Consider the following 72,089-nt stretch of genomic DNA (forward strand, 5'->3'; position numbering starts at 1 on the left):
AATTGAGTTTAATCAATGTTTTAATCAATATTCAAACATTTCTTTTGTTTTTGTAAGTAAGTAGTAAAGTACCCTGTCGGCGGTTCATGGTGCAAGTGAAGTAGTGTTCCCCTATTTCAGTGACCTCGACATATAAAAGGATAGTGTGTTGAGCACTAAGCCCAGTCCCCTTTTTGTTTTTGAGTGTTACCAAATATGAGTGTGTGAGATTGAATGTTTGTACAGCAATCACACACAATACGTGTGTGATTACGTGTTAAGACAGTGCTGTTGTCATTTTTTACGACACACATGTGAACTTTGTTTCTTTTTTTTCAGCCTAAGTTCAACGATCAAACGTTTTACTCTGTTGGTCTGTTGTGAGGTGCTGACGTTAGCCTTAACGTATCGACCAGGATATGTTTTTTAATTTGATTTTTTTCCATTATCTGATGATTAATAAAGTTTGATAAACCTAATGTGTTCTGCTTTTGCGTGTTAATATGTTCTGCTTTTGCTTGTATGTGAGTTTGAGTGTAATCTTTTTGTATAAGGTTCAATGCCATATATTACGATTGAATATTTAATGATACTACAAGTAGTGTGGCACTGGATGACACCAAAATGACTTGTTGCACTGGATGACATCAACATGTAGTGTAGCATTTGATGTCCTTCAAAAATAGCTGGGAAATGCGAATTCCAAAAATTGATGTAACACGATTAATTTAATTTTAAGGGTAAAAAAATAGAACACCTTTTATTTACCTCTTGAGATATTTTTTTTATATTGCAACAGAAGAGATTAGTATCCATCAGAGTAATGTAAATGTAAACATCTCAAATGAGTTTAAATTAGCGCTGTAGTTAAAGTATTAGAGGCTTTAATTGAACTGGATTTAGTTGTAACAGTAGGTGGTAGCCCTCTTTCAAATCCTTGCTTGTACGTTATCTTTTCATGGCTTCCCAGTAATCCAATAGCCGTAACGCGAGGTGAAAATGTTTATTGTATCATACATTGAACTGCGTGATTAGGACAATAAGACCTTCATGTTTCACGTTTAGCACATCTGGAACTTGCAATCTATATGGAATGCATCTAAGCGTTGGATGTTAGAGCTAACGACTGCTAACCCGAAAGTCTTGAGTTCGGATACCGGGCTCGAGTCTGATGAACTTCCCTCAGTCCACCCAACTTTGATGAGTTCCCGAATCACGATAGGGAAACTAAGGTGGCTGGACATCGTGCAGACCACCAGTGTTTCTTCCAGATTTTTTTCTCCGGGGGGGGGGGGGGGGGCACTTGAAATTTGGGGGGGGGGGGGCGGTAGACTTTCTTCGGGGGGGGGGGGTACACTGTTAAAAGTATATATTTTCTATTTAAATTATATAAATTTCATTTCGTTTGGGGGGGGGGGGGCGGTAAAAATGTTTCGGGGGGGGGGGGGGGGGGGGGGAAGAGATACTTGGAAGATACTCTGCAGACCACAGTATCAATGACGAGGTTACTGCATCAGATGAACTCTACTTCATCCGTCCATGTTTCTTCAACACGAACAGGAAAAGATCATTTCAAATTTGTAAAAAAAAAAAATCATTTTAATAATGTAATGAGAATTTTATTTTTATTTTACGTCATGAGAAGTAATATTAATTAATTAGTAAATATATTTAGGTTTATAAAATAACAAACCCCAGATACAAAAGTGTGGTGTTTAGTTAAAATATGTAAAAGTAAGTAAATTTCCCCTTTCAAACCTGATGGTCTATAGCAGTGGCGGAACTAGAAAAAAAGGGCCACCCCGCAAAAAAAAATGTTGGGCCCCATAAATACATACACACACACACACACACACACACACATATATATATATATATATATATATATATATATATATATATATATATATATATATATATATATATATATATATATATATATATATATAAATTAAATAAGAAAATATGAACTTATATTATTCAATATAGGCTTGTTCGAAATTTGAATACATTAAAATTCTTAGTTTTTATTTTTAATTAATATATGTTACAACAACACAACATTTGTGCGAGTGCTATTAGTCTGTTTTGAAATTCTGTGTTTCAATGTCTGACATAGTGCTTCATCATTTACATGTCGGTCAAAAGAATATGAAGCATGAATGCTTTGTATGTGTAATGGTTTATCGCCTTATGTTTATTTTTATGGTTTTTTTTTTGTATTTGCATTATTAGTTTTTAATACATTTCCTTCTTATACTATGTCATTCTTTATTATGTATTTTTTTTTTAAATTGAGAGAAGTAATTGCTTTTTAATTTGTTAAGTGCAAATCTATTAAAAGTTTCTTAAGAGCACACATATTTGACTATTTAAAAAGGGAAATAAGTGATGTGAGTGGTTTGAACATTTGCCTATCTTTCACACTACAACTCATGAAGCCTATATTTTTTTTTCTTTACGAAACAGCGTGTGTTAGCTACTGTAGAATATCACTACTGTAGTAGATCTGTTTGTTTTTTTTACAAGAAAATTATTTTTTTAACTATTACAAAATTGATTATGGCCGGCCGTGGGCCCCTAAACGGCCTGGGCCACCCCGCATTGTGGGGTCTGGCGGCACTGTAGTTCCGCCCCTGGTCTATAGAGCAAGTGAAGTAGAGTTCACTTGTTTCTGTGACCTCGGCATATGAAGAGATAGTGTGGTCAGCACTATGCCCAGCCGCCTTTACTTTCCCTAACTTGAGTTAGGTACCCTTGGTGGACTCAGTGACGTTCTACTGAATTGAACACGGATTCTAACTCGAGACTTACGGGTTAGAAGTCCAGCTCTCTACCGCTAGACCACTCCGTCCCATAGTTAAAATATGTAGCAGCATAAAATTGTTTAGACAATATATCGACAGATTATATTCATAAAAGTAATACCGTCGCGAAGTAGTGTGATAACTAGGTTAAGTTTCAATACCACTTCAAAACGGCAAGCAGATTGTACAATTATATGTTAAGTAAGCCAACTTTGTTATTAATAAGTAACTAATTTTAACTTTTTAAAATAATTTTAAAGGCCATTATTGTGTTTGCACGCAGTTATCGGACTTGGTTATAAATGTTATTTTCAAAGACCGTTTACTGCGTGCAATGAATTGACACTTAGTCATCGAAACTTCATGATTTATTAAGTTTATTCTCTTGCACTTATTCTGACTGTTACTAAATTATTCGTGTTATTATTTGTGTCCTGTCCGTGGTTTACTTCAAGTGGCAGTCGAGTATTTATTTTACTGAATCTATTTTTTTAATTAATTTTTTTTTTAGTATAGAAGTAGCGTAAGACCCTCCTGTCAGCGGAATATTTTTGTTTTGCTATACATTATTACAAATTCTTATGGTATACGTCGATCTTTACCACAGCTGATAGGTATCACGTGAATAATAAATTGTAACAAAACTACTAAAACATTTTAAATTCCGTCCACGCATTCAAGCTCAAACCACAATTTAAAACCGCATAATTCAAAATAATTGCAGTATTCTTTAAGAACGTCTCCAATGTTTGAGAAACTAATTAAGTTTTAAATTGTATATGCGAGGCTTTTTTTTAGAAGGACAATAACCTACCTTCATTTAAAAATTAACCCGATTGATTTCAACAACATGGTTTAGGCCTAGTTTAATAGTTTAAAACGTATGTCATTAAGTCGATATTTTCAAATTACAAATTTTCAAGAACCTACACAGTTAATACAAGTCATTTTCGTGTAGGTAACATCATTATAAATAACGTCATAATTAAGTTAACACTACATCATTTAACATCGTTATAAATAACATCATAATTAAGTTAACAAGAGACTGTCATTAGTAGCTTCGTAGTTAGCCGTTAGTTATTATTCTAATTAATGTTGACGTGAATCAGTTTACTTCAATGTATGCTATGTTGTGTATAATTTAATAATATATAAGTTCTGGAACGCTAACTATTTAAAATAATAAAACCATCGTGTTTTAGGGAAGAAACGGTAACCCTTAGTTATAAAGCAAAATAACATCATATGGCAGAAATCGAACAAATATCAGTCTATGACTGAAACAAAAAATGTATATAAAGCAATCAAAGAAACATAATTTATATGACTCTTTGGAAGTAGTATAAATATTCTTTATGCTAGACACATAATTAGTCAAGTTGTCGAACAGAATGTATAAATTCTAGTATGATTTTTTAAAGTTTTTAGTTAAGAAACTTAAGCAAAACAAAGTTTCCTGACAGTCCAGTTTCTTTCTGTTACTAAATAAAACAAGGAAAGCGCAATACAATGATGTGTGATAGCCTTTAGTCTATAAAAAAAATGTTTTATTTCTATCAAGAAAAAGCACTCTACAGCAGCTAATTTTTAAAAGATGATCTCTACTAGATTTTCCCCCGAGGTTAATTAGGCAAGCAAGATATCTGAAATTCTTCAGTTGTAACAACTAATAACATTTCTATTTTACACTGCAACTTTTTATGTTAATCGCAATGATTGAGTTAGAAAATGGGTTTTTTTGGGTTAATTTTTAAAGAAAGTAATATTTTTTACGATAATTAGAAATGAGTAATCAATTGCAACATTTCCTCATAAATTAGTTATAACAGTATGTCCATGTAACTTTTAGGGAAGTGGTTAATACACGTAAAAATAATGTTTTAAATGGTGGAGACCAAAGCAAATATTATTAGAAGTGAGATTACTGTATTGTACAAGTTCAGATATAGATTTCAGCGAATGATGGCGAGTCCCGGAACTGAATATCAGGTCAACGCGATGAGCCTGGAATGGAACCTGAACCACACAACAACAACCGTGAAGATCTACAACCAAACCATCATCCTACCGACTCACGTGTACGTGAAGACCTTTCTATTTATAGTCCGGGTCGTGCTGACCCAGGTGGTGTGCGTACTGGGCGTGATCACCAACCTCCTCAGCATTGTCACGTTCGTGACACAGGGGCTCCGTGACACCGTGAACATCTCCCTCCTGGGGCTCGCCGTCTCAGACTTGTTTTCCCTGCTCACTTTACTGTGGCTGAACACGTGCTACGCGCCTTCGTTCCTATCCATGCAGCTTCCCTTTCTGCCGCTAGACGTCGCTTACCTAACCGGAGGCTGGCCGCACGTCTTCTTCACCAGAACCACCACCTGGATCACCGTCTACATCACCATTGAGAGATGCGTCTGTATCGCCGCGCCGATGAAGGTTAAAGACATATTCACCCCCAAACGAACGCAAGTCTACATCCTACTCGTATATCTCGTCATGCTGGGCAGTGTGGCGCCTATCTACTACACGGCGCGCTTTTCAGAAAACTTCAATCCCGCAAGGAACATAACTCTGCTGGGTATTACTTTCATTCAAGACAGAAACAACATAGAGACTGTCTCGTTTCACATAAACAATATCCTGCCTTTAACCGCTTTCATTTTAATTCTCACCGGAACCGCTATTTTAGTAACAGAGCTAAAACGAGTTTCAAAATGGCGGCTGCGTACTTCTGCTAACTTAAAAGCCAACGACTTGGTAGCAAGGGACACAAAAGTGATGAAAATGATCGTGTTTATTTCAACTATTTTCATCTTTTGTTATTTACCTGGAACTGTCGTGTTCATATGGATGATGATTGACTCTGGTCTTAGACTAGACGGGAACAACTCCAGTTCCTTTGAAATGGCGTTCGCGACATTGTTTTTTCTGGAAGCATTGAACTCCTCAGTCAACATTTGCGTCTACTTAAGTATGAGCACTAAATTCAGAGAGACGTTTCTGCGGATCTTTCGATGTACACGGAAATCAAGCAGTACAAAACCAAAGCCAAACAACACATAACTTGCTATGGGATCCCATAAAGTGATATGTCCACTTTAAGTTTCTTGAATAAAACCACTTCAATTTATTACATTTAACTTATCAAGCGAAAATATTGTTTTTTAAAATGCAAGACTAAAGCAAACTAATGAAATATAAAAGGTATATGTCTAAACATAGTTATCTTTAGAAAGACTTAGATTGAATGAAGGTATTGTAAGTTTTGAGATTTCGATTGAAAATACAAAATCTACAATGTAATGTATGGAGCTCCGTTCTTCATTATTTGCGAAAATATCTTTCTAAATGACACTGTTATTTTTTTTTAAATCCAACAAAATAATCAACCCAGGACTAATATAAAATTGCGAAATTGAAAAAAAAATTCTCAATGCTATTTTAAAAAGTCCGTCAAAATAATCAAGACATAACTAATCGAAAAAAACTTTTAAAAGGTACAAGTCTTCACCAAGGACCGGTGGCGTAGCGCCCGGGGTACATTATCAACGTGTGCCTCCCATATGTAAGAAGATACACTTAGAGGGTTGTTTGTAACAGGTGCAAAATTAGCTGGGTCCGTTTTTTCGTCTACCGCCCTCCCCCCCCCCCCCCCGAACGAAACAGAATTTGTAGAGAAAATATGTACTTTTACCACTGTCCACCCACCCCAGCCCCCTGAAAATTTAGTCCACCCCCACTCCCCGGAAAGTTTCGAATTCCCCCTCCCCCCTGAAAAAAAGGCTGAAAGAAACACTGGTAAAAACAATCTCGAATATAGTATAATGTATAGCTGAATTATAGATTAGGCTGAACAAAGTCACACCGCAAAAGTTGTCGTCAAGTTGAACTAAGCTCACAAGTTGTAGATCGTTCGGTGTCCTCAACAATAGACCAGCTGGACAGCTTAGAAAACAAGCCATCAAATGCTCATCCCTTTCTGTGCTGGAACTTTTTGTATCATTTGTTTGGTGTGCTTCTTATTACTTATTCAAATGGTACTGGTCTTCAACAAACGTGCCTAAATCTTTGCCATATGTTACTCATTTTATAAAGACACCTAAACAAACAAGTCCATAATACTCAAAACAAGCAACTAACATTAAAACATGTTTTTTTTAAATCTATAACTATTATAATTTTTTAAATAAAAATCATGGATAATTCCTCTTGGTTCTTAAAATGTTGACAAAAAAGTATTCCCTACCACCCTGGCAAGCTCTGGTCAGATGAACACTGCAGACTCCATTGTATTTTTTTTTCCACGGTGGATTGAGAAGTAAAGTTCCCATTTCGAACCTGACGGTCCATAGGGCAAGTGAAGTAGAGTTCACCTGTTTCTGCCACCTCGGCATATGAAGGAATCGTGTAATCGCCTATACTTTTCCTAACACGAGTTAGGTACCCATTAGAGCTGGGTGGACTCCTGATTTGAGGAGACATCTCCTGACTTCAACACGGATTCAAACTCAAGACTTTCAGGTTAGCTGAAAATATCCATTGCCATGAAGAAAGTATCTCTGATCTAACTTAATCCATTAGCTTTTATAAAATACGTGTGGTTTGATGTAGCCTGAACCAGTGTTTCTTCAGAGGCGTAGCGACCCTTCCCGGCGTCCGGGGACAAACTTTTCGATTTTGCACCCCCCCCCCCTCGAGATTTCGATTTGCACCCCCCCCCTCGAGATTTCGATTTGCACCCCCCCTCGAGATTTTGATTTGCACCCCCCCCCCCCCTCAAACTTTCAATTTGCACCCCCCTCAACCTTTCAATTTATTTTTCCAACCCATTTTGGCGCCCCCTAAGGTCGGCGCCCGGGGACATATGTCTCCCCCCGCCCCCCCTCGCTACGCTACTGTGTTTCTTCCAGACTTTTTTTTCTCGGGGGGGGGGGGGGCGGCACTTGTAATTGTCGGGGGAGGGGGACTAAAATTTCGGGGAGGGGGGGGGCACTGTTTTAAAAAAATGTAAAAACATAAATAAGAAAAGAAACATTTCAAGTGCTCTTTCCCCCCACCCCCCCCCCCCCCCACCCCCAGGAGAAAAAATGTCTGAAAGTAACACCGATTGCTGTTTTAGCTTTCAAGTCCATTCGGCCAAACGCCACGTTCGTGGTGAGCTGACCAATAAAGTGGAACACTGACCAATAAAGTGGAACACAACACAAATACACGTCATACAAATTGGAACATTAAACGAACACAGGTCATGCTAAAAAAAAAAAACTAGAGCACTACACAAGTAAAAGTCTTGCACTGCACGGTGTGTCGTGATAAGATAAGGCTGCCTAGAAGTAGCCCGAGCGATTAAAACCAATGGCAACTTGTCACTTGCGCAACAATTATCCATGAATTTTTAAAAAGATCTTTATGAATTTCTTCGTCATTAATCAGAACAGTAATTTAAATTCACATAAACGTAGCAAAAAAATTATTGGAGGTCTACACGTTTTTTTTTCAGATAAGTTGTAAAATAAAATCATTAACCATTAATGTTTCTTTAAGTTTATAACTTATAGCATACATAGGCTTATGTCCTATATACAACTGAAGCAATTACTTTTTTGTATCCCTATTATTTTTAAGTAAGCGCGAGCATATTTACATATTCACAATTTATTAATGTAAATGAGCAATATTTGAAACGTCAACTAAATTATAAATAACGGTGCTATTGAAAATTTCGAATGAATAAAATGACATGGTCTAATAACATTAAAAACAAGGATTTTGAGGGCGCCGCCCCCTTATTGACACGCGAGTTACCTCCTATTTTTGTTATGGATCTGTTGGCTACATACGGAAGTATTAAAGATCCAACAGAAGAAAATCTTGTTGATAACAAAGAGAGCTACAAAATGGATGAAAGTGTTGAAACGGAGGGCAGAGCAAATCCCCCTTTAAGCTTTGCTGATTTGGGAATACCTACGACTGCACAGCTTCAAGATACGATGGTTGGAAAGGTAGGCAACAGGTGGCGGCCAAAAAAGTGGATTACTCACAGTCACAACTCACAACATTCACAGTCACATCACACTACTACTACTAGTCTACTAGAATACTAGAATAGTAGTTAGTAATTAATAGTATCAATTAAAAACTACATTTAGCCTATTTAGTTTAGTAAATTTACCTTTAATTTCAAATTTGATACCAATTTTATTTATCAAATTAATCGGTAGCCTAGAAAATGATTTGTGAAAAAAACGCATTTGTTTTTAAATGGCTATGATCAGTCAGTGATCGGGTGTGTTAGTTTCTTAAGGTTGTTGTGACGCGATTGACCGTTCACTAGCGTTCAGCAGAAATGTGTTGTCTGCTAGATTTCTCCCCATTCAAATACACAGCGGGCAAAATGGGTGGGCTTAGTTAGCTGTTGTCTCGATCAAGTTATATTTTTATAGGTTTCATTTTTACCCTGCATGATTCTTAAAACATTATTGACATTAGTTTAGTAGAAAGCAAGTTATAATTTTCTATAGTTTAGAATATATTTTCAGTATGTTTGGAACAATATTATATAAAGCAATTAACGTTTTGCTCAATATTCTCAGCGATTAGATCAAAAAAATGTACAAATGGCAAGTTTGCATCAAACACCAATCGTCCATTGTTAAAACTAGACCGATATCGTTGAATAATACACAAAAATAATGATTTTAAGTATATATTTCTGAAATGACCATGAAACATTGTTAAAAAAAAGGAATCACTGTATCGTAGTTTTCAGCAGCTATCATTACCATGACTACGGTAAAAAAAGTAGGTCAAGCGACAATACAGTTCAATGGCCATAAATGGAGTTGACAATAGTTTACATTACATACATTCTTCACATGATAGATTCTAGACCTACTGACCTTATGAGATTATGTCATGAGACTGAACTTGAGTCTTACACAATATACATTGTACTGTAACTACTGTAATATATGCTAATTACTAAACCAAAGAAGTATGTAGTTATGTAGTAGACTACTTATATTAGAATCTAGACAGACTTCTAGTACTAGTGTCTAGTATTTAACTGTCTGTAGTACTAGTAGCTATATAGTAAATGAAGTGACTACTATGCGGAATGCCACGCATTCCAAGTATTTTTTAATTCCGTAGATCCGCATTTTAAAAATAGGTATTGGGAAAACTATTCAATACCCCATGCATACATAACTGGGCAGTTCTGATATCAAACGTTCGACCTAGTGAACAAATTTAGCCTTTAGTAAATTTTTTTATTTCCAAAAATATATTGTTTTTAATAATTTTATATTATTGCTATTCTGTTTATTAACTTCTTAATTATATAATTTCAAAACAGGCTCGACCATGGAGTGATGTGTCATGGAAGGAGAGATTTTATATTGGATTGATGGTTCTATCCATCCTAGGGGCTGCAGGTTTCACTGTTTATAGACTAGTGACCATTTGGGACAACACTCACTCACACAGAAACAGCACAACAAACACTTCAAATGAAGAGTCTTCAAACAACACAGATTTTACCTTTGGTTTAGTTCTTCTGTTAAATGCAGGTAAAAAATATTTGAATTAATATATACTTGTTAGGGGTTGTCTGTAAAATAAATTCAACACTTTGAGGGAAGGACAACTCTGACTTTTATGAGAAATTGTTGCTTGGGGGGGGGGGGGGATTTAATGTAGTTTGTATTGTGTAATTCTAAAAAAATATTATGAATCCTGCTAAATCTGATTGGATTTATTATTAATTTAAGAAGAATGTGCAAGGCAGGTTTGAGATATATTGGGGTGTGGGGGGAGATTCTGACTTTCAGTGAATGTGTAACTTAAGATGGAAGTAAATATAGGCTTCAATTTTAATAATTGAGGTGTACACCCTTTACACTAAGTAATTTTGTAAATCTTAAAATTTAAAATTAAACTTTGTGTAATATTGCAACTTAAAATAATTATTTTGACTTAGAATATTTATTTTACTATTCTAACTTTGACAATTTATTTACACTACAACCTATTTTTAGTCTATTATGAACAAATGCAATATCTATTTTAGAATTTAACATTACTGAATTATTTAACTAAAGTATGTTTGCTTTACCCTAGTTAAAACATTGCTATTTGGCTTTAGAAATAACAGTTTTAATTTTAATGTGTAATTCTAAGTAAAAGCAATCCTTAATTGAACTTTACGTTGATTCTTTTCCAGTGTTTTGTATTTGGTTTGTCATCGAAGGTGTTTTGAGAGAACGCCCATCAGAGCTTGTCATTCTGACAATTGCTACAGTAATTATCATGGTTTATCTCATCGCAAACTACCTGGCTGGTTATCATAATGATATCAAATTGGTAAGCAAAATGCCGTTTCGATAATTGGTTTTTTCTTTGTTATGACAGTTGTAACTTTTAAATATTAAATCTGCAAAGGGTTATCTTTTATTCAATTAGAACAACTATCTCATATTTTAAATGTACCTATTTATTAACATGTATTACATATTTATTTTTTTATTTTTCAGATCCGACTCATAATAGCATGTGTGTTCTGTCCATTTCTGGTAGTTTTGGGTTTATACATTGCTTGGCATTATCATGTTTCCAAGCAACTGATTTTCCGAACGGTTGGTGCGAGTGAAACTCTTCAGAAGTTGTACAGGAATCTCTTGGCTTTTCAGGATTTCTTAAAATTTGATCTCCAGTTAGGAGTAAGTACCATTGTGTTTAGCTATTTTTGTTTTATATTCACGACATTGTGCTGTGTTTTAAATAATTTTGTTATGTTGATTTTTTTCCTTCTTTAGCCTAGTGTAAGTTTTGAAATTACAAATACTTGCTTGATCTCATGTTTCAGTCAAATAATTTTTTATGGTTTTTTTTTATTGATACGTTATTGGAAAGTATTCAAATTCTCAAATGGCTCATCAAAATGTGTATGCTATGGGTTTGGGTTATTTATATATAGTCAAAATATAGTGATGGAGAGTAACACTAAGCAATTTAATGTAAAAGTAGTAAGAGATTGTGCATAAACTATTTTGCACAAAAAGACGGAGAGGAATAATTTATCATTTTGTAATATTGTGTTAGATGGCAGTTGTACAGTTTTTTTAAAATTCATATTTTGCTTGAGTACTATTTAGAATGGTTTGTTGAATAAGTTGAATAAATTATTTGCCAGATTTTCTGTTATTTTTTTTTAATTTGCCAGATTTTCAAACCATCTTTCCCTTGCAGGGCAGTATGGTTATTTTGATTCTCAAGACCCCCAATGACATTGCCGTACAAGACATTGTCATCTTGTCAGTGGGAGGAGTCTTCACACTAGTTTGGTTCATAGTGGGATTTTTCTCTGTAAGTAAAGATGTAGGAATCTATAAAACGGCATAAGTATTTTATATAATATTTTGTTTTTTAGAATGCATTCATTGAATTCATTTTTCTCTTGCAGATGCCGAAGGAATCTAAAGCTGTGTCGATAATCTTTTTTCTATTCAGTCCAGCTGAAATTGCTTACATTTGCTACAAAATGTATGATGTAAGTAATGAGTAATTTTAACTATAAAATCCATTGTTTGTTGAATAAATGCTCATTTGGGCTTTGCTTTAATGTAACAGTTATTTAATTGTTGTTTCCTTTTTTCTTTCTTGTATACAAAGTATAGAAGAAGATTTGTAATCGTTCAAAAAATCGAAATAGAAAATGTCTACGTTTAATGCGTAACTGAGTCAGAAAAACGTAGTCTTGCAAGTTTTATCCGTATGTCTGTGTGTGTATGTCTGTGAACACGATAACTTGAGTACCGTTACAGCTAGGTTGATAGAATTTCATACATAAGTATTTATAACAAATTTTTAGTTCTGAATCAACTTTTCAGCAATTTCTGGTAACCAGAAGTGGAACTTATTCTACTTTTGGTTTTTCAAAAACCTTTAACTTGAGTACTGTTTCAGCTAGATAGACGAAATTTCACATATAAGTAAAAGATCTAACTCTCTGTCTTCTTTCAAATTTTGAGTCATTTCCATTGACAGGAAGTAGTACTTTAGGCAATTTCCGATTTCTCAATTCATAAGGTACTAGTATAATGCACTGTTATACGCAAATTGTTTGCTGTTCACTTGTTGCGCAATTCTTTTTCTATGAGACTCTATTCTATTTTTAAAAGTTAAAGTAATTAAAAATTGATTAAAAATCATGTCTATATCCAGGGTTACCATCCCCCTAGTGTTATATAAGAATATTTGAGAAAGTTTAGGGGAGATCACTGCCGCTTTATTTATTTTAAACTTTAAAAAAAATACATCAATGCTATTAATTTAAGCAAGTATGGCTGAAGAGAACTTGATTCCATTTTCTGTTTCACTAACAGGTGTCTGGCTACATAAGTACTTGGTCTGGGTTGGCTGCCGCCACTATAGCCTGTGGTATTGTTGCTCTGCTTGTTCGGTTTGTTGTCATTGTTCTTGGAGTCGTGGTTTATAAAGGCTTCGGCATGGGACTGAAGGAAAAATGTAAGTTCATTACATTTTTAGAATTGATTGTTTAGAATCTGGGTTTATAGAAGCTTGGTGCTGGAGGAAAAATGTAAGTTCGTAACAGTTTTAGAATTTATTTGTTAGAATCTGGGTTTATAGAGGTGTCTGCATGGCACTGAAGGAAAAAATGGGAGTTCATAACACTTTTATAATTATTGATTGTTTAGAATCTTGGTTGATTTATAAAGTTTCAATAAACTGTATGACATCAAATGCTAAAAATATTTTTAAAAATGTTTACCTTTGAAGAAAAGGAAATGAAAAAAATGGTTCCAATTATGTGTGAAAAATCCATTTCAATATTGCTTTCTAGATATTCTGATCTGTTTTTTTTATTCGCATGTTGTTTTTTTTTTTCAGTAAATCCCCAAAGTTCAAGAAGTTAAATGTCTTGGTGTGATGTTTTGTTGCATTAGTTCATCTACCACAAGTGCATTCATGTGAAATGTATTGACAATGTTCTTACAGTCAATACACTGAGAGTAGAATTTGTCATTATCAACTTTTCTGTAAATAATTTAGTCTTTTTACTAAGACACTATAAGTTTATTTTGCTTGAGAATCTAAAATTTATTTATTTATTATTTCATTTTCACTGTAAATTTAGTTGAACTAATTTTTTATTTTTAGAAACTAATGTTCATAATGCATCTGCAAGAATGAAAAAAAAAAAGCCTTTAAAAATGCAATTATTCATTGATTAACCTGGTAGAAAATATCTGCCTTATTGGTTATAATATTCAATTGGTTATTGTAAGTCATCTTGTGTCAATTCCAGTCAAGCCTCCGTGATTGTTCTAGAAAATGTTCATCTGATTATAAACATTTTTTCCCTGATCAAAATGGAAATACATTTTCTATTGTTAAAAAAGTTTTTAAACCTAATCAAATTTTCTTGTCTCTTAAAAATATACAATTAATGTCCAGATTTAAATATTTTTTAAAATTGTCAATAATTTAAAAACTTGTTTTTTAAAGATTTATTTGTGAAGTTTTTTGTTTTAAATGTTTACCTATTAATGATCTAAGTTTGTTGATATTTTTTTTACAATTGTTAATGTTAATTTAATATTAATTCCTATACATTTTGATAATTTGTCCCGGTTTTCCAATCTCTTTAGGTAGCAGTCCCTTCTTAAGCTTACTTTTTCTTTTTTAAGATTTTAAAATTATTTTCATAAGTTTAAAGTGAAATGTTAATTTATAAATTAATTATAAACATAGTTGTGATGTAGCTAATCATTAAACAATGTTAATCAATGTAAGACATAGGTAGTGAATTGTTACTTAAGTTCTTAAATAGTAGAAATCACAATTCTGTATTCATTGTATTACTAAAGGTTATAGTCCAGAAAAATATTTTCAGCATCCACTGTATATATTAGAAACAATTCAGTTGTTTTACATAAAATGGTTTGATTAAGTTAAACTGAAAACTGTTTTTCATGTCTTTGTGATTAATTATTATTATGAAAAGTGGTGCATTTATTTACTTAAAATGCAAGATGTAGCTGTAATTTGCTTAAAATGCTTTTTTTTTTAGGAATTTTAAAGAACCAGCAAAAGAATGTGAACTAAGAAATTTTAAGGAATAGATTTACACTTCTTAAAATAGCATTTAGAACCAGACATGTTAAATTTCCATACTTTTTAATTGATTATCAGTTGCATTTTGTTTTTCCTACACTTAAAAACTTTGAAAAAATATTTGCTCATACATCTTATATTTATAAAACAATTTACCCCGGTTACATAATATTTGGTTGTTTGTTTTGTTTGTGGAAAAGCTATTTAAAAGTCTCAAATAAAAATGTTGGTATAATCAAACCTACTTAAAAAAAAACATTCCAAAATATTTATCTTTGGAACTAAGCTTATGTGAAACATTTTCTTAAACAGATTTTTTAAATTAATTAGATTTTTCTAAGGTTGTCGCTCCTTTACCTCGCTTTCATGAAATTTTTTACTGTTTTATTTTTGCAGCTGTTCTTTTGAACTCCAATCTGGCCTGTTGTTTTCATTGTTTGTTAAAATTGTGCGGTTTTCTTTGATGCAACCTTACTCTTTGCAAAAGGCTCATGACAATTGTTTAAAAAATGTATATCTAACTTTTTCCATGAAAATTATGCCTAGGCTATACTAAAATGGTGTGTTAATTTGTTTACTTAAAGAGTTTGTGAATATTGTTTTCTCAATGTAAATTTTAACAAGTATTAGATTTCTTGTCCTTATTCATCTACCTAAAAAAAAGGGTGGAACCTTTTTCAAATGTTACATACCAGTATTTTAACTGCCAGTTCTTTCCTGGTGATTGGAACTTAACAGTTTATAGCCAAACCTTTTATTTTAGAACCTTATATCAGATTCACTTAACTCTTATTTAAAGTAAGGTTATATTCTTTCAAAATGTTATCATAGGTTCAAAGTGCAATTTTATTTAGACCAAAATAGTTGAGCATATTTAACGGATGATCAAGTGGATCATCCATAAAGTTCAATTGAGTTTAAGAAAGTGCCGAAATCAGAATTACCTACTTCCCTAGTACAGAAATAGTACAAAATTTTCTTATATAAAAAACTGACTGATTTAATTGCCTAAAGCAGTACATATCAGTCTACAAGCATATTTTATTTAAACTGTAAAGGATGAAACTTTTATGAAAGTATAGAAGTTGGGTATAAATAAGCGTTGGTTTGCCATTAATCTGTTGTTTATATTTGAGTCCACCCAGCTCTGATGGGTACCTAACTTTTAGGGAAACAAAGACGGCTGGCCATAGTGCTGACCACACTATCCCTTCATATACCGAGGTCAGTGAATCAGATGAACTCTACTCCATCTGCCCAATGTGTCTTGGGAACAAACTGGATTAAGAAGAAGAAGAAAATATTTGTGCCATTTAGTGACTTAAAATCTAAACCGTGGAAATCTGAAAGAAATGAGTATTTGAACTCCCTAATTGAAACATGTTACAGTGTCTGTATCACACTTGGCCTTTGCAACTGCTCGTACCCAAAGTCTTTCTTGTAACACAGCAATATTGATAAACAGTTGTGTCTACAAGTACGAGATTTTTATTGCAATACTGTGAAAATACTCTTTCACGCTAACTATATCCTTCTAAAATGTCCTATGCTAGACCTACATATACAAACTGATATTTTGTGAACTAACTTTTTTTAACATTTACAACATTGGAGTGTTTTTGCTGTACTTGTTTTATTGAATATTTATTAAATCGCGAAATAGAAACTTGAAATACTTGTTCATTAATGCTTGATTCTATAGCAACAGTAATATATTTTCTGTTTAACATAAGTCATACTGTTTTTTTATCTTAACCTACAGCTAACACCTATCAGGTGGCAGTTGGTTTATCTACCTAACATTTCTTGTACCTTTTTTAAAAATTATACCCAGAAATGAAATAAAACTTTATGATATTCTGTGAGAGTATTGTGTTTATTAAGGAAGGAAGAGTTTATACAATAACAGAATTAAACAATTAAGTGAATGTTTAACAATTTCAAAGTTGAAATTACAGTCAATTAAATCTGGTTAACAATTTCTATGGTTCAAATCTCATTAGCATTGAATAATAAGATTGACCACAGTGAGATAATTAAATCAATTAAGCTATTCTAAACTAAATTCCATAATAATTGGATGTATGTACAATTTTTTTTGGCATGAGTTATCTCCCTCCCATAAGTTCTTCTTGCTTTGAAGTTGTCATTTCTTCTATTTGTGTTTGTACCTCGTGCATTAAATCTTTTATCTGAAATTTAAAAATAAATGACCATCAACACTTACACTCCAACACTGGCAGTATTTTTGGTTTGTAACACAAAAACTAACCACAACTTTAGCCTTACACGACAAGAAAATTGATTATACTCTATTACAATAGTGCTTAACCCGGGTTCAATAGAACCCCAATGGTTTGGTGAGTTAGAACTAAGGGGGTTCAGTGGAGGTCAAGACACACATGATTCGCGATCGGATTTTGTCAGTGCGGACGATAGAAGAACTATTAAGAAGGGTACGGTGAATGTACATATGAAACTGGTGGGGTTCAGTATCTTCAAAAAGGTTAAGAACCACTGCTCAGTTACCCTGTCAGCAATATAGAAGCACAAATTTAACTTAGGTACACACTCATCAAATCTAAATCCACCTCACTCCCTAAACTACGTCTTGCCATAAAAATGCCCTTAATATTTACAGCTTGGCCTAAATATGCCAACACACTTCCACAAAAATGCCTTGATAAAAGTTTGCTCAAAAAATGCCCTTAATTACAGCTTGCCTATCAGAGCCCCAAATTAGCCCTTAATTACAACTTGCCCTAAAACAACCTTATTTACAGCAGGGTTCGTACTGCTTTTTGAAAATGAAATTCCAGACTTTTTCCAGACATTTTCCAGACTTTTTTGGAAAAATTCCAGACTTTAGACAAATAATGTGTTAGCGAATAATTTTTTTAAATGATGCACTATTTGTACTGTCATTATAATTACTTATACTAAATTGACATTTATTTTAGGCAATTGAGCTATATTCATAGTGAACTTTCTCTAGCCGAATTGACAGAAAATCACTTTTCTAAGTTTGCCTACTCCACCCTACCTAAAATTTTAACAATTAAAAAATTGATTAAAATGATGCAGCTATTTTGTTTCCAACATTAGACTTATGTAATCTGTTCCTGATCTAATTGCTTATGTTTTCAATTAAACTATCATTAAAATGGTATTGCATAATAGTGAGAGTTAATTACTTTAAAGAATAATAATGTAATGTATTAATTTAGGTCTGCTCTTGTTAAGTAGCCTATAGGCTACTTGTAAAAAAAAAATGTGGAGCAAAAAAAAAAAAAAAAACACGCACATCATTCACTGTTTGTGCTTATAGTAATAGCTGAGAAACGGGTCTACAATAAAAAAAATTGCCGGTATCCTCCCCCCCCCCCACAGACATGGTGAAGCGGTCACTGTGAGGTCATAGTGGTCTAGACTTCAGTATAACATGAACTGTGCTGTGACTTATACCCCCTCCCCCACCCTACTTACCAAGCAGTACCAACTACCAACTTGGGGTCACAGTGAGTTCACACAAGTGACCGATGTTGAAGGAGGGGCGGGGTAGTCTAACTTTAATCGTCAGCATTTGCAAAGATATCAAAAATAGTTTAATGGAAGGTGAATTAAAATTAAAGGGGTCATCCATTTATGACGTACACATGGAGGGGGGGGGGGGAGGGGTCGGAAGATTTTGTGATTACATTCTAAAACAAACATAAAACGTGTATCTTGCGAGTAGAAAGTAAAATTAAGACGACTGTGCTGGTGTTTTAAAAACCATCGCAGCGTGTAAATAAAACACGGTATTTATATCTGCCCCAACATTATTGCAAGAACGTGTCGTCACACTTTATAAAACCCTCCTCCCGACTTTCCGGAGTGTGACGTCATTTATGGACGACTCCTAAATAAAAATAGTACCTCTTTGTTAAGCTGAAGCAAACAGAAATACAGGTATGAACCCAAGTTGGCCTTGCAACTTATTAATCTTATAAATGTTAATATTAATCCAAAGTAAGTGAACGCGTGTGGACAGAGGGCGGGGGGGGGGGGGGGGGGGGGGGGGAGGAGGGGGGAAAGGGGAAAGGGGGTGGGTCTAAAATCGGAAAAATTGTTGTAAGTCATAAACGGATGACGCCTTACAGACTGATACATTATATCTAAACTACCACTCACACATCTCCCCCATAACTTTTGTTAACGATGAAAAAATAGCGGGTAAAATCGAGAGCCTAACAATCATGACGGCGATCATTCTTTCATTAAATGACAATTGTAAGTACTTGTAACACATTCACACGGTCAGTCGTGCCACAAAATATCTCTTCCCTCCCTTCCCCTCTTCTCCCAATGACGTAGTAACTGAGCATCCGTCTTTTTTCTGCAAACCAGCGGAAAAACGTCACAGCACAGTGTAAACCCGCGCGATAGCGCGGGGAAAAAAATTGGAGTAAATTCACTTAAAAAAAAACATTTTTTTTTAAGTTGGAAAAAATGGACTAAGTTTTGTTTCTAAAACTAGATTCCAGACTTTTTCCAGACTTTTAAAAAATCCTGCCCAAAAACTAGCGATTTTCCAGACTTTTTTAAGTCTTAAATTCACTTTTCTAAATTCAAGACTTTTTCCAGACTTTCCAGACTGCGTACGAACCCTGTACAGTTAGCCCCCAAAAACCCACAATTGATCCCCCACATACACACACAAACACCACTGACCATTTCCTCTGCTGCCAGGAGATCATCTGCAGAGTGTCCCGTCTGGGATGTTTTAATTTTCTTTGAATACTTTGAGTAGACATCCCGCAGATGTTTCTTTGACTTCTCACTCAGCTGTTTGGCATTTTTTGCCAGGGTCTCCCTGTGTTCTCGCGTGACTCTGTGCAATCAACAAACCTTCATTTTAGGTGGACACCATGTTGGTGATAAGGAAAACATACTAACTACTTTTTCATTTCTCTTAATTAAGGTTTAATCTGATACACCTCAAACTACTGAATTTTTCTTTCTTTATTCAACCTATACTAGCAGATACTATGTTGAAGAAATGGAAATTATATTAAATACTTTCGCACACCTCTTGAATAAAGTTTCATCTGAAACTTCTCTAAATAATGTATTTTACTTTCATTATTCAAACTATATGGGACGGAGTGGCATAGCGATAGAGAGCTGGACTGATAACCCATGTCTTGAGTTTGAATTCGGATCCAAATCAGTAGACCATCCCTGAGTCCACCCAGCTCTGATGGGTACCTAACACATGTTAGGGTATGTAAAGGCGACTTGGCATAGTGCTGACTACACAATCCCTTCCTATTCTGAGGTCACAGAAACAAATAAACTCTACTTCACTTGCCACGTAGACCGTCATGTTTGAAAGGGAACTTTACTTTTTTAAAATCAAACTTTTCTAGATAAGTTATTCATTATTTGGCCAAAGTGTAGGTTGAGGGGAAGGATAACAGAGATGCCACTCCCTTGAGGTCTGATACTGAGGGAAAGGATGTTATAAATTTCCTTTTAACCCACTGATTTGCAATGCTTGTCTTTTACAAATAATGAGAGTTGTATAGATCTTAACCATACTATTCTTTCATAAGTTGAGGTAACAGAAACAGGTGAACTCTACTTTATCTGCTCTATTGCTGCCAGGTCCAGATTATTAACTTCACTATTACTTCTATAGACATTTAACTCTACACCCATTTGTTGAGATGTGGTTTAGGTGTATTTCTTCCTAATCAAGCAACAGCTGAAGACCTTAATGCCAAAAGTACTTAAGTCACAAAATAAACATATTGAGCTGAAAGAGTTCACTAATTTAAGTTGGGTATAACATTACGTCTTTATTTTATCAAGTTTCTCTAAAGAGGATTTAATTGAAAACCTGAACATTAATATTTGTACATTAGATTAGTAAAAATAGGGAGAGTGATAACCATTATTTGGTTAGATTTTCACAAAATTGTGACTTAAGTACTTCTCTCTTAAGGGCAAAGATACAGAGTCTTTTTTCCATGTCTCTGTTGTCACCTTTCCTAGTAAGACAGCTCATTAAGAAAACTGTTCTGCTATACGCTACAGTTTACAATAAATTTCCAAACTTGATACATAAAATAAGGATAAGGCACAAGCAACAATTTACTTGCATTAAGTCACAACCGATATATTCTTAGCATTTTGTTCAAATATTTCCACATGAACAAAACCTGATGTACTTACTTTGGCACTGCTATGAACAGGCTTGTCCCATCTTGTTGAGGATTAACATTGAGACCTGAACTCAACAGGGTTTCTTTGACATTTGTAATGTACTGTAAACATTAATTTTTTAAATTAAGAGAAGTTTATAAAGCTGTGTTTGTTAATTTAACCATTACTGTAATTTAAGATAAATACAATTAAAGAGATAAGGCTACTTAAGGATTAACATTTACTTCAGTAATTAGATTATATCTACCTATTGTAATAATACACTGTATTGCTAAAAACAATAAAAAATATCGTCAGTGTTTAAACAAAAAAAAAACATTTTACTTGAGGACTTGATGATAAATCAATGGCTATTAGCTGCGGGTTTTTCACAATAACTTGACCAAGCTGAATTAGCGGGAAATTACCCTCAGCTGTCTTCACAATAAGGTTATCAAACACCCCTGTAAAAACAATTAAAAGAATAAGTGGTCATATATTAGAATAAAATAAGAGCAGACAAAAATATCTACAGTGTTGTCTTAGTGCGACTTATTTTTGTGTCAGTGTGGTCACTGCAAGATATAGAATACAGGCAGGGTTGCCAGAACAAATTGTTAGACAAACCCTGAGATATCACAAGTCCTGATCATTAGAATGTGACTAGGCATTTATTCATTAATCCTCGTCACTCCCTGTGGAGTATAGGGCAGCAACAAATCTCACCCAATCCACTCCGACTAGCACGCCATTCCAAAAATTAAAACAATTTGCATTTCAACTAGATATGTTTGATAAAATATCAAAGAGTGTATTTGTATCTGGTTGTTACTTAATTCAAATATCGATAAAATGAAATATATTTAAGTTGATAAATACCTTGTGAGGTTCTTACTGTCAGCTGATGGACAAACTTCTCTTTCAGGTCCTTCAAAACATGAGTAAATTCTTCTCTCACTTTTTCAATATCAACAAGTCCACTTAACTGATCATCAGTTAATGTCATCTTTTTATGAGCTTTACCACCTGAAACATAAAGAATTGCATTGTACTCATACATATACACACATTGAATATTTAACGTAACATCAAAAAAGCATAATTTAACACTGAAAAAACAGGACAAAACCCTATTGAAAAAGAAATACAAAAACACATATGGGGATGGATAGGACACACTTTGTGCAAACCAGCAAACATCATCAAGAGGCAAAACAGTTTATTGGAATATCCAAGGAAAGAGAAAAACATGTAGGCCAAAAAAAAAAACTTAGAAAAGATCAGTTGTAAGCAAAGCACAAGCAGCTGGAATGTATTGGATCCAACTTGGATGAATCTTCCAAAACTGAGTGCGATAGAGAGGTGTGGTTGTGTCCCTGTGCTTCACAAGTGGACCACAGGAATGATGATAATGTATTATAATTTTAAAATGATGACATCAATTTTAAACATTAAAATGCATTACCTTTATCTTTGCCTTTTTTAGCATAGGATCTAGCTATGCACCAAGACACTGAAGTTGGTGATGGTAAAACCACTTGATGCAAGGTGCATGGACTTTTTGACCAAGGTACAATCGCCTTTGGCCTGAACTGAACCATTCCTGCAGCTACATGGTACGTTGAAGAAGAATTTGAACAGACTGTCTTCAATATTTGGGACAAAATGATATGCTTTGATCTTAGACAAGAAGCCATTTTAACTGAAAAAAAAAAGTTGAAATTATTTTACCCGAGTGACAAAATGTTGTTTTAGTTTCATCAAGTATGTTATTGTCATCTACATTTCTTGGATTGTAATTGTTGTGGCTTGGCTTTGTCCCCTCTACCACCCACACGCCACAGGGCATGCTGTATGAAAGAATTGAGTGTATGTTATTCACCCTCTGCAATAGTGAGGTAGAACACTCCTTGGCCACCATTGGGGGAGGGGGGGTGATAACCCCAGGTTAGGTTTAGTCATCAAATGTATAAGCCCACTGTGTGCTGTGTACCTTTGAAATGATTATAGGTGCCATAAAGCTCATAGGAGGGCCCAGGATGCTTCGGACCACCGGGACACCAGAGGCTGCCCCTATTGCAGTTTGAAAGTTGGATCAAGTAGTAGCCCTGCCCAATTGCGCAGGATGCCTGATCAACAGTCTCCATCAGATCAGATAGCATTTAGGAAACTGGGGGCGTCCATCTGTACTCAACTGTAGGAGCAACAGTTTGATTTATTCAATGATTGTAGTAGCCCACCGCATTCTTTGTAGTCGTCATATCGCTTAAGGGTGAGGCAAGGGAGTACCAGCTCATACAATCACTGGGGTACCTGCGGATGCACCTGATGCAGTTTGACTGATGAATCAAGTAAGTACCCCTGACCCCTTGTGTAGGCTCACAATCCAAGATAGCCACTGGGAACTTTGGGTGTCAAAACATACCTTTCTGATATTTTTATCCCAGAAATCTTTCCAGGAGTGGTCTTAACAACCTCGCTAAGTTTCATGGCGATTGGATGAAAGGTGTAGTAATGCATAAAAGACAAACAAAACCACAGACAGACACTTTCATTTTTAAATAGATTGAAAAATTAAATTTTTTAGTCAGGTGGTTGATTTTTAAAATGTGTTAATTTAGCCTCTTTTCTATTCATGTATTATGTGTGCCCATATAATTCGTAAGAATATGCAACATGTTACTTAGGAATAAAGATAGGCAGGTTTAGATCTATGAAATGTTTGTAATGTATTTTTATTAGGGCATTACACTAGTTATCTCAGTTAATCTCTACACTTTTGTGTATTTTAATTTTATTTAGATTTTCAGACTTAGTCTATTAAGTCTAGTTTCAGAGTTTCACTACAGGACATTTGTAACATCTTATCAAAAAGGCTAGTCTTTGAGCATGATGTGTCAGTGTGAGTTGATCTCATTAGTATGGTGAGGATAAAATAGATTTATAGCCTAAGTGGTTGGTCAGTATTGTTTAAGTGTGTGTGTGGTAAATAAAACTTAGGATAAAAGTTTTTAAAAAATTTGTGTAACGCTTTCTTTCTTAATCTTAATATCCCCCAACAAAATTAAGTAACTAAGTCTAATTACTAATTACAGTAATAAGTACTGAGTAGATATAGAATCTAGATCTAGGACCTATTTATTATCTATTTACTAGATCAAGCCTATTTTTATTATTAGTATTAAGCATTAGGCCTGTAAATTATTTCGCCTAAGGGTTAGTTAGTCTCATTTAGTCATTGTGGCCTATTTAAATTTAGGCCTACTCTAAGACTTCAGAGTAAGAATAGCTGATAACTTATTGACTTATTACTAATAACTAATAAATTATTAATTAATAATAAGTAGTTCAGCATCATGATTTTCTTTCTGGATTTGCTTCCATTGCCTCTGTGACTCAAACTCAAGGCTTTGTCAAGTTTGTCCACCCTAGACTAGTAGTAGTAGTAGTATCAGAAGAGCTCAGGTGTTTGATTTTATAGTTCTCTCCTTTAGATACGTTGCTGTCACCCCAGATATACTTATTAAAATACTTAATTTAACAACAACAAACAAACAAAAAGACAAACACGTCTAATAATTTAATTTGCCCGTGGGACTGGGAAGCCAGAAAGAAAGAACTTCAAAGAAGGACTTCTAAAAACCAAGAGCCGAGCTCTCCCGCCCGGGGCTCGTTCTGCTAGGGATTCTAAATATTATTTACAACAATAATTGCATTGATATAGATCTAAATACAATTATAAGCCTTGGCCAATTTATTTTAATTAGGCATACTTTAACTTAGGCCTTAATCATAATATAACTACTTGTAGGCTAGGGGCCTCCAATGTAACTTTCTTACACTTACAAATTTACAAGGAGTATTTAGATTTATCTTGTAGTGCCCTCCCTTGACTGATGTGTTCGTTTTTTTTTTCTTTCGCATATTTGTACTTATTATTGTTTCCATTCTAGTACAAATAACTTAGGCTACGGAATTTTGTGACGAGTGTGTGGGGGTGTCAAAAGGTGTGTATATAAAAAGAACACGTGTATATGTAATATATTTTGTTCCAGTTTGAATGTTGAATCAAGCTGGCTATTTACTCTCCCTGACTCCCCATCTGGAGCGATGCGCCCTATCGTTCATTAGGATGATATTTCGAGTCGACCCTTTGAATCCCGGTCAGAACGTCCCCCCCCCCCCTCAAACTTTCGATTTGCACCCCACCCCCCCTCCACCCTTGTCGAGAATTGTCAAATTTGCTCTTAAAAGGCTTTTTAACACTCGAATTAATCACTTAATTAGGTGGAATTATCATTATTCTCTATATATTTTGCTATTTTTTTTTTTACCTTAGTGTCACCCGCCCCTAAATGGTGTCACCTGGTGCGGTCCGCACCCCCGCCCCCCCCCCCTCGCTACGCCACTGGTCTAACAACATCTCTAATTGTTATAAAGACTTTGCATCGACTATAGACATCTCAATAAAATTACCATCACTGACGCTGAACCAATGCCTAATCAGGAAGAACTGTTTGCTAGCATATCCCATGCGAAAATCTCCAAATTTGATCTATCAAGAGGATATTAGCAAATACCAATAAAAGAGTCGGCCAAGAAATGTAACGCATTCATCACACCTTTTGGTCTATACTGTTACGTCCGGGTTTGATTCAACTCAACAACGATTCGTGGTTAACTTTAATACTTTTATTGGGACTCAATTTTTTACATAACAGAGTAGCCCTCGCCCTAACCGCTACCAACTAACCGCTGACCCCCCCCCCACTCGTTCACGCGCCCTTTTATACACCCATTCGACCTTGGGATTACAATACATAACACACCGGGGATAACTACACACTAGGGTAAACTCAACTCACACACGCACTCTCCCCTAAGTTCGAGACTATTCTAACCTATTCTAATCTGACCTCACAATGACCCGTAACATAATAATATACCATTGAAACTTCCTGAGTTTTGGCCTGATCAATGCCCCAGCTACGTTCAACATACGGATGAGAAAAATTCTAATTAATAATCCTGACACAGTTGCATACTTGGATGACATATGTCTGTTTTCACAAAATTGGACCGACCACATCAAAGGGTTGAGGTCGCTACTAGAATCTTTAAAATCGCAAGGGTTGACAACTAGACCTAGTAAAATTGAGATAAGGAATGCAAATAACTTTTCTGGGCCATGTCATTAGCCACAAACTTGTTAAGCAGTGTTTCTTCCAGACTTTTTTCTCCGGGGGGGGGGGGGCACTTGAAATTTTCGGGGGTGGGGGGGGGGGGGGGCGGTAAACTTTCTACCTATATCACCTATAATCACGCCGGAGAAGCAATTTAAGAAAACTATTTAAAATACCATAATACAGTGGTGTTTGCAGTGAGTGTCAAATTGCAGTGGCGAGGCGGGGGTGGGGGTGCGGACCGCACCGGGTGATACCATAGGGGTCATCCATAAATGACGTCACGCTTTTTTGACGATTTTTACCTCCCCCCCTCCCCTCCGTCACACGTCGTCACAAAAAGCCAGACCCCCCCCCCTAAAATGACGTCACACCTCAACCTACAACCCCCCTCAAAATTGCAGTTGAATTTTTTTAAAAACATCGATATTTTTCCAAAATCTTGTCTAAACTATTACAATTTATTAAAACAGTTATCTAAAACGCGAAATAACGTCTAAAATTCGTTTTCTAACATTGCTTTTTTATAATGCAAAAATGTGACGTCGCAACATCTGACCCCCCCCCCTCCCCCTCATCACACATCGTCACAAAATTACGGACCCCCCTCCCCCCTACGAGTGTGACGTCATTTATGGATGACCCCATATAAAAATAAAAATTTGAAAAATATATAGAAGGAACATAAGCTTTTTGCCAGTTCAATGAGTTAAAAAGTAAACGACACCACATCCAATACTTTACTATAAAAACGTTGCTTTTTTTCACTAGATATAGACTATAGTCGGATTAAAATAATATGTGCACAAATTCTTGTGACTTAAGTCGCCCAGATAAGTGTCATTTTTCATATTATTTATCACATTAATCGTAAAGTGACAGAATGCTTACATTTTACTTAAACGAATAAATTGTTTTAATCTTAGCCTTAAATAAACTCGGCAAATTTTAAGGCCTGAACAATTTTTAATTTTTACTTTCCCGGTAGAAAATACTAAGCTCACGCTGATTGGTTTAGACTAGATTTCTAGTTTCACAAAAATGACGACTAGCAGTAGACGTGATGATGATCTAACTAATATTATGTTATCCACAGTGATAATCGAAAGAAATAACGTAAAACTAATTTACTCTAGATTTCTAGCATACAAATTATACTTTTCAGTAGGCCTAACATTATTAGATCTAGATCTAATCTAGATCTAGATCTAGAGATCTAGGCATACTGAAATTAATGACTGCCGCCATGAGTGAGAGTTCAGTTACAGTTAGCCAGTTAGCAGACTGTCCCTGTGACACACACACTTCACTATGACTAGAATCTAGCTTTTAGATAGATCTTGGATGTATCTAGATCTAGATCTAGATTCTAGCTAGAGGAGAATGCCTGCTTAATTTTATAATTTATGGGTAATCTATCGTTTTGGGTACGTAAAATCGCCCGCGGCTATTAATGTACGAAAACGTTACCTCATTGTCAAGGCTGTAATAGAAGTATATTGCGATATGTTTGTGTCAAATAATATAGATAAATGAATAATAAACCTAAATCAATGGCTAAATATATCAATATAGGCCAGATATTAACTTTAAACAGCAGTGTCTGCAAGCAAGATTTGCTATATAAACAGCAGCCATTTGTAAAATAGAGTGACTTCCGCCTGGATCTCGCGCTATATGTCTATAAAAATAAAGCTTTAACAAGATGGCTGCTATAGTAAATGAGCGTGGTTGCATCTGTTGGAAACATCGCTGGTGTTCATTTATTACTGAAAAGTTTTAATTCAATTGTTTAAAAACAGGTACATAGATGAAACAAGGAAACATTTTTGTATTTTTCTAAACATAAATCCTCCTCAAAATGTGAAATAATTATTAAAATTTAAGGAGTCACCTGTTTTTCACATTACTAGTCGCGGGCGATTTTACGTACCCAAAACGATAGATTACCAATTTATGTTTCTAGCTCAATTTTAGAACTTTTGAAAATAATTTTTACGAAGTGACTAGCGTCTCGCAGAGCGTGGCCCCTAAAGAATAGACTACGCGTCTCGCAGGTTTGATTTGCCATCTTGCAATTGAAAATGCTTACTTTTTAGTTCTCAAACACATCCGCTGTGGTTGAGTCAACAGTATGCCAGCTGTAGTCAAAAGTTCACAGACCCGGAGTTCAGAGTTCGAACCCGGGGATTCATACATTTTTTTTTTCATATTGAAAATATGACGTAGACTATGATTCTTTTTTTTTTAAATAAAATTTCCAACCATCGTCACTGGCGTGATTGCTTGCCTTACGCTTACTATCCCGTGAGTGGAAAATCCCACCACGGCCCACGATCGGCGAGGTCACTGTGAGTTCAGCAGGCCTAAAGCATACGTCATAGACGTTCACACGAGGTCGTCCGTGTCTTCACTTCTCTCTTCCTCCCACCCCCCCCCCTCAAGCAAATTGAATTTTTTTTTTAAGTTCACATAGGATAAATAATATAGATTTAGATCTACTATCACGCATGCTAGATACTAGTAGATAGCTAGGCCTAAAGGTTAAAGGACAGTTTGATTTAGCTAGGTTGCTGCTAGATCTAGGACTATCATCTGACCCATCTGACCTCACAAACTTTCCTTGACACTACACTGTACTGTTTTTTTTACAAGTACCAGACTCTTAGGTGTTGAAAATACACTTAATCTCGATCTAGATCTATGTCAACGTTAAATTGTTACCACGAAAAAAAAAAATCATTTTTTTTTTAGATCGCGTGCCACCTAGGGTAAAGATTAAGAGTAACGCTGAGCGAACTGCGCAAATGTGGCCTAATTTTTATCCCATGATTTAATGATGATTTTATGGGTCATCCATTTATCATCTTTATGAGATGACTTGTGGTGTGAAATGGATGGAGGGAGGGATGGGGTTTGTTGGGGCCATGTGGAAGTCCACATATTGAATTTTAACATGGAAGTGCTTACATTTTAAAACCCATAAAGGATGATTATAGATACTGCAGAGGCGTAGCGACCCTTCCCGGCGCTGGCGCCCCCACGAGAGCAAATTTTCAATTTGCACCCCCCCCCCCCCGGCCCCACCATACTATATAATGCAAAAATGCAGCTCAAATAACATTTTAATTTGTTTTAACTACCCATTTTGGCGCCCCTTAAGGTAGGCGCCCGGGGACATATGTACCCCTCTGCCCCCCCCCCCCCCCCCCCCCCCCCATCGCTATGCCTCTGAGATACTGGTGTTTGATAATGGAATATTCTTTAAAAAAGGGGTGTTGGGTTGTTAGTAGTATTGTTATCTCAACTAATTTTATGGGTAGAAATTAGGGTTAGGCGTATGGTAGGACCAGGGTTGGGGTTATGGTTAGGGACAGGGTTAGCATTGACATTAGCCAGCCATGTGTGCATTTAGTTAACTACCAGTAACCTAACACCTCTTTTTTAAAGAAGATGCCATTATCGGACGCCGGTGTAAACATTCTCCACAAATAAAACTTGTATCCTGCATGTAAAAGTGGAATTAAGATGACAGTGCTTGTTTTTAAAAAACTTTGCTCAGCGTGTAAGTAAATGAAGTACGAACAGTAGATCTATTTGTACCCCATTAGGGACATCCATATCATACGTAACATCATGATTTTTAACTAGGCCTATTTTTACCTCCCCTCCCTCACCATCACCTATCTTAATTAAATCTTCAAAAGCTAGAACACAACACTTAAAACAACAGCACACCTTCGCCTATCAAACCTCTCAAGACTGTAATTTAAAAAATAAAACCAGCAAATTTTTCTAAAATATCTATTGAACATGGTCAACATTAATTAGGCCTTGATTGATTTTTATCCAAAATTTTTGTGGATGTCTTAAATAGATTATTAGATGACCCCTTACTAAGCCTAAATAATACTATTATTAATAGTATTTTAAAATTGTTAGGGCTTTATAAAAGCTCTATAAAAATAAATAGGGCCTAGGCCTATAGTTCAGAAGTGAAATTTAAAAATTAATTAGGCCCTCATATTTTAATTAAACTAATAAAATAATCTAAAGTGATTAGGGCCCTAAGTTCTAATAGTTTAGACGTAAACAGAATTATGTCAGAATATTTAGGTCTATGTTTACAAATTAATTTATAGGTCAAGCATATTGTTTTCATATTTTTTTCAAGTAAAAATTTAAAGAAAATGACATGTAACAACACTAAATTATAGCTGAACCTCTGCAGATTTTAAATATGTAGTTGATTTGGAGAATAGTAAGGAATAGGCCTACTATATTTATTTTCAATTAATAAGACAAGGTATTGGGGGAAAAAAAATCAGGAAACCCAATAAATTCTAGACAGATTTTACTGAAAGTTATCTTCCCTTGTTCCCAGTACTCTACATTCTAGTCTAGAATGTCAATGTAGATCTACACAGGCTTCTCTAGCTAGTAGCTCGCTAGAATAAAATATAGATAGAACTAGATCTAGATTCTGTTAGAGACTCTAGATACTAGAGATAAGTTAAAAGAAAGATAAAAATCTAGTCTAGATTCTATCTAGATCTAAAAATGTAGATCTAATTTGATTCTAAATGGATCAATCATATTACTTGGGGGAATAACAGAAGTAACATTATCGACAATCTCAAATAGCAATGTTCTTGCTGACTGTACCAGGATTTTTTCATAAGCTGAAAAGAAAATGTGAGCAGGCAATCATAGGAGCAAAGATGTTTAGATTTAAGAATAGGCATATTTGATGAATATTTAAAATAATAGACTTGTATCTAGAGAAAGAAAAAAAACTGCCTACAACGCTCATAATAGATCAAGTTTATTTAGTTAAAAACTTTTTTCTCACATCTCAAAAAAAGTAAAAATAATTAAATAAAACATAGAAACCAAAGAAAATGTTTTGCTATTTACCTGTAAATCTGCAAGTATGTCACATATTCTTCTCGCTGTTGTGCATCTCACTAAGATAATTATAATTAAAAAACTTTTATAACACTTATTATAAGCAACCCCCCTCCAAAACAAAACAACTTTTTTTTACATTAAAAAATTAGTATGCTTGCTAATTTTTTTGGCATTGTAATGCCATCTGAGATATTGAAACAGAAATAATGAAAGCTGTGTAGCCATTTTTTGTCTAAAAAAAGTTTTTGTTAACATCTAGTCTATAGGACAATTTTGGTTACTTACATTACATTTTTTTTTTCACAGAGTAGTGATAATATAGCAGATCTTGCTGATGTGATGAAAAAATGTTTGGCAAAAGCAGGTCTTTCTTTTTGTGGAAAAGAATCAAAGAAAATTCATGTTTCCATCTTTAAAAGTGTATTTGTTGGGTAAATGTTCATTCTTAATTGCATCATTAAATTAGGTGAACTTATAAAGCTTTGTTTCATTAGATAATAAATTGCTTATTTGTCACTAAAATATTTCTCAGAAAGAGCCAAGCTGAAAGTGGTTTCTCGGGCCAGGATTACTTTTCATTGATAAAAAATGAGCAGCTTGGTTGGATTTTACTTCTAAATGAAGTACGTTAAGTGTAGTATTCCTTGTAAAAAATCATATTTGTTGTTCTGTGTTTTTAAATTTTTTAATGGTATTAACTTAGATTTACAATTAAATTTTAATGGTAATATACTAATTTACATATTACAATCTCATTTCTTTTATAAAGTCTGATTTTCTTTCTATTCTATGCAGTCACTGGAATACCTGAACATGTCTATTGCCAACACATTTTTAGAAAAGTTAACAGTATTTCTACAACAAAACCAGCTTGAAGGTTGTGTTGATAAAGGTCATGTTAAACTAAACTTGGCAGCACTGAGCTTATTCCACAAAATAATGTTTGATTTAATTTCAACAAATGCAGAAAATTTACAAAAGCATAAAGGTAATAAAGATAAAAAAAAATTTTTTAATATGTAAGAAAACATTTTAATTATATTTTTATTTTTTAATATGTAAGAAAACATTTTAATTATATTTTCATTTCATGTAACGTTATTTACAGGTCAAGCTTTTATTTGTTTTTCAGATAAAACTTCACTCTTCTACATTAAACAAAGGGAAACATTTATCAAGGAGACCAACACATTAGCAAGCCATGTCAAGCTATGTTTAACGTCTTTATTGAGAACTCTAGACTCAAGCCAGAATCTTCAACTGATTGTTGATGATGTCTCTTTATTTAAACAAACTATTCATGTCATAGCTTTATTCCTAATTGTTATGAATCCATTTACAAATTCAGAAGAAAAGTCAAGAATTTTACAAGACATGTATAATGGAAGAGAATCCTTTCAGGTTTCTTACAGAAATAAAAACCTTAACAATAAGCAGGAAAACAAACCTAAAATGACTGTTTGTCTAGACAAACTATTCAAACATCTTAATGATCCCAGTGATTCAACAGTAAACAGTGATTGTGTGAAATGTGATCACTTTCAAACGCTAATAGACTCTACTCTATATTTTAGGTCAGCCACATTATACAGCTGTTTACTAAATGTCTTCTGTCTGGACAAACAAGAAGCTAGACATGAATTTTATAAGCTTTTTTCAAAAATGTTAAGAGACAAAGAAAACAGCAATTTTGGCCTGCATGTGGTTGATGGATACAAGTTAAATTCCACTCTAATCGAGCTGTTGCAGTCTTTTAGTGATAAATCGGCTTTCCAGTGCCCTTGTTATTTGTTTGACCAAGATCAGCTAGAGAGTTTAAAGAGTACAGTATTCCAGTTTCCAGATTTAGAGTGTCTCCAGATGACCGACATTGAACTGCTGTTGCACTCTGGTAGAAACCTTAGTGGAAAGAATGATCTTGAATTGTTGAAATCAGCTGTTGTGAATAGAGAAATAGGGTGGAGAGGTTAGTATGTTTAGATGCTGCTCTAAAATTTTTTGTGTAGTTTTAGGTTTAATTTTGGACAATGTTTACTAAGATTTTTTGCTTAAATTTCCTTTTCATTAATACAGCTTAACCTGTGTAAAGGTGCTTTTTGACATAATTCCTTTCTTCTTCTCAATCAGAGTTATTAGGTGTTGGCTTGAAGAACAGCTGCATTTCTGAATGGTGGGATAAAGGGTAATATTTGCTTATTTTCAATAAATTTTTGTCTATACTTTATAGTGATAGCTCTTATTTCTCAACAACTAAACATTATACCTCAGGAATTGTTTTTTATATTACAGATTTTATGATTTAGTTTGGGATAATGAGGCAACATTGTGCACAGAGTCAAATGCCCAACACATGCTTAATGTTGTATGTTTTGCATGTAAAAATCATGTTGAGAAAGACAAAGTCACAAAACTAAATAGGGTAAGCCACTTTTTACTTCTTCAGTCCACTGCTGTTTTTTTTGGTTTGGTGGTAAATTTTGTAGCACTTTGAAACTCTTCTCTAATTAAGTTACTTAATGCTTTTATTAAGTACTCCAAGCCAATTTTTAAAAACAAGCCAATAGTAGATTTGTTCTAAACCAAAGCAAAAGCTTTTAAGACTATGGGTACTAAATCTTTTTATCTGCTAATTTTTTATCTTAAGTTTTTACCAATTCATGTTCTTGACAATACAAAGACAAAACATAATTGTAGAACTTTAATAAGTAGTTTGGAGAACCTTTTTATTTTTTATACTTTCTGCTTTAGCATATAACTGGGGTTATTGAATCCTTATCTATTTCAGCAGTATTGTTTCATGAAATCTCCCATTACATTGCTTATTTTCATTCATCTGATTTTTGTTTATTACAGTTGTTTACTATAATGTTCAGACGTCTGCCTGTGCCACTTCAAGAGCAGGTCATTTTATCTTACCTTTGTGGAAGTTCATTGATAAATCAAACTGAAGCCTATAATTCAAAAAGTCTGTGCAACACACTAAAGATTTTAAGTGAACAGGAAATAATTAATCAGCTAACTCCAGTGTTAAACAAACTCACCATGACCAGCATAACAGCAGTAAGGCAACTTGTCACTGTCTTGAACTTCGCAGTTTCTAACAGATTATTTACTACTTAGATTGATATCTTGTGTCTTAATTCATACAAGTATTTCTAAAACAGTTTTATTTGCTACTTCTGTTAGTAATTTAAAGTTTGTTAAACTTAATTATTCTTTAAATCATGAATGTAGATGATGCCTCACATTCTACAACTGTGTCTGTATGACCTGGACACTGTCATTAAACAAAGCATTCATGTAGCAGTGGAAAACATGGCTCAGGTCACAATTATTGTTGAAGTAAGATTTATTTCTTCAAACTATTTTGTTATTTTTTTTATAGGTTTCACTTCATTAAATCTTTATTTCTTAATATAAGCAAGTTAATCGCTCAACAGAGACTTTTAACTTACTATTTTATTTATTTTCTTCTTTAAAATATATGCATTATTGTGTAAAAATATAAGACATTGGAATATTCATTATACAATTTTGTCCATAAGCTTTATCTGTAGTACAATGCATTTTCCTAAATATAGTATGATAAAGTGGGGAAAAAAATTAATATTCTATATCATGTTGTATGAAATAAGAAAAAATTATTTTTTTCAGGTTCTTAGCCAGATGTCCAATATTTGTAATATCATTCATTCTGAAAACAACCTTCCCTGGCTAGTGAGCTGCCTACTTGATGTATTGAATAAGTGTGAACTAAATGAAAATAGATCAAGAAACATTGTACAATTCTTATCTTTAATTTGCAAGGTAAGTGCTCATTTTAGAGGAGTTATTTCCTTACTAGTATCCTGTATAATACCAAGGTTTAATTAAAATACTCTAATAGTGTCTTTGTTTAGGATTTTTACTTTTGCCATATTGAAAAAAAAGGCATTTTTAAATTATTTTTGTTCAGTGTTTTCAGCTTTTGGTATTTATTTTCAGAGGTCCAGTGTATTGATAGATCCAACATTACATTTGTCTCTGGAAGTAAGAAGTCTTGTATCATCAGATGTAGTGTTGAAGCACATAATTTTGCCAAGCCTTTACTTTGAGATGAACAGTGATAAAGAAAATGAGAGAATAGATATTGTGCTGGATAGATCAAAGAATAAGGAAGGAGCAAGCCTTGGTTGTCTACTTACACCAGAGATTTCTCTAAAAATACTATCAGCATTATTAGATAATATAAAAGAATTAGAGTTGATGGTGGTAAGTGCACATTTACAAAATGTCTACTTTTTTGTGTTTAGTCAGTATTCTGTCTTTTTATCTAGTGTAATACAGATTGTTGCCACTCTGGGGAAGTTTTATAGCAATCTTTGTTTAGCTACCACCCATCTTTGATTTTAAAAAAAGTTACCCTTTCAAACCTGTCAGTTCAGTCCATGGGTCAGAGTTCACCTGTTTGTGTGATCACAACATGAATTGATAGTGTGGTTAGCACTAGGTCCAGTCTCCATTACTTTCCCATCAGAGCTGGGTGGACCCATCACAGTGACAGCTGGTTATTATTGCTGCTTACTACCATAGGTGCATATTACTTAATTTTTGAGCTAAATTATGAGTCTAAGATGGGCACTTGCTTCTTATGGTTCAATTAACAATGCCTGTAGAGAAAAAATGAATAACAAACTTAGAAATCATTATAAAGTCCAGCTTTAACTTGAATTACTTTATTTAAAATAATAATAAAATATATAAAGTATATATTATAATTAAAATATGTATAAAAAATCACACATTTTATGCCTTCTTTAGCTACATCCATTTCCACTGCTACTCGTTCTGGCTAATCTGTATGCTCAAAACTACGTAATTATTGTTGGTGGGGAATTGGATAAGAAAAGGTTGTCGATAAGGAAAGAATGTCAACAGTGTCTGTGTCATCTTACAACTGCAATAATCAAATTTTCATCTAAGTTTTCTGGTAAGTTCAAGTGGTTTAAAAATAAGCTGTGAATGTCTGAAAGATATCTTGAAAATTGAGAAAATGATCTTTGTCCTGTCTTATGATTGTGTGCAATGTGTATTTCTATATAAAGTGTAAAAAATATAAAATTTAAGTAGTACTATAATGGTTTGAGACATCAATTTACATCTACATAAAAAAGTAAAATATTGTTAAAAAGTTATAGTTCCTAGAACAACAGATAGCTTATACTACTATTTCACTTTGTTTAACTTACCATATTCCACAGAAGCTAGTTTTTACTGGCTCAAACAACAGGCATTGAAATTTGGCCTGCTTCATGTTTCTATTCTTAGACCTGTATTAGATCTCTTCTGTGATTTAGAGGTTAGTATTCCTTTGATTACAGATTGTATTTGAAATTTACATTCATTATGTTCTTGAAGATTCCTCTTAACATTTTAAACTTTAAAAATAGGTACCATCTCTTCTGTTGTCTCTTACAAGTCAGCATCTCTCAAGTGGTAAAAATGGTAAAATTTCCATTTCTATTTTTTTTATATTATTAAGACCTTTAGGGATGGAAAGCTGAGACATATTCCCATTTTCCTTTCAAATTTCATTTAGTGTTTCTGTTTTCAATTACTATTCAGAAATAAGGATCTTGATGTTGTTGACACAGCTGGCACTCATCAATGATGAAATGCACTTGGAAGTAAAACAGCTGATGATTCACACAAAATTATCAGCCAGTCATGACAATTTAATGATACTGATTTATCATGTAAATATAACAATTCTAATTTTATTGATTACCATTTCACTTTAATTTTTAAATATATGAACTCACTTAAGCAATAGCACTTTTTTTCTCTCCAGATTTTGCAATCATCACTAGTGTCTGAGATGCCTCGCCTTGTTGATATCATCATAGTGCTTCTAGGATTCCTAGAACTTCACTTGTCTTCTGATCTAAAGTTCTCCTTTGTAACAGATACTAATTTAGATAAAGGTAAATAAACTTTATTAGTGAAGTGGCAGAATTGTTATATTCATTCTTATTTTACTTATAAAATAATGTTGTTTGAAACATTTGCTTTTTAAAATCATTTCCAGAAACTCTTTTGTTGATTGAAGCAAGCCAGTTATTGACAAATGCAACTCTGTTACTTTGTGACAGTAGTGTGAATGAGGCTACACTTGGTGTTGTTGTGTCCAATTACCAAACAGCATCACAGGTACATTCAATTTTTTTGGATCCTCATTTTATCTGCTATTACAGTCACTTTTATCAGATAAGCAGTTTTATGTTTTTGTAAAAAGAAGTGTAGAAATTTTACCTATTACATTTATTTTAAACTGTATCACACTTTCCAGTTGCGATCTTTAAAAATTCTTAAATATTGTTTGATGAAATAGTACATTTTTAACGCAATTTCCATTCTGGAGAATTGCGTTTAATAACTCGTCATTTCTGGGAATGGATGGATGAATGAATGTATGGATGTATGTGTGTCCGCAGCTTTAAGTCGTATCTCCTCCTCAACGAAGCAATATCGAGGACTAGTTCCAAAAGCAAATATGTTAAGCAAGTTACGAGGATGAACATAGGCCAAAAAAATTCCGGGTTTCTTTCATGGATTTCCCGGAAAAGCCAAAAAACCTCGCAGAAATGCAGTTTTTGGCCCATATCTCGGCAACCAGACCACTTAGCGACTTGAAACATGTACCAATCGATTCCTGCCATAATTTAGAACAATATTGCCGAAGAAAGTTTTCAAAAATATCCTTTCGTTCGGTCACAAAATTTTTTTTTAATTAATTAAAATTGGACCGAATTAGTAGGCATTTTTATCCAACCACACCACACACGTCATCACGTTCAATAGCTGCGCCATCACGTTCAATGGCTGCGACATCACGTTCGGTAGCTAGGCGCGCAATGGTTTTTAGTCATGTAACTCTATTGTAAATAAAACATGTAAAATACTGAAAAAAAAATTAATAAAAATGTTTTAATAACTAACCAATGGTTTTACTAACCCTGCTCTTGATTTACGCTATGACAGAGCTATTTTTAGATAACATAAGGAAATTGCGCTTAAATGTCACTAGACTTTTTAATTAATTTGTTTTTGTCTTCAGGTAATAGTCAACAAAAGTGTAAAGGATGTTGAATTACTATGGAGTGTGCTTTGTCATCACTGTGAACTGTTGTCACAAATTGAAGGACAAGCTGCGCAGATTCTCCAGGTTTCTTGTATGGATATTCTAACACGTCTCTCAAATAGGACTGATACTAAAAAAGTTGGGACAGAGTTCTCATGGAAGGGAAGTGAAAAGCTATCAGTTGCAGACTTCATATGCTGCATCAAAGAAAATGGTATACAGAAAGCTCTTCTGAAACAATGCCAGTCATGTAGTTTTTAGGTATGTGTGTGCCTATGAAAAGTTAATGTAGAAATATTTAAAAAACATGTATTGTTAGACTATTTCTGATTTGGCCAAAGTTATTGGCTGTTTAGTTCAGTATTTACTTTTTGTTTAGCTTTTCGATGTGATCAGCTTTTTTCAAACATTTTCCAGCACTTGTTATATTGTTTACTAAACACTGTTGCTGTCTAATTTGATTTCAAAATTAAAAAATGGATTAGAAATTTTAGAACTTCCTTTTTAACACATTAGGTAAATATTTAAACCTTAAAAATGAACATATCTCTGACTTTTGTCAAAAGCAATGTATTACTTCTTTAGTTACAAAATTTACATAACATTGCAAAACTTTAAACTTCTGTAGAATTATCTCCTACCATATTTATGCTGCAAAAACCACATAGGGGAACAGTCTATAATTACTCTGAGAAGTTTTAATATCTATAATTTAAATGGCCAGATGTGTCATTCTGTCAGTCCTAAGTGTGGCAACCTTATCTTTATTGACATTTTGGTGTATGGCAAGCATTTCATGGATGGGGGAAGTCTCTCCCTGGGCGCGGAAACCCAGGAAAACTATTGTTCATCAGCAGTTCAAATTACACCCTAGGTAAGGGGAGATGGGAAATCTGGGCAGTGGGCAGACAGCTGAGAGCATGTGCCATTTTAAAATTTTTAGTGTAGCACTTGTATAAGCTAGTACATGTATATTGTAATGTGTATATATCGGGTTAGGGGATTGATTCTTCTAATGCCATACAGACTGAAATTATTCAATTGCTGACACAAGTCCAGTTCAATAATGTTCAGTTTTATTTACTTTGTACACAAGTTTAAAATATCCTACCCCTAACTCAACTGTCATCTACTATCCTATACACTTTTGCTATCCAACTGCCCGCTATAGCATTCTACTACCAAATGATCTACTCAACTGTAAATGTGAGGGTTCTGATTTAACCAGCCTTACTTACATATGTTTCATAGTGACAATTACATGACAGAATTCAGGTTGTCATATGAAGTTTATTTGCTAATAGGTTGACACATTGGATTGAGTCATATATATACACAATACCTAAAGAGGTTTGTATTCGACCTCTCAGACACTTAGACTAGGTAGTCTCTTTCTTAGCCCTTACAGGAGGTGGGGGAATGTCTAATCTAATCCCTTTTATTAAACTATTGGGTCAGTCCAAGTCTGGCAGAACCCAGACTGGTAAAATTCTAACCTTAGTCTTAAACTAAAATAAAACCAAGAAAAACTTCATTTATTAAATTTATCAAACAGGATAGATGGAACCAAATTCACTAAAAAAATAAAAACTACTAAATAAAAACACTACAAAATAAAACAACTAAAAGCAACAAAGCATAGTCTACTAAACACCCAATTGGACAACAATCAAACCTGAAAAGAGAACAGATACATAAAAATCATTTAAAAACTAAAATGGTTTTATTGCTGTCACACAATTGAAAATGGATAATGTACAAGTTGAACTTTTAAAGATAAAGAGGGGTGACAAGATTAAATCTTAATTAATAATCCGCAAGTAGTTCACACGGAACAAACTTGTAAAAACCTAAAAATATCAGGTCACTGAACATTAAAATACTAGCTCATGGAGCACAACAATTAAATATCAACCTTAACATGAGGCTCTCATAAAATAAAGTAGAAAAATTTACATTGGTACATGACTTAACCCAGACCAGCATACCACCACATAGTCTAGAACTACAACCATTGCAACTTCTCAAAAAAAGTCTAAATACTTAATACCCAAGTCGCTGTCTTAGACAGATAAGCAAATTCATTAAAAAAAAGTAAAACAGAATAAAGCACCGTACAAAAAGATCCACTTTACAAAAACAAAAAAAATACAACAGAGAAACTGAAACACTTAACCACACATGCCTCAACATTCCCACAAAATGTCCCTCCCTGTGCCGCCATCACGTACACAAACAAAAGAAATCAAAATTTTTGCTCTAAGCCAAAGTGCACCCACACACCACATGCCACACCCAATTCAATTACCGGTGACTCAGGGGAAATAAAACTATTAATTATATTAATCATTTTAAAAATTCAACTTTGATTAAAAATAAAATAGGCGATAATTAAAGTAGTACCATCAGTAGGTAAAGGGTTAAAAAAAATAACTGAACAAATCAAATGCTAGACAGAGTCTTATGTTTCGATTGCAGTTGCGGGCCATGTGGCCTAGCTGATTTGAAGTTGGTCACTGCATGGCGGGTGTAAATTGTGTTCCCCTTAGGGAAATAAGGGCAGACACAGTAGACAATTGTGTTGCCAATTAGTCAACATGCTCAGATTCTGTGCCTTTCAACATACCTTTCGCACCAACATTCATTCGCCCCGATCTATAGCATAGATCATAACATGCATCATAACAGAAACTTACATTAAAAAACTTTATAAAAAACTCACAACAACCTGCAGTAAAATGCAGTCTGTCAAGTTTCCTATGGGAAACCTCAACAGGGCATCCACATTTCCATTTGATTTGCCAGACCTGTACTTAACCTCTGCAATCCAACAATGTACTATTGCCTTTTTCTGATATATTGATGTAGCTGACAGGTTGTTGCAAGACAACCATCAACTTCTTACCAGCCAGTAAATACCCTGTGAACTTATTTATTGCTGGTAATCCCTGTGTAAGGGCACTGTAGTTCTTTATGTTTCTTTCATTTAGGTGCAGTGATTAACTAGCAAAAGCAAAAAAAACTTTCATACCATCTGTTGCTGACTCAATAGAGCACCTAAACGATTGCTGCTTGCATCACTAATACGGTTTTCATTTTTTCACTGGTTAAAAAACGTTATCCTCTGCTGATTGGTTTGGCATTTATAGTCAAGCAATCGCTATGAAGGAAATAATACGATATGCAAGCCTAGACACTGACCCAATTTTTTATTTTGGTTTTAACTTCGACCGGGTTGCTCTAACTTTGACTAGTGTCTTGTTCTAACTTCGACCGCTCTAGGAATATGACCTTAGGTCTATTATTTAAAACAAGTTAATTAAAAAGTCTAGTGACAATTTTAGCGCAATTTCCTTATGTTATCTAAAAATAGCTCTGTCGTAGCGTAAATCAAGAGCAGGGTTAGTAAAACCATTGGTTAGTTGAACTTGATTATCAACATGATAATCATTAAGATGATAGATCTCTACTTCCGGCATGTATATACAACCACACCACACACGTCATCACGTTCAATAGATGCGTCATCGCGTTCCATGGCTGTGCCATCACGTTCAGTAGGCGCGCAAGTTAATTAAAAAAGTCTAGTGACATTTATGCGCAATTTCCTTATGTTATCTAAAAATAGCTCTGACGTATAATGATGGGGTGCGTTCAAGCTAGAAGAGCGATCGGTTTGTAGGTGTTTATGTAATTTTAAAATTTGTGACTGAACGAGAGGATATTTTTGAAAACTTTCTTCGGCAATATTGTTCTAAATTATGGCAGGAATCGATTGGTACATGTTTCAAGTCGCTAAGTGGTCTGGTTGCCGAGATATGGGCCAAAAACTGCATTTTTTCGAGGTTTTTTGGCTTTTACGGGAAATACATGTAAGAAACCCGGAATTTTTATGGCCTATGCTCATTCTCGTAACTTGCTTAACATAATTGCTTTTGGAACTAGTCATCGATATTGCTTCGTTGAGGAGATACGACTTAAAGCCCGGACACACATTCATCCATTCATTCATTCATCCATCCATCCATTCCCAGAAATGACGAGTTAATAAACGCAATTCTCCAGAATGGAAATTGCGCTAAAAAAAACATAAGCCACCTAAAGAAGTAATTAAAAGTTTTAAAATAGCTTTATCTTCAATTGGAAAAAAGAAAAAAAGAAGTAAACACAGCGACATTTTTAACAGTAAAAAAGAAAATTTATTAATAGTTAATTACAAACAACATATTGAAAATAACTGCAGGCGGGCCTTCAACACAAGAACAGTTTTTGATCTTTTTCGCAGCCTTTTCTTTTATCATATCTGCCCGTCTTTTCTTCTTATTCAACTTGATTTCCTTTTCCTCAGCTTGTTTTTGCTTCATTTGAATGACCTCATCATTGGTCAACAACCTATGTGTTGTTATTTTCCGAGCTGAGCTTTTTTTTTTAATTTAGCCGTTGGCAAGACTGGTTTCTCAAAAACATTTGATAGTTCAGTCAACCAGCTCTCATTTGTTTCTACCATTCTGTTTTCACTTGCAGCTTGGTCAAAGGCTTCCTCTTCAATGCCACCTATGTCTATGGCAAGCTTTAAAATATCCGCCTATAAATTCATTTTGGTCATCAGGAGGTGACCACCAATGGTCAGTATTGAGGAAGGGCCAGTATTAAGGACTGCCGCATCAACCACTGTCGCTTCAGGAGCAGAGGGAGCATATGCTTGCTCGAACGTGGCCATATCCTGAGAGACAGAAGCAATGGGTTGAACTTGATGATCGCTTGCCACTGGTGTTGGAGGTGCTTGCCAGTCAAATACCTCACTTGGTAATGTGTCACTTCTTGTGACAATGATGGGATCAAATGGATATATTCCGGTAGCCTGGAAAGCTTTTTAAATGGTGCCTTTACTAATTACATTTGCTGGGTGCTCCGACAGAAATTCAGTGCATGCTGCCCAATAATATTTTTTAAATGGTTCAAAGACACATATGTGAATATTTTCTTTCCTTGCTGTTTCAAATAGATCCACAGCTCATGGGAGCTGGGTGAACCCAACAGGAGAAGCTGGTGGCAATCTTCTCCAAAATGTTTTAGAAAAACTTGTTTGAACCATTGGACTCCCAAAAGACCTTCCATCCACCCAGACTTCTGATAAGTCTACACAGCTCCCTTTAGACATTGTCTGTGTTTTTCCCTTCACGATAATCATTAGGTACTGACTGGTGTAAATACTGTGATATTGTCGTGAGACCCTGTCACACCTGCTGTCACCCCCCTCCCCTCCTCAGATTCATCTTCTGTGTAGTAGTAGTTTTCCATGCTTATCTTATCCCTCTCCCCGTCCCCTCCCTCTCTCTCTCCCCCCCCCCCCCTCCCCTTACACCTTACTGAGCAACCACTTTGGTTGGCCTGTGCTGTAGCTGAATCCCAGTTTCGTCACAATTCCAAATGCAGTGAGGCTGCGACATAAGATGGGATTCAGCTAACAGTTTCCCCAGGTCATCAAAGTAGTGCTTCGTGACAATGTTGTTCAGCATTGTCATTCTACACTGAGGTAGAGCTTCAGGGTTTTGAATGGTCAGTTCGTGGTGCTGTACTTTCAGTTTCCTCCAATGCCGCTCTCCAGGAATTCCACTTTTTAAATCTGGATTTGCAATATTTCCTATCATTGCTAGAAGGCGACGTTTTGTATAAGGAAACCCCGCCTTCGATGCCTCCAGGACGCTCAAAACTATTTTGTTTTCTAAAGCTGGATCCATCTCACAGCTTCGGCCTGGCTTAGACCTTTCTTTTATGCTGCCTTTTACATGATCAATAATCGCTGCTTTGGGGACCCCAAACTGCAAAGCTGCCTTTCCGTATGACATGCCCTTGTGATCTGAACCTATGTCCCGAAGAACCTCAGATTGCGCATTGCGAAACAATCGAGGAGTAAGAATTGTCAAATCAGGTCTAGACGAAGCCCCACTACCTTTTCGAATGAACGTGGGAGGGGTAGATGGTGACTGCATCGTTCGAAGCCCATGCTTGTCAAGAAAGGCTTCTACTGCTTGTCCAACCCTATCTCGCTTAGGGTAACCCCAACGTGGGCTGCAGGCATTAAAATCCCGGCGAGGATTACATTGGTCCCAGAAAAATGTGGTAACTTTACCCGAGACCGACACGGCTGGTAAATATTAAAAATGGAAAAAATCTGGTCCCCTACCTTCACCTTATGTCCCAACGCATCAGTAGATGTGATATCAGCAATAGGAATGTCATCTGAACAAATCCCCGACCGAATAAGAGTTGTAACGCCACGACAACTTCTACCAACCTTGTCGGTAGCACATCGACAGGTATGGAAGTAATAGCCCAGAACACCATGAGAGAGGTGAGTCTCTTGGAGCAGGGCAATATCCAAGTCATTCTCAGTAAGAATGCGGCAGACAGCATCTACAGCTTGACAAAGGCTTTCAGTTTCATATGTAACATTGACTAACATATGATCTTTTTTCCCTTTGACCTTTTGCCTTTTTGGTCTGTTGACCATATACAAGTCATTTGTTTTTAATTACATAAAAAATAATAGCCTAATAGGCATAGCCTAGTGGTTAAATTATCCCTGGCGTTCCCACACTTCCTCTCACTAGCACACCACTTTCAAGGGGAGGCGACTCTCATGCACTATCTCTCTCTCTGTGTTACGCTGCTTAGTGCGAGGTTTGAGTCCCTTGATTTGATTTGGTACCTTTTTAATTCATCTTCACTACCATGTAGAGAGGTTACAACCTTAAGAACCCATAAGTCTTTTTCACCTTCAGACGACTAGATGGCATTCATAGATAAGACCAACTCAATAACTCCTTCTATTCTTTATTCTTGTATCTACATACATATCTCTAGAATCTATCTTCCATCTTGAGTAATACCGACCAGCACACGTCCTTTCACACCGACTATCAGATTAGAGTAACTCACACACAAACTCATAGCAAACAACTCTCTACACAAATCTAATGTGTTCAATATACTCTTTCCACCAACCTGCACTCGTGCTAATATCTATCTGAAACATACATCATAACATTACCCCCCTCCCCATCCAAGCTAATCCCATTAGCTTCAAACACTTTCACAAAGTCCAACATATTTCTACCAACATTACCTTAGTCCAACATACTTTTACCCTAACAATATCAGCTAAGTCATTATATTATTAACTCCTAATTAATTCATACATTCATGCTTTTAGCGTTACTCTCACATCAGTTTATTATATTCCAATTACTGACATTCATATTATATTAATAGTTTCTCTTGGAATCTCTCCATCAGATAAGGTATTCTTGTGTTTTTACGCACTTCTCTCATCATACTCAGCAATGTCCAACTCTTCCCACAAGTTGCTATAATAGAACAATCAAACACCAGCTACAGGCCAACTATAGCTTTTACCTCCAAATACATTCACATGCTTCCTTTTATTAGTATACTGATGAGATTTAACAAATTTGTCCCTTACAGCAATAATGGAGGCACCAGTATCTCTGATTGTCACAGCATTCATCTTATTCACAGAAGCTTTGAAAATATTCATACCCTGACAATTGTTATTTAAGACTCCTATGTATACACTATCCTGGTCATTCCTATAATTATTCCTCCCTGACGCTTGAAATTCCCTACAATCTTTCCTCATATGCCCAGGCCTATTGCAACCAAAACATCTAACTTGTGATCTAGTTCCTAACTCATCCCTAACATTAACCCTATCTGGACAATCCTTCCTAAATGATCTACTTTTTGACAATTATAACACTGAATGGTTTTATACGATCCCTGGGAAACTACATTTGGACTTGCATTATTATTTCTGATATTCCTGTTATCTACCATTTTACTACAATTTCTTTCTACTCCCTGAGCTAAAAAAATATGACCATATTCTGTCGCTTTTCTAATGGTTTTACCTGGATGGGCTGCCTGATATTTCTGACACAGGTCTGTACATGCAGCTAAAGTTCTGGGTTTCCTTTCTTGAAGATATCCAAATAAATCTTTATGAACAGAGGTCAAAACCTTGTTAACTAGAATAAATTCTTTCAAATTTTCTACTGTCATATCTAACCCTGATGCGTCATACCACTTATCAAAACTTGTTCTAATATTGTTCGTAAAAATTTTGAAAATCCTCTGTGTTTTCTGGCAATAATTCCTGGAACTTTACTCTGTAGGCTTCCTCTGTCAGGTGGTAATATTCTAATAGTCTTTTTAAGAGTTTTATAATCTTTCATCTCAACTTCTGTTAAACCCTGGCATGCATCCAATCCCTTACCTCCTATCAATACCAATAACTGTGTCCCCCACTGTGACTCATGAACGTTGGTGGTTCGTGCTATAGTTTCAAATCTCCTTATGTACAAGTCAAGGTTGTCCTTGTACTCATCAAACTTTGGAATCTTCCCTAGTATGTTACTTTCATAATTTCTTACCTCCTTAGTTATATGCTTGCCCACATTATCTAATTTAGCCTGTTCCAATTTCACTTCATATTCCAATTTTACTTTTTCTATCTCCATTTTAGCTTGCTCATTAGTCTGAACCCTAACTTTCTCTACATCTAATTCCTGTTTAGCAACTTCACATTTATAAGCCCTACTAGTTATCTCCTCTATTAGTTTCATTTGTCTAGCTACCCAGTTCTCTAAATCTTCACCCTTATATTCTAGACTCTGTCCCAACTTATACATTTTTCTAATTTCTTCTGTGTCCATTCTAGATCTAATAATAGTATCCACCAATAGATCCAAATCAATCTAGACTTTAGATTCACCTGTTTAAGAAGTGACTAATCACTTTCTTACACACAACAACACTCTTATTTATGTGACCCTTCTACTTAAAATATGTAGATCTAGGTATCACCATTAAACTCATTAAACCCAGAATCTAGATCTAGATCAAATTCCTATCTTACGTACTCAACGAATACATATGATAGCTCAAACAACAATATGCAGGGGTGCCACTCATTTTTTAAGTGAATCCTGAAAATGAATCCCAAAATTTTACCAATCCTGAAACTAAAGTTTAAAATTTTTGAAACCCTGAAACTTAATTTTGCGCGAATTTCAAAATAAAATGCACTTATTATTTCATTATTTTTTGAGACACTTGATTCATATTATGCTCAATTTACATTAGTTTAAAATGGATTTATTTTCTTTGTAACAAGCTTCAAATAGAAATTAATCTTTAAAGGATTGTGCATACAACAAAATTAGTTTACAATGTTAGTCCCATCTCTAGGCCTACCCCATAATGTGTTCCCCCCCCCCCCCCCCCCACTGCTAGCTTTGCTAACATACCCAAGTATTTAATTTTTTAGAACTTCCTAGCTTGATTTCAAGTGTGTAGTCAGCCAACTGTTAAGTAACAAATATTTTACTAACCTCTGTCTTGTTATTGAATAATAAGCCCACTATATGCAGACCCCTAATAAGATTGTCACTGTATTAAATACAGGGTTGACTTACTATAGCTATTCAAGACTTTAATTATTAACAACCACAACAAAAAGCTAAAGCCCTGTTTTCCCTGTTAGCTATCAAACAAGCATTAAGGTAATTCATGCCAGAACTGCTGGTTACTTTGAGACAAAGCACCAGCCATGATGTTGTTTAGACCCTTATGTGTCTTATTTCTAACATGTATCTCTGTAGAAATAAGCTCCAACAGAGTAGCCTCTGATCTTTAGTGCTCATCTTATTCAGGTAGGTCAATGGATTATGGTCATTTAGCACCAGGATGGGATGAGCAGAACTAACATACAAACTGTTGTAATGCCAGGATGACGCCTAAACACTCTTTTTTTTTGAAAAAGAAACCCCACCTTTGATGCCTCCAGGACCCTCAAAACTGTTTCGTTTTCTAAAGCTGGATTGATTTCACAGCTTCTGCCTGGCTTAGACCCTTCTTTTATGCTGCCTTTTACATGATCAATAACAAAAATTTACTGCATTTAATTTTGATATAAGCTAAGCATTTTTTATATGTCTTTTGGATGTTCAGTATCTTGATAGGACATCTTTAAAAGAGCATGACAGCTTTAACGCAATAGCATGATATGAAAGCTTGAGCAGCAGTCCATTGTAGACCATAGAGTAAATTCTTGCCTCAAAATCTGTCTGAGTTTCGTGGTGTTCCCAGCATGTATTATAAGACCATAAAACCTGTAAGATTTAATCAGGTGTCAAATCAAACCATCCCGAAGACAGAAGGGTGATCTGTGTAGCTTTACGTAGTCTTTGGTAAATTGATGTAATGTATTTCACTATATCCACTGTAGAGTTTACAAACACAATAGGTTTGAGTTAGCATATACTTCCATGTACTGTCTCAGCTACCCGAATTCTTGGTTCTTTCTCACAAAGTAACAGTCCCAGTTACAAGATATCCATACACTCCTTTTTCCCTTATTAAGGCTGTGCTACACAAGATGCACTTTTTCGTTATTATTCAAGCTAATCCATTGAAACTTTACCCATATAACATATACTGAAAGTTGTTTTTAAAAAAGGTATACAAATCTATTTTACCATATGGTTGCCATGGTAATGGCCGCCATATTGGATTTTTGTTTATGATTTTCAAAATGCTAAGGCTCTATAACCACAAGTGCTAAACACACCAAAATGCAAGCATTACAATGGGCGATTTAAACTTACTTAGTTCTATGTTTCACATTTTAAGAAAAATCAAGCTAACAATTTTTTCTAAATTTTTTTCTATCAACCTCATAAAAAACACTAAAATGTGTACAAATTTAGCTTATTTCTGGCTTTAAAATTAAAATAAAGCAAGTTTAGATAGAAATTGAACATAGAAGTTATTTGTATGTATCTGTAGAATAATAAGGTAAAGTTTCAGTAAGATACAAGTAGAACTAACTAAGGAGTAGCAATTTGAAGTGGCAAATTTGTAGTTTTGAGAAAAGCACAAAAGAAGAGAAAAAACTTCAATTTTAAAAAAAAACTACCCAATAAATGCTAATAAAATCAGGGTTTTAATTATTGATTTTTATTTACAAATTAAACAAGCAAATATATATAGAATTTGCAAATAAATTTAAATAATAATTAATGTATAAAAGGTAATAATGTACACATTATATAAAACAAAATTTTGTTAAAAAAAACAAAATAATTCCCAAGGCTATTAAAATTGGCCAGCACCATAACCCACAGTGCCATGCTGCTGAATATATTCAGCTTCTGCTTTAGCAACTGCTATTGCCTTTTTCTTTCTTCTGATATTTTCTTTTCCAGAAATATAATCTCTAGACAGATTTAGACGTTTTTTTTCACTGTTGAAACAAGGTTTATTGGCATTTTTACCACTAACCGTTTGTAAAAATTGTCTAGCATTTGAAGGGCCAAAGTTAAACTCAGCTATTGCAGTTATTGCTGCTAACTCTACCCTGGTTTTGCTGTGAAAGTTTGTCTTAGCACATCGTGACCAGATTGCATGGTGCAAGTTTTCATTGGCATTCTGAGTGGTACTCATTTCGCATCTTTGCAAAAGTTTAATGTCTGAGAGGCGTTCATACACTGGCCAAATGTGCTTATGAAGCCTCTCAAAATCTAAATAAGTCTTCATCCTCTTAGCATGTCCTCCTGGGTATTTGTAATCTGCAACATCCCTCTTGTAGATGTACCATGAAGTGGGACCAGGAGGACAGTACTGGTGCTGAGGAAAGTCATCTGTGGAATAATTATGGTAGAGTGAAGCAAGGATGACCTTCTTCATTGCCTCAGCTGTCTTGTTACTTCAAATAGCCCTACCATAATAAATGCTCAATTTGCGTATTTTTTCTGCAGTCAGGCTGCCAGGCTTTCTTCCTCCAAGGGTTATCTCTGGGAAAAAAAAACCCCAGAATATTTTAGTTCACAAAAAAAAAACTTCAATGTTCAAAAAGTTTATTCAAGATTTATAATTCAAGACTAATATCTTTGTAAAGCAACCTAATATAGGATGTCTAACATAAGTTATAATTCAACAAACTTTTTTTGGATGAGTCCTGAACAACATTTCGAAGGGCGGTGCCAAGTCGCTTCGAGACATGGTTGAGGCATTCTTCTTTTTCAACCAAGTCCTTCCCATATACATTCAGTGCCTTTACTTGTTCAAATGCCTTTGAATCTCCATCGCCTACCATGGTCAGATATCTGAAGTTGTGTTTAGAAAGAGACCTGTTCCACATTGTGACAGCTTGTTCAGATTCCATCATACCTGATGTCCCTAAAAAAAAATTAAAATTATTAGTTCAACAGTTTGGTAAGAAATTAAGTTAGAAATGAGAGAACAAGAATGAAATGTATCTCAAATGAACAGGTAATACTTTACTCTTGACAATCAGGTTTAGAAGATATGTGGTATAATTTAGTCCTACCAATAGCCTATGTAAAATAGTAAATACAAATATTACTTACCACTATAGTTCACGGTGCATCCATTTTCCTTGTGGTGAGCTAACCAGACCTCATACTCAGCTTTATTGACTTTCATTTTTTCTCCTGTTGTTGCACATGTTTGACAGTGAAGGCTGGTAACATGCACATCCAATACTAGCCCTGTCTGGACCTCAATGACACTGCCTAAACCAATCAATGATTTGTGGCCATGAAGATGCATGTCGCATTAATCATATGCCTGTTTAGTGTTTTTGTCCCTGTTGGACAAATAACTTTTCTCTTTGAAACAAAAACCCACCAAATTTTGAATAATATGCTGGTTATTTGTTCATCTTTACCAGTGCCTTCACTACAACCAGTGAAAATATTTCTTAAAATAGACAAAGGGCCTCTAACCTTTCTCCAGAACATAAGTTCAAATGGTGAAAACCCCGTGGTTTCATGTATGGCCTCCCTTAATGCGAACAAGACCAAAGGAATATGGCTTTCCCACTCTTTTGGTTTCTTATTGGCTACCTTATACAGCATGGTTTTCAGCGAGCCGTTAAAACGCTCCACCATTCCATTACTCGCCGGGTGCCAAGGGGTGCTAAATTTTTGTTTGATCCCCTTTAACAACATGACTTGGGTCATCAGGTCGCTAGTCAGTTGAGCGCCATTGCGCGAAAAAATGCCCGACAAAGGCTCCTGTATATCTTCTGCAGTTACGGGTTTCAGCTGGATAGCCTCAGGTCATCTGGTTGCAATGTCAACTAAGGTCAGAATGTACCTGTACCCCTTAGTAGGCATGGGATTGATCGGACCGACTATGTCTATCGTTACCGTACCCCAGATTTTGTTTACTTCCTCCATCATTCCTAAAGGAGCCCGGCCCCCTTCACTAGGTTTCTTGAGCTTTTGACAGACCTCACAAGTATTACAATAGTTAGTTACTGTCTTTCTTATACCTGGCCTCCATGTGAGCTGACCAGTTGTTATCATGCGCTTCCTCTACTACAGCTTGACGTAACTGTGTAGGTACTACTAGTTGCTCCATCTCATCGCCTAGGCCGTCGGGCGCTATGTATCGTCTGACCAATAGACAGTCTTTGTTAACGAAGACATGTGAGGGTGAGTGTTGGTTAGGGGGCTGGTTCGCAAGCCGTCTCACATTAAGTGTTTTGTCTTCTGCTTGCATCTGTTTAAAATTATCAACTGTGACGTCTAACTCAGTAACAAACCTGCTAGTTTGCTCTGTAACTTGGCATTTCTTAGCCTGTGCTCTAGTAACGACCGCAGCTAACTGTGGGTCATCTCCCCTTGTTGCCCCATGTATGTTCCCAATAATTAAATCTACAGGCGGGTCTTTAAGTAAAGCTGCCTGTAAAAAAAGGTGAATCAACTCTAATCCAACCTACCTTGTAAGTGACCTTCCTGCCATTAAATTAAACACAAGTGACTGTATCTTTGTTGCTTTGCCCATATGATAGGCTCTCTCTGCAGCCTATTATATCACAGCCCGTATCACTCAAAACTTTTACTGATTTTTCTGATTGTCATTCAGCTTTCTAGAAAAAAAAGCAATTGGGTGGTCAATACCTTGGTTGTCTTCCTGAAACAAGACAGAGCCAATGGCTGAGTCACTTGCATCAATAGCAAGTTTGAAAGGCTTGCTAAAGTCTGGTGCTGCCATAACAAAAAGGATTTGATGTCTAAAAAAGCATTCTGACACTCATTCGACCAAACAAAATCAACACCTTTCTTTAACAAAGCAGTTAATGGTTCAGCAACAGCTGAAAAATTCGTACAAAAACGCCTGTAATAATCTGCCATCCCCAGGAATCTTTTTTTTAATTTCCTTAACATTTTTGGGAGGAGGCAATTTCACAATAGCTTCAACCTTTGCTTGAATGGGTCTAACCTGGTTAGTACCCACCTGATAACTTAGATAAGTAATAGAACTTTTACAAAATTCGCTTTTATGTAGATTAACGGTGAAATTAATCTCTGACAATGTGCTTTTCAAATGAATCTGAATACACTACAATATCATCAATGTAAGCATCACATTTGTTAATATCTGCAATAACAGAGTTTATGACACGTTGGAACGTTTGCCCAGCGTTCCTCATACCAAACGGCATGCGTTTATACCTGTAAAACCCATTTGGTGTAACAAATGCAGAAATATCTTTGGCCCTTTCTGATAAAGAAATTTGCCAATACCCTGACAAGTCAATTTTAGAAATAACCCTTGATTGTCCGATTTTATCAATTATATCCTTTATTCTAGGCAATGGGTAAGAGTCAGATTTGGTAAGTGCGTTGACTTTCCTGAAGTCAGTCACAAATCTGAAAGAACTATCACCTTTTTGAGACCAAAAGGCAGGGGGAACTCCAATTGCTAAAACAGGGTTCAAGATGTCTTTTTCTAGCATGTAATCCTATTCGTTTTTCATGATAACAGCTTTTTCAGGGTTTAACCTGTAGGGATGTTGCTTTACAGCTTTAGCATCACCTACATCAACATCGTGAGGGGGGACATCTTTAGGAATATCCCCAAAAATGGAGGGAAAGGTATCAATTAACTGTGACAATTTTTGACTTTCATCAGTGGACAGATGTACAAACTGGTCATCTAAATGAGCTAAAAATGAGGAATTTAACAACTTTGGGGGTTTTAGCTTGTCATGAATAACATCATCAGATTCATTAGATACACTTATAGGTAAAATAACCTTAGCTGTGGAAAGAGAATCAGTACTATCATCATAGTACTTCTTTAATGAGTTAACATGATATATCTGTTGTTTCTTCCTTCTGTCTGGAGTGTTGATGACGTAGTTCAGATCATTCATTAGACACACATATTGGTAAAATAACCTTAGCTGTGGAAAGAGAATCAGTACTATCATCATATTACTTCTTTAATGAGTTAACATGATATATCTGTTGTTTCTTCCTCCGTAGTTCAGATCATTCAATCTAGCACGGACCGTGAAGGGTCCATAGTACCTTAAAGATAAAGCATTGTTAAGGTTAGGTACAAGAACGAGTACTTTTTCACCAGGACTGAGTGTTCGTTTGTGAGTACCTTTGTCATACTGTCCTTTCATAACCACCTGGGCCTTTCTCGAGTTCTTATGGGCCAAATCACACACGGTTTTCAGGCGATGGTGAAACTCGTCAAAGTTCTCTACTGGGTGGGTTTCTATGCCTGTCCACCGCTCTTGAATTAGCTTGAGAGGACCACGGACTGTGTGACCAAACACCAGCTGGAAAGGTGAATATCCTAAAGACTCATGTATACAGTCCCTTGCGGCAAAGATCACCCAGGGAACAATTTTGTCCCACTGGGTATTGCTTCTCACAAAAGTTCTCAACATGGTTTTCATGGTCTGATGAAACCTCTCAAGAGCTCCCTGCGATTGTGGATGGTAAGCTGAGCTGACAACGTGCGATATGCCTAGCTTAGCCAGCGCTTCTTGGAAATGATGACTAGTGAAATTACTGCCCTGGTCAGTTTGAACAATCCTTGGTCATGGCCCTGACGACGGTCCTTGCCTTGATGTTCCGCAGGGGGAATGCCTCAGGAAAGCGAGTACTCGTGCACATGATGGTGAGTAGATACTCATTCCCAGCTTTGGTTTTTGGCAAAGGACCGACGCAGTCCATGATAATCTTGCTAAATGGATTTGTTCATCATCATCACTCCTTTGTGGCCCCTGGGGAGCAAAGGGCTGCAACCACACATCTCCAATGGACTCGGTTTTGGGCTGCTCCTCTAATCTGTGCCCATGAGAGCCCAGTGTAACGGACACCTATCTACCAGCCAGATAGATGGTGAACGCTCCCGGATTCTTTCTTGGGGTTATATGCAAATGACCTAAAGCCTAAATGAATGAAAACTAACTCAACAACTCACTAGGGCTCGATTTCGAGGTCTAGGGAAAACTAGTGAAACTATTGAAGTTAACAACTCATTCAATCTGCATACAACCTTTAATAAGTGAACAAAGTTGTGGCAGAACACTAGATTAAACAAGATAAAATATTTAGTTTAGAAATAACAAAACCCAACTTACAAAGCGTAAGAATAAATACTATCACAGATTCTAACACTTTATAAAAATAGTCACAGTTCACATAACACTGCTATAGCATCAAGAATCACTTGGCCACAAGTAATATAATACTAGGATACTTAAACAACTTAATAATACATAGCACACTCAGGACTTAAGCTCTCTCACATTCAACTGGTCAAAATGGACTGCCTGGTCAAAATGGACTGCCTCGAGATACCTGTGGGCGATCTATTTATAGACTTGGGTAACATGGAAGGTCACCTTCAACTCATAAGACCATTGGTTGGTGTGGTCATCTGGTCTGAAACAATCAATCATCTCTCGATGGAAAATTTCTGAGTCTAAGACTCTCTTAGTAAGACAGCGGAAAAAAACCGGTGGTTGCACCACAAACCATATATGGTATTATAACAATGTCAAACTAAAAATAAAACATCACTAGACCTAAGTAGGTCACACCAGCTGTTTTCGCCTCTTCCTCAACCGTTCTCTTCCATGTTTTCCTTGGCCGGCCCACCCTCTTTTCCCCCTGGGGATTCCAGTCCAATGCATGTTTTGTGATGTTTTCTTTTTCTTTTCTTAACGAGTGTCCGATCCATCCCCATTTACGGGCCTTGATATCTTTCTCTATTGGCTGTTGCTTTAAAATTTGCCACAGGTCTTTGTTTGATATTTTGTCTGGCCATCTTATTTTGAGTATATGTCGTAAGCATTTGTTTACGAACGCCTGTAGCCTATCAGTATTTGTCTTCGTAACCCTCCAGGTCTCCGAGCCATAGAGTAGCACTGCCTTAACATTTGTGTTGAAAATCCCAATTTTGCTCTGGAGTGACAGGGCCGTGGACCTCCACATCGGTCGATTATTTTGCTCCGGAGTGACAGGGCCGTGGACCTCCACATCGGGCGAAGTGAGTTGAAGGCACATCTAGCCTTGTTGATACGGCATTTTATGTCCTCGTCTGCTCCCCCGTCCTTATTGATCACGCTTCCCAGATATGTGAATGTGTTTGTTTCTCGTAAATCTTCTCCATTTAGCTGTATCGGTAGGTCCTGGTAAAAATGGTTTTGTTACTGGACTTAATTTTAAGGAAAGTTACGCATTATTTTTACATTATTTACTAGTTCTGAGTTATTAATTTCTCGTATTTAGCCATTCTAGTTTGTCTTTATGTAGAATTAATTAATGCATGAAAAATTTATCTTAGGCTCTCATGGTAGGCACTATAGCACTGTCCTGCATGCAGATACACCTGACATAAGTGGCAGCCTTTGGTGGTCTCTTAGGTCCTGCCACTGGGCATCTTGCCCCTTCCATGGCACACAGATAGCAATGGCGTTTTCTGCATGGCATGGTAGAGAGCCTGTGCTGGGGGCTGAATGGTTTTGCAACACCAGCATTACTAGGCAAGTTTTGGGGCCTTGTTGCAGGTGTAGTTTTCCCTGCCAGTAGTTGCTGTGCTAGCTTTGTCCTGAATTTCAGATGGCTCTGACTGTGAGGGGACGTAGGGTTCATTTTTTTCATGAGTAGGTAGCCGTTGATGATGGATATCTGGATCAGATACCAGAACAGATATCTCCACCATTTATGGCTTGGTCTACCTACAGGGTAGTAGGACCTGTGTTGATCACCCAGGTCCACTCCACTTGTAGGAGTCTACACTGCAGAGAATTTCCATGTCTTCTTTGGCAGCATTGGAGTTCACGTAGATCAAATTGACCTGCCACTTATCTGACCACTGACAAGCCACAAGCATATCACTCTGCTGCATCCTGCACACCCTTTTATTCTGTTTTGACTTCTTGAAAGGCCAGCCTTTACGGTTTTGCCTGATGGTGGCACAACAGTCGTTGCCTCGAGCAAACACATTCTCTGCTAGCTTTGGCGATGAATAAAATTTGTCAATAAAAATCTTGTGTTGCCTGTCTAAAAAGAGCTCTTTCATAGTCATGACAACATCATAGCCCAATCCATTCGTGGAGCTCTCTTCACTTTTTCCTGTCCTTTCACTTTTTCCTGTGTAGACTTCAGTTCTGGATGTATCTCGTCTTCGCCTCTGCACAGCACCAAATTTTAAACCCCCATAAAGTCTTCCATCTTGGATCTGATGCAGGTCAAACATAATATTGATGTAAATAATTTTAGTTATCTCATCAGCATTCACTTGAATCCATTTGACTGGTCTTTTTAGCAGCAAACTGGTTGGCAAAGTACTGCTATGCATATACATTTGTTTGTATGACGAAGTTTTCAATACATTCATCGATAACAAACAATCTGAAGTAGGCTAATGGTAGACTGTCAGCAGGAATATCATGCAGCATTCCTTCAAATTCAGTGAACAAGCCTTTTTTGTCAGTCACACCAGACAGCTGATCAGACCATTCAGTGTCAGGCATGTCAGCTTCATCACTAGAAGGAACTTCGTCTGTCAGAATCAGACTAAGAGTCACCATTTTCCACATCAATATTGGTACCTTCTTCATCTACATCACTTAATTGTTTATTTCCATCAATAATAGATTGAAGGAATTCAAAAGCCATGTCAATAAAACAATCAATCAAAATCACAATAAAAATCAGAAAAATATCTCGCACTCCTACTCTCATGAAAACATGTTTTGAACATGAACCACACAAGATAAAAACTTCTGTTTTTTTTAATTGAAATATCGTGGAATCTCACTACAACATGGTTCTTGGTATAAATCTGGGGCTTGCACGATTTCATTATCAATTTAAAAAGTGTCACACCCCGTTTTGTCTATACGTGTGACTTACTTGATAACTCAAGATTTCTGTTATACTTTTATTTACACAATATTCAAATCGCCCTCTCACACGGGGCATCATATTCACAAATATCCAACATCATAAAATAGAAATAAGAGTATCCATAAAATATTACATTAGTTATTGAAAAACTTCCAGACACAAAATTACGTCTTTTCTCACCAAGTCTCAGAGTTACACTATATCCAATATGGCTACCCGATCGCACTACTTTTTTCTTTCGCGCCTGCCCTTGCGTCCACAATTATTTTGAGTTTTATCTTCATACTGTTATGGACCGCTCTCCGACAGCCGCTGAGGGAGCGGACACCCCAGGTTCGTTTGGTATGGTACCGGTAGAAGTCATTGTAATGGAATCCCAACAACTTGCCGTGAGCTCGTTAATGCTGTCTAGGGGTAAAACACGACAAATCGAAGAGACTCAACACGACTTAAACTATCAATACCTTTTTAATAAGTGTGCAAGATTATGACACTAGGTAAGTTCAAAATGTACAGACTCTAAGAGTACAATAAATAAACTCAAAAACTCCAACTTACAGTTTGAGAAAGTCACAATATATCACAGCTGTGGCTTAGTATATTATACACCAATAAAGATCATTACTTCACACAACTGAATGGCATCATAATTACCACAAAAAACCAAGAAGAGACGTATTGCCTCTACAACAATAGAAATCCATATGAAGGATCAAACTATCACCGAAGTAATCAAAAAGGTGCAATAATACACCAGAACAAAATAGTTGAAATACTACAACTTGCCACACAATACCTTATACAAAGGTGATAAACATGTCACAAAATTACAATACTGAAAAGGTGGCGTATATAACCACCGGCACAACTCTCCTGGTCCAAAGGTCAATCTGGCTGCCTTTGGACATGAAAAAACCCGAGATTAAATACAACTCAGATTAAGGGGAAATAACTCAAAAGTCTTACGACTATTGGTTGAGGATCTGTCAAGGATCCTCACGGTCGCAAGACCATTGGTTGAGGTTCTGCCAGGGATTAAAAATACAATCACCTGATGTGACAGAGTTCAGTTGACCGATTCGTACCAGTGAACTGACAATTCTCCCAAGGTCAAATACATAACTTAGGAGATTAAATATACATAAAGCAAAAAGACCTAAGTAGGTCACAATACATAGCCTTCCCACACCCCCACTTGTAACATTCATTCACCCCACACAAATACTCCCACATTAGGCTGTTACACATGCCCTTTCTCCCCTTTAAAAAATTAATTCATTAATTTTTTCTTATATATATATCACATTTACTATAAAATCTTCATAATACATGTAACAGTCAAATAAAATTCATATTGAAAAAGAAACTTGCTAAGTAACATCCTAAATCATTTTATATGTAACACTTAACAAATTGAAACAATGATATTCATAAAATACATGGCAAAATGTAAAATTTCACTTATCTTATAGGTATCCCCATATATCAGTTCAAAAGGAGAAAAACCTGTTGACTCATGTTTAGTCTCTCTGTATGCGAATAGCACTTGAGGTAAATACTTGTGCCATTCACCTGGGTGATCCTCTGTTACCTTTTTTAACATAATCTTCAGTGTTTTATTCCATCTCTCATTCATCCCCTTCGCTTGTGGATGGTATATGGTACTATGTACTTGTGCTATGTTCAAGAAGCTTGTGAATGCCTTTGTTAATTTGGCTTTAAACTGTGTTCCATTGTCTGATAAAATCGTATCAGGAAAACTGAATCTTGTGCATACACCCATCAAAGCATCACCTATAGCTACAGCTGTAATCTCTCTAAGTGGTATTGCCTCTGGCCATCTGGTTGCCCAATCCACTATAGTTAATATAAACTTGTGGCCCTGGGAAGTAGGGTGTTCCATAGGTCCAACTATGTCCACTGCTATCTTCTGGAATGGTCTTGTAACTCTATCTGTCTGTTGTAGAGGTGCATTATGTTTCCCATCAACAGGATTGAATCTTATGCATTTGGTGCATTTTCGTATGTGTTTCTTTATGTCTTCCTTTATTAAAGGCCAGTAGTAATCTTCAGTTATTCTCTCAAATGTATTTTTTTTTCTGCCATGTGTGCCCCCAATTGACTGTCATGTGTTTGTTGTAATATCTTTGTTCTCATAGTTTGTGGCACTACTATCTGAGTCTTTTCATTATTCTTGTTATCAATATATTTCCTGACTAAAACATTATTTTCTTTAGTGTACTTAGATCCCCTGAAATTCATGTTACTTGTATTGATGTTTTTCAGTATATTTTTGAGAGTATTATCTTCTTCCTGAAGTTTTATCCATTCATCTATATCTTCTATCAATTCTGTGTTGCTTTCCTCATTGTCCACACTTCTCTGATTGGCTTGTTTCTGTGCTCTTGTCTCAACCGCTGCTCCAATTTGACTTGCCCATCTGTCTATATCTTCCTCATTGGTTTCTTTCACCTCCTTTCCATTCCCAATAATCATATCTGCTATTGGTTCTTCCATGACCGCCACTTTATATTTACCTTTCAGCCAAGCAGAATCTATATCAACTACTGCTATATCTCATACTCATCCTTAAATTTCTTGTTGGCATATGTCATATTCATTATGCCAGGAATGTACTGTTCTGGTCTTACAAGACTTTTCTTAACAATAATGCATGTGCAACCTGAATCTCTCAGGCACATTACTCTGGTGTTGTTTACTATAGCTGGGAACATCTTCAGTGTTGTATTGCTTTGTCTAACAGATGCCATTGTCTCTGACCCTTCTACCCCTGCTGATGTATCTTGATTGTTATTTCTAATATTTTTATTTTCTCCCTTGTTGTCTGGTCCCCTTCTTGGCTGTCTACTTTGATTGTTGAATTGATTTCTACTTTGTCCACTATACTGTCCTTGTCTGTAATAATTACTTTGATTTCTATAATTATTATTAGGTGCACAACCTCCTCTGTTATTATTGCTGAGATATGTATCTCTATTTTGTAAGCGGAAACACTCAGACTTTACATGGCCTGTTTTCCCACAGTGGTGACACTCTGTGCTTCTGCTATATTTATATTTGTCTGGTTTCCATCTGGTAGGTACACTATTATTTCTATCTCTATTGTAGTTGCCATACTCTACTTTCATACAACTTCAAGCTAAATACAATATTATAAATCATACAAGAAGTACAGTCTGTTACAGACCCGATCATTTTTTCGCAGTCTATTACCTTTACATCAGCTGCTTGACGATCATTCTGGTGCCATTGCAAAGACCTCTGGTGGAATCAAGGTTTGGAGCAACATAACAACTCCTAACCTATTTAGCTCTATTTGCTTATTCAGTGTAGCTTTATAGTCCCCACAAATTCTTACGGAACCATCCTTCTTTAACACTGGCACAATGGGCGTTGCCCAATCGGAATAGTCTACCTTTTTTATGATGCCATTAGATTCCAATCTACTTAGCTCATCTTCAATTTTATCCCTCATTGCATAAGGTGGAACCCTAGCTTTGCAGTATCTTGGATTTGTGTCTTTGATGCTTATCTTCACTGTCCTATCATTTAGTAACCCTGAACTACCAAAGACACCTTCATTTTCAGATACAACTTTATCTATTGAAGTAAAACTAGATTCTCTTGCATTGTTCACTGAAAATATACTCCCCCAGTCTAACTTAAGATCAACTAACCAGTTCCTACCTAGTAATGGTGGCCGCCTCGGATGACTGCTGGAATGAAGTTGCAAGTTGTATTGCTTTTTCCAATGTTAGATCTGACTCGAGAAACAACTTTCTTTGAACATCAGGGCTGTTTACACCTGTCACAAACTTTTCACATAGTCTGTCAGACAGCGTGTCACCGAATTCACAGAATTCACTTAAATGACGTAAAGCAGCAACATATTCTGATATTGATTCGTTTGGTTGACGAGTTCTACCGTCAAATCTGGCTCTACACAGGAACTTTGGTGGTGCAGGCGCATGATGGTCTGTTAGGAGTTTGCTCAGCTCGTTAAAGCTCTTGGTAGCTGGACTAGCTGGTGCACATAAGTCCTTTAATAGCCTAAATTGTTGAGGCCCTATGACTGTTAACAAAACAGCTCTCTTTTTGGCTTCTATCGTCACGTCGTTAGCTTCAAGGTAAAAGCTTAACCTATCTAGATAATCATGAATGGTTTCTTCATTCGAATTAAATTCTTTTATCTGGCCATACAGCGCCATTATCCTACAAATACTTAGCAAATATGCTCTAGCAAGCTTCTTCTTAAGTAAGCATGTGCTCTTTTTAGTGGATGATTAATCCTCGTCGCCAATGAAGTGGATTGAGATCTTATAATTCTAGAGAGATAATACAACAGACAAGGAAGCCATTTTATGTACGCCTTGTTTATTCTGTATCGGAAACGGAACATAACATGCAAGGGACATCACTCAAACATTATAAAACTAATACAAGAAGAATGAGTTCCCCCCAAAATAAAGCTTAATATATTACACAACTTTCAAATTAACTTCTAGCATGTGGTAGACCCCGTTTTTAAAATTCAATAACGTAAAGCATTGCTCTAACACATTCAAATCTATGGAGTTTAGTTAAATAATTCAGGAGCAATTTCAGTTTCATTTCGAAAACTCTAGCTACCAAATCAGGCCAATCACATGGCTGCTGGCCTGCTAGTAAATTTTCCTTTATTTCTCTCCATTTGGGGTTGCAGGTTACTGTCACAAATAAATCAGGTTTGCCATATTTTCTTACAATGGCCATAGCATCCTGATAGTTTTGGGTCATGTTTCTGGGACTGCCTTGAAATGTTGAAGGCAAAATTATTCTTTTTCCTGGAAATCTGGTAACATCATCCTGGTTCTGGTTGTTGACAAATCGGTGAAGCACATCGTAGTATTCAGCTCAGATTGAGTTTTGATTTTTCTGAAACCAATTTAATAGATTTGCCTCTGTCTTACAATAGGCATCAACCATAAACTGGTGATTTAACTTTCCTGCGTTGTGGAACTGATTAAACCTTTCAACAGGAATGGCAAAATGGTAGGAGTACCACTGTAATGTAGTTGAGATACATTTTCTTGACCCTTTGTTTTTTTTAGATATATGGTACACCCTGAATCTCCGTATGGAAAAAGCAAAGGGTAGCACATCTGACGATAGAGTCTGCTTAAGATAGATATGTTGTGTAAATTACTGGTTTTTGGATGAATTGTAATGTCTCGATGTTCGGGGGGGTGAACCGTCTGCACTGTGAAAAAAACAGCAATTTCTCCTCTAGCAGTGTGAGCGCTGGTTCTGCCAGGGTGCACACATCATAAACAACACTTTCCTTCAAGAAATTCATGCTATATTCGATGTGAGTTCGATTATCATGATTTACCTTGAGCATTTCATTTCTTTCAAATGTCATCAAGATATGATATTCTTGTGATAACGGGTTTATTTCACAAAAAAGGTTGTGGAAATTCTCCATCACTACAGTCATTCTTCGGATTAGACTTTCTCTTTTTTAAAGCTTGAGCCGAGTCCAAAATGTACAATTGGGCAAATTTTGGTGATTCACCTTTACATGGTTACAGTGCCGAGGTAGCGTGGTATATTTGCCCATAGATTCTGTAGCTATAAGGACCTGAACTTCTAGTCACTCTTCATTCACTTGTGCTCCCATTGAGGCAAAGACCATTTCTCTGTTGTACGATCTGATATTTTCCATAAAACTTTTCAAATTGGGATCCGATCCACTCATACAATTTGAAATGTAAGGCTGCATTTGTATTTCTGGTAATAAAATGGTCCCTTTGTGGCTACAATTGGGTGAGCATTCATTTTTAAAATGTTTAGCATAGAAAAATGGACAATTATTGCTCATTGAATCTATGTAACTTTCTTCAATTTTATCTTCTGCGAAGTTTTCAGTTGGTAAAGCGGTATTGCAGGATCTGACAAATCTACTCAGACGTCCTTTTTGATGTTGGCATACAACACTTTGCTTTTCCACGTTTTCATTGCTCTCTTGCATAATCTGATTGTGTTGCATGCTATTTCTGCATTGTCTTTGACCTAAGATAATTGCGTTGCGTACCTGTTGTACCTGCTCTTCATTCATAGCTTCTCTGCGTTGATGCTGACTAATGGTATTTGCTTCCCATACCTGTTGTACCTGCTCTTAATTCATAGCTTCTCAGCATTGTTGCTGACTAATGGTATTTGCTTCCCATACTTGTTGTACCTGCTCTTAATTCATAGCTTCTCAGCATTGTTGCTGACTAATGGTATTTGCTTCCCATACTTGTTGTACCTGCTCTTAATTCATAGCTTCTCAGCGTTGTTGCTGACTAATGGTATTTGCTTCCCATACCTGTTATACCTGCTCTTCATTTTTATTTAGCTCGTATGAATTCAAGTCTTCTAATCTCATCCTTTCGCTTTTCGGTTTTCCCTTTCAATACTGCTCTAAGAGTGTTTATGGGATGTCGTCCAGGGCAACCCCAGGGATTATTTTCTTTATAAGCTTATTTCTGGTTGGATCAACATTACTCACATTTGTAATGTGTGGTGCGAGTGTATCCGACTATTTTTGGGAAGTTATCCTGTCTTTACACTGCCAACCCAAAGAAAGGAGTTTATCCACTTCTGTAGGGTCCTGTTGTGCCATTTGAATGGTTAAGAGAAAAGTATAGCTATGCGGCTTCAGTCTATGAATTTTCTAAAAAATTTATCTTTTTTTTTAGATACTTTTATTTTCCATAAAACAAAATACAACATATCGCTACGTCTACGTCAAAGGTCTTGTTTCTGGTCACTATTTGGGTCTCTAGAGTCTTTTTCATTGTCTGAATGGCGGGACAGTCTAGGTAGATGTGTGATTCTGATTCTAGATAGTTTTGTCTACATAATGTGCATTTCCTTTATGGGTGGTGTCCTATGGGCGTTGAGTTGTAGATAAGTCTATAAGCAATTTCTCTGGCTTTGGGTGTGATTGTTTGGAGGTTGAGGTTTCTATAGGTGTCTGTAATGTCTATTAGTGCATACTTTCTACACCATTTTATTCTATTGTGTAATGGTGTGGCGAGTTTGGTGACTAGCTTTTTGTAGATGTTTTGTGATTTTTCTTGTAATAGATGATCGTTGTTTTTTAGTACCTGTATGCATTGGGTGTAGAAAGTGCTTAGTTTGTACCCTATTGCGTGTGGTGAATTGTTGTTTATTTTGCTGAGTTTGTTTAATTGTACCCCTATGTAGTAGTGTGCTAATGGGTGGTTTTCTGGTTCATTGATTACTCTATGGATGTGTGTCAGTCTGAATGTGTTTATTTTTGTTTGAATGTTGTATAAGTTTAGCCCCCCCCCCCCCCTCCCGTGTATTTTGCTTTGTACTAAGGTGTTGTGGCTAATGTTATGTATTGTGATTTGAAATATGTATTTTCTTATGGGTTCATTTATTTTTTTAACTACTTGAGTTGGTGTCGTTTGGGATGTGGGTACTCATATGAGTTTGGGGATGATGTGTCAGGTTTAGTGGGTAATTTTGTTTGTTTTTCCATTGTCCTAGTACCAGTACCATTACCTTTGTCTTTTCTAGATTTATTTTGGTCCCGCTGGCTTTCCCGTAGTCAAGGAAGGTGTCAGTTATTTCTTTGAGTTTTTCTGTCCGTAGTGTGAAAGCTGTGTCGTCTGCGTAGGCTAGGGTTTTTTTTTTTTCGTCATGTTTGGTATATGTAGTCCTTTGATGTTTATGTTTTGTCTGTTGCATTCGAGTAGGGGTTCTAATGTCAGTATGTATAAGATGGGGGAAAGTGGGCATTGTGGTGGGGGGAATTGGCTTCTCTTATTATTTTATTACTTTCCTTCTTATAAACGAACATATATTTACTAATTTACTACTGTGACGAGGACGAGAATACTCTCAATTCCGTGCTTTAAATAAGACAACTCGAAGGTCAATTTGATTCACAACATTTAATTATTACACATCCGATGCTTGAATATACTAGACTTAACCCCATATATATACTTCTTTTCTACATCTACTGTTCAATGTTTCCTACACTATTGTCATTACACTGTTCCCTAACTCTACACTTGTACACGTCCTCTCACTACAAATTCTCAACCCCGACTGCCTAGATTCAACTGTCTCCTAACCCTCATCGTCCTCACTTCTTTGTCTTGTCCTTCCGGTCTAACCTAATTTGCATGTCGCCACAGTTCTGGAGTACCTGATTAAAATGTCAGACCCTGCTAATAAACTTCCCCCATTACGGTCACCCAGGCCAACTAGATACGTGTCTGCTACACCTACCCCCCACAATGATGTCGCCCGTAATTACAATCTAATTCTAACCAGTGCTTCGTCGATCGTCTCCGTCTATCCTACACCTGCATCTACGCCACCACATATTTCTCCCCCCTTTCAAATAAAAAGCTAATTATATTAGCTTTTTTTCTATAGTTAATAACTTGTATCAGTAACTGTGTAACATACAACGATCAATAAAGTACATATTATATCAATACACTCATAATATAGTAATTCACATAGTAATACATTTCAACAATCAAGTAATGTCACAGTTCTTAAACATCCGTTGTCTTCATTAAGCTTTGATTGATTGATCCCTATGAATTTTTTTTTCCACTGATAAACACACTTAATTGACCGTTGCGGCCTGGTAGAAAAACTGAACGCGACCGTGCGCAAGGATTCTCTGGCTTAAGATATTTCAGAAAGTTCTGTTTCTGCTTGTCCAGTCGATGTGTTGATCAGCTGACCTGCTTATGTCGATGTGTTGATCTGATGAACTGCTCCTGTAGATGTGTTGATCTGATGAACTGCTCCTGTAGATGTGTTGATCTGATGAACTGCTCCTGTAGATGTGTTGATCTGATGAACTGCTCCTGTCGATGTGTTGATCTGATGAACTGCTCCTGTCGATGTGTTGATCTGATGAACTGCTCCTGTAGATGTGTTGATCTGATGAACTGCTCCTGTAGATGTGTTGATCTGATGAACTGCTCCTGTCAATGTGTTGATCTGATGAACTGCTCCTGTCGATGTGTTGATCTGATGAACTGCTCCTGTCGATGTGTTGATCTGATGAACTGCTCCTGTCGATGTGTTGTTCGGCTGATCTGCTTATGTTGTAGTGTCCTTGATGACGTTATGTGTATTTGTCCTTGTAAATGTATTGTCGTTTGCTGTAGCAAATTTAGAGACGTGGTGTTTGTTGTCGATGAGTTAGTCTTACGATGACATTGGCGAGGGCGGCAGCGCAAGGATACGTCATATCAGACTGTCTCTCATGGTTGTTTCTGAGAAAATATGAATTGACATGTCGTATTAAACATATGCCTCGTTAGCGACGTTTGTGCCCGTCAGACAAATAACCTTCCTCTTATAAAAAATAGTCCCACCAAATTTTGATGTGCTGGTTATTTGTCCGAGGTACACTACATAATACACATAATAACAATCCAAATATAATTATCTATACTAAAGTCATACACAAAAAAACGTAGATTACATAAGGAGGAAAAAAAACAAAAAAAAAACATGTGCGTATTCCTTGTCACATATCTGTAGTGCAGGAGCAGCTCTCTGCCTGTGACTGTTATCTACAGGAATTAATTTCTTGACAATATGTCGGGCAGTCGGTTGTGTGTACCCGGGATAGGAACAACTGTGAACTGGTAGTCTTGTAGACTTAGCGCCCAGCCAGTCAGTTTAGCGTTAGATAATTTCTTCTGATTGAGGGCCTTTAATTGTGTGTGGTCTGTCTGTAATTCAAAGTGTGCACCTGCGAGGTATTTTGATAGTTTTTGTACCGCCCAAACAACAGCCAGACATTCACGCTCGATGACCGCGTAGTTTTTCTCTGCCGGGGTCAGTTTTCTGCTGACATACATCACTGGGTGCAGGTCCCCATCAAATTCTTGCATTAGACATGCGCCAATGCCTACCGATGACGCATCTGTGGCCAACGTGAATAATTTCTTTGTGTTTGGTAATTTCAGAATCGGTTCCGTCATGAAGGCGGCTTTTATCTGTGCTAAAGCTCTATCACACGCTTCAGTCCATTCCAACTTTTTACTTTTCATAATGGTGTTTTGCTTCTGGTTTGTTCTTGTTAAGTTGGTTAATGGCTCAACAATCATGGCAAAGTTATTGATAAATTTCCGGTAATAGCTACATAATCCTATTAGGCTTCTGACTTCTTTTATAGTCTTAGGTACTTGTAACTGTAAAATTCTGTTCACCGTGTCTTGAATGGGTTGTTGTTTTCCCTCTGATATTGTGTGGCCTAGAAATTGGATCTCTTCCATGCCAACCTCTACTTTGCTAGGCCTTGCTGTAAGGCTGTGTGTCTGCAGCAGCTTTAGTAGCGTTTCCAATCCTTTACTGTGTTGTTCCCATGTTGTATGAAACAAACAAATATCATCGAGATAGGATATAACATCATCCCGCCCATGCAGCACTTTCCGCATGAGTCTGTTAAACGTCGCTGGTGCATTCATCAAGCCGAAGCTCATGTAATTCCACTGAAACAAACCAAAAGGCGTTATGAATGCCGTTAGGTGTTTCACATCCTCCTTGATTGGTATTTGCCAGTAGCCCCTGGAAAGGTCTAGTTTTGTGAAGTATTTGGCATGGCTTAGTCTAGCGAACAGTTCTTCTGGGTTTGGCATCGGTTCAGCGTCAGGTATAGTGATGTTGTTTAAATGTCTGTAATCTATGCATAGTCGAATTCCACCATCTTTCTTCTTAACAAGTACTATTGGTGCTGCATATGGGGACTCCGACTGGCTAATTATTCCAGATTCTAGTAATTCATTGATTTCTTGCTTAACATGTTCCCTGTGATGTAACGGAATGTTGTAGGGGCTTAATTTAATTGGTTTGTCTTGTAACAGCTTGATATCATGCGATATGGTTCCAGTTTTGCCTGGTTTGGGCGACAGTACATCTTTAAATTGTTCTAATATTGTCATGACCTTTTGCTTGGCTTGTGTGGGCAGGTTACCTATTTTAATATCTTCCCATGACTTATGTCCTGTAGGGAAAGTGTAAATTGGGGTGTGGCATTCTGTGTTGTCTTCTTGATCTGAAATGAGGGCACAGTTGATTATCGCTGGTTCTTGTCTATGAAAATCTTCTGATCTGACAGTAAATGGACTTAGAATGTTGATATGGAAGATTTTCTTTTTCCCTTTTATTTCTATCTCATAGTCAACATCTGTTGTTTTTCGAGTGATAGGGAACGGTCCTTGCCACGACACTCTAACTTGTTCACCTACACTGAACTGTCTTAGCTTTCTGTGCTGGTTGATCCTATGTCTAGCAATGTCTCCTTTTTCCTGCAGTGCTAACTTTGCTTCTTGACAAGCCTTTATTATACTTTCTCTTGCATTAACCACGGTTTCATATGTGGTTCGCACATCGTTATTGATGTCTTTTTTACACAAAAGCTGTTTCAGTATGTCCATTGGTCCTCTAGGGTTCGCTCCATAAACCAACTCAAATGGTGAGAACCCTGGGGTTGATTGCGGGATCTCTCTGTAAGCAAATAATACACATGGTAGCATCATGTCCCAGCTGTCAGGGTTGTCTGTGGTAATTTTGGCCAGTAGAGCTTTAATTGTACCATTTAGTCTTTCACATATACCATTACTCTGTGGGTGGTAAGGTGTTGTGAAGATTTGATTGATGCCCAACACACCGGTAAGTTGTCTTGTAAGTTCCGATGTAAACTGAGGTCCTCTGTCGGAAATTATTTCTGATGGAAATTCAATTCTTGAGAACAGGTTTACTAATACATTTGCTATATCTTCGGACGTCGTTGACTTCAATGGAAAGGCTTCAGGCCACCGTGTGGCCAGGTCGACAATCGTTAAAATAAAGCGGTGGCCACGCTTTGAAGCAGTGGGTAGGGGCCCGATTATGTCCATGGCTAATTTTTGAAAGGGTTTATTTGCTAGGGCTGTGGATTGGAGCGGGGCCGGGGGAGGTTTGGAGGTGTTTTGTGATCTGCATGTCTGACAAGATTTAAGATATGCAGATATGTCTTTATCCATGCCTGGCCAGTAGAATGCAGATTCTATTCTTTGTTTTGTCTTTGTTCTGCCCATGTGTCCTGCTAGTGACAGATCATGAGCGTGGTGTAATATTGCCCGGCGGTATTTATGAGGTGTTACCAACTGATTGACAGTCTGCTTGCCTACATATCTTCTAAACAACATATTGTCTCTCAGAAAGAACGAGTGTTCATTCCCATTTCTTGAAATGGTCACTGAGTTTTTCTGCGCGAGTTTAAATATTTTGCTTAGCGATTCATCGTTATGTTGTTTTTGTTGGAATGATTCAGGGGACGAAGTCGTCTCTGTTGCCGCCGGCTGTCTAGTGGCGTCGATTACTACTTCTTTTGATGCTTTACTCTCTTCTGTAAGTTTGGCAGCAGTTTGAGCCCTCGTGTCGATTACTACTTCTTCTGATGCTTTACTCTCTTCTGTAAGTTTGGCAGCAGTTTGAGCCCTCATCACTGCCAATTGGACAATTTCAGTTTGAAGCCACTTATCGATGTCGTCTTGGGGTAGTGTTTGATTGTTAATTACGTTGCCGATAATCAGGTCGTATGGTCCTACATTGAAAACAACAGCAGCGAATCTACCTGATATGTATGGTGTGAGTACGTCTATCCATACTGTTGGGTGGAAGGAAATGTTGCCATCAAATCCTTGGACTGGTAGATGTTCACCCGTATATAGGCTGGGGTGTACGACACTGCTCTTGACGGCCAGTGTGCTGCAGCCGGTGTCCCTGATAGCAGTCACCACTTTCCCGTTCACTTTACATTGGAAGCTCATCAGTTTGTAGTTGCCTGTTGTGTTTATGAAATGTATGCTCTCTGTTTGGTTGTAGTTGTGTCTGCCGTTTGCACTGTGTGAGCGCGGCCGAATGTAGTTGTAGCTGTTGTTGTTGTTGTTATATGCGTTCTGTCAGCTGGGTCTTCGGCAATCTCTCTGATAGTGGCCAAAGCCGTTACAATTGTAACATCTTCCGTCTGCTGTTGTCTGATCGGTTGATACTGTACTTGTCTCTGGTGTCGGTCTCTGCTTCTGTCGACAGTACGGGCCATGAATACCTGTGTCATTTCCGTCTCGTCATAGTCTTTGCTTATTGGATTTGTCGGATGAGCCGCTATAAATTTCTGCGTCAATTCTGTGGTAGTCTTGATGTCTCTGGGTTTTCTTTCCTGTAAGAACGACTATAACTCGCTGTGCACTGCATTCAATATTTTGTCAACTAGGATGAACTGAAATAAGTCTTCAAACGTTTTATTTATCGATGCTGCCTCAATCCATTTTTCTAGCGTCAGTTTTAAGTCATTGGTAAATACTTTAAAATCTTCGTCTTTCTTAGGTTTGAGTTTATGGAACTTCTGTCTGTAAGTTTCTTCTGTCAGGTGGTAGAATTCTAGTAAAGTCTGCTTTAATGTCTTGTAGTCTCTGATTTCCTCGTCCGTCAGGGTGTGGCAGGCGTCGAGTCCTCTACCTCCTACCAGTGTCAGTAAATGTTGGCTCATCAAATTATCTGTTATGTTTTCTGATTTGGCTATTGTTTCAAACCGTCGAATAAAGGCATCTATGTCGTCTTTATTGTCCTAAAATTTCGACATTCTATACAGCATGCTTTTCGACTGGTTTGTTGTTATTGGTACAGTTTGCTGCTCTGCTGGCGTATTTTGACCGCTGATTTCCAGACGTTTTATTTCAACTTCTTTATCCTTCTCTATTCTAGCCAATTCTAACTTTGTTTTTTCTTTTTCCATCTCTAATTTTGCTTTCTCAACTTCTATTTGAATAGCTTTGTCAGCCTCTACTTTTGCTTTCTCAACTTCTATTTGAATAGCTTTGTCTGCCTCTATTTTTGCTAGTCTCTCTGCATCTTCTTGATTAGCTTTATGCTTCTCATTTATCCACGCTTCTAGTTCAGCGCCGCTTTTTTCTAATGACTTGCCTACTTTGCATAGTTGCGCCCAGTCGGCCATGGTAATGTGTGAGGTGTATAATACGGAGGGACAGTAACAATAAAAAATGTACGATACAACAAGCGATAACAGAACAGTAGAAGGTAGTTGACACGATAACTATAACAGTTAGACAATGACGTAGAATTCTATTAATGAGAACACGAAAAAAAAAAACCGAATGTGTTACAGCTAGTATAAAATGTACCTCTTAAATAGCAGGCCTACACCCAAAGTGTCCTATAATTAGGAAGCCTCAGCCAATTTAAGAGTAACAAACCTATAAAAGCTAATTACTGATAGACAAATACAAAACAATAAACAAAAATACTGGTATAATATCCAGCACAGGATCTAAAATCCCTGTTATTTGAATAAAATTAGAGGAAGGTACTTATCTTTGCTTCCTTGCGATAATTTGTAGCACTTCAGATAAACTCAAACACCACT

The 72,089-nt window shown here is 36.2% G+C and overlaps 5 protein-coding genes across 5 annotated transcripts; 3 read left to right on the top strand and 2 right to left on the bottom strand.

Annotated features, from left to right (window-relative positions):
• Nucleotides 1-4,751: 4,751 nt before the first annotated feature.
• Nucleotides 4,752-5,849, top strand: LOC131942511 (FMRFamide receptor-like). The gene has a single exon (XM_059302415.1). It carries the CDS (start codon nt 4,752-4,754, stop codon nt 5,847-5,849), a length of 1,098 nt encoding a protein of 365 aa, XP_059158398.1.
• A 2,614-nt stretch (nt 5,850-8,463) lies between these two features.
• On the top strand, nt 8,464-16,784 carry LOC131942505 (uncharacterized). Its single transcript, XM_059302408.1, has 8 exons — nt 8,464-8,788; nt 10,144-10,357; nt 11,011-11,150; nt 11,321-11,506; nt 12,036-12,152; nt 12,250-12,336; nt 13,172-13,313; nt 13,698-16,784. The coding sequence occupies exons 1-8, from the start codon at nt 8,513-8,515 to the stop codon at nt 13,721-13,723; spliced, it is 1,188 nt and encodes a 395-aa protein (XP_059158391.1). The 5' UTR covers nt 8,464-8,512; the 3' UTR covers nt 13,724-16,784.
• On the bottom strand, nt 16,784-23,275 carry LOC131942493 (ribosome-recycling factor, mitochondrial). The gene is made up of 7 exons (XM_059302397.1): nt 23,107-23,275; nt 22,579-22,815; nt 21,993-22,139; nt 21,459-21,577; nt 21,144-21,235; nt 19,638-19,797; nt 16,784-17,116 (listed from the first exon to the last, which is right to left on the bottom strand). The coding sequence occupies exons 1-7, from the start codon at nt 23,273-23,275 to the stop codon at nt 17,033-17,035; spliced, it is 1,008 nt and encodes a 335-aa protein (XP_059158380.1). The 3' UTR covers nt 16,784-17,032.
• Nucleotides 23,276-27,327: 4,052 nt separating this feature from the next.
• LOC131942504 (uncharacterized) lies at nt 27,328-39,210 on the top strand. Its single transcript, XM_059302407.1, has 18 exons — nt 27,328-27,412; nt 31,514-31,638; nt 31,740-31,830; nt 32,003-32,195; nt 32,340-33,173; nt 33,335-33,389; nt 33,497-33,626; nt 34,061-34,267; nt 34,442-34,549; nt 34,862-35,014; nt 35,192-35,458; nt 36,008-36,176; nt 36,448-36,545; nt 36,637-36,691; nt 36,812-36,942; nt 37,038-37,170; nt 37,275-37,396; nt 38,304-39,210. The coding sequence occupies exons 1-18, from the start codon at nt 27,338-27,340 to the stop codon at nt 38,586-38,588; spliced, it is 3,231 nt and encodes a 1,076-aa protein (XP_059158390.1). The 5' UTR covers nt 27,328-27,337; the 3' UTR covers nt 38,589-39,210.
• Nucleotides 39,211-49,266: 10,056 nt separating this feature from the next.
• On the bottom strand, nt 49,267-51,202 carry LOC131942490 (uncharacterized). The gene is made up of 3 exons (XM_059302393.1): nt 50,783-51,202; nt 50,355-50,591; nt 49,267-50,206 (listed from the first exon to the last, which is right to left on the bottom strand). The coding sequence occupies exons 1-3, from the start codon at nt 50,982-50,984 to the stop codon at nt 50,121-50,123; spliced, it is 525 nt and encodes a 174-aa protein (XP_059158376.1). The 5' UTR covers nt 50,985-51,202; the 3' UTR covers nt 49,267-50,120.
• Nucleotides 51,203-72,089: the final 20,887 nt, after the last annotated feature.

The sequence above is a fragment of the Physella acuta genome, unplaced genomic scaffold, assembly GCF_028476545.2.
Source record: "Physella acuta isolate Inbredline_101_S28 unplaced genomic scaffold, ASM2847654v3 ptg000409l, whole genome shotgun sequence".
In the NCBI taxonomy this organism is placed as follows: Eukaryota; Metazoa; Mollusca; class Gastropoda; family Physidae; genus Physella; species Physella acuta.

Coding starts and splice junctions, on each gene's coding strand:
- LOC131942504 (XM_059302407.1), top strand. CDS start 27,338: ATGACGACTAGCAGTAGACGTGATGATGATCTAACTAATATTATGTTA. Junction 31,639..31,739: donor TTTAAAAGTGTATTTGTTGG/GTAAATGTTCAT, acceptor AATATTTCTCAG/AAAGAGCCAAGCTGAAAGTG. Junction 36,943..37,037: donor TAATGATACTGATTTATCAT/GTAAATATAACA, acceptor TTTTCTCTCCAG/ATTTTGCAATCATCACTAGT.
- LOC131942493 (XM_059302397.1), bottom strand. CDS start 23,275: ATGCTATCTGATCTGATGGAGACTGTTGATCAGGCATCCTGCGCAATT. Junction 22,140..22,578: donor TAAAAAAGGCAAAGATAAAG/GTAATGCATTTT, acceptor TTTATGTTTCAG/GTGGTAAAGCTCATAAAAAG. Junction 17,117..19,637: donor TCCTGGCAGCAGAGGAAATG/GTCAGTGGTGTT, acceptor TTTAAATTTCAG/ATAAAAGATTTAATGCACGA.
- LOC131942511 (XM_059302415.1), top strand. CDS start 4,752: ATGGCGAGTCCCGGAACTGAATATCAGGTCAACGCGATGAGCCTGGAA.
- LOC131942490 (XM_059302393.1), bottom strand. CDS start 50,984: ATGCATCTTCATGGCCACAAATCATTGATTGGTTTAGGCAGTGTCATT. Junction 50,592..50,782: donor ATGCACCGTGAACTATAGTG/GTAAGTAATATT, acceptor ATTTTTTTTTAG/GGACATCAGGTATGATGGAA. Junction 50,207..50,354: donor TCAGGACTCATCCAAAAAAA/GTTTGTTGAATT, acceptor TTTTTTTCCCAG/AGATAACCCTTGGAGGAAGA.
- LOC131942505 (XM_059302408.1), top strand. CDS start 8,513: ATGAATAAAATGACATGGTCTAATAACATTAAAAACAAGGATTTTGAG. Junction 8,789..10,143: donor AAGATACGATGGTTGGAAAG/GTAGGCAACAGG, acceptor ATTTCAAAACAG/GCTCGACCATGGAGTGATGT. Junction 11,151..11,320: donor ATCATAATGATATCAAATTG/GTAAGCAAAATG, acceptor TTTATTTTTCAG/ATCCGACTCATAATAGCATG.